Source organism: Diaphorina citri, unplaced genomic scaffold (assembly GCF_000475195.1).
Source record: "Diaphorina citri unplaced genomic scaffold, Diaci psyllid genome assembly version 1.1 scaffold779, whole genome shotgun sequence".
Classification (NCBI taxonomy): Eukaryota; Metazoa; Arthropoda; class Insecta; order Hemiptera; family Psyllidae; genus Diaphorina; species Diaphorina citri.
In genome coordinates this window covers 65,226-137,314 of record NW_007378212.1, presented here as the reverse complement: position 1 = coordinate 137,314, position 72,089 = coordinate 65,226, and the positions used below count along the sequence as shown (strand labels likewise).

General features: G+C 37.3%; 2 protein-coding genes and 2 long non-coding RNA genes across 4 annotated transcripts in view; all 4 read left to right on the top strand.

Annotated features, from left to right (window-relative positions):
• LOC113468582 overlaps positions 1-3,126 on the top strand; it is a 4,280-nt gene extending 1,154 nt beyond the window's left edge. The window contains exon 2 of the long non-coding RNA XR_003392282.1: positions 2,765-3,126. This is a non-coding gene — a long non-coding RNA (uncharacterized LOC113468582). The remainder of the gene's footprint in view (positions 1-2,764) is intronic.
• A 27,012-nt stretch (positions 3,127-30,138) lies between these two features.
• Positions 30,139-32,260, top strand: LOC103511996 (electron transfer flavoprotein regulatory factor 1). The gene is made up of 3 exons (XM_008476751.3): positions 30,139-30,277; positions 31,452-31,642; positions 32,180-32,260. Exons 1-3 carry the CDS (start codon positions 30,239-30,241, stop codon positions 32,241-32,243), a joined length of 294 nt encoding a protein of 97 aa, XP_008474973.1. The 5' UTR covers positions 30,139-30,238; the 3' UTR covers positions 32,244-32,260.
• A 168-nt stretch (positions 32,261-32,428) lies between these two features.
• Positions 32,429-42,808, top strand: LOC103512002 (fatty-acid amide hydrolase 2-like). The gene is made up of 9 exons (XM_026825595.1): positions 32,429-32,645; positions 33,027-33,244; positions 38,624-38,735; positions 39,146-39,309; positions 40,049-40,192; positions 40,962-41,063; positions 41,492-41,662; positions 42,237-42,257; positions 42,719-42,808. The coding sequence occupies exons 1-9, from the start codon at positions 32,483-32,485 to the stop codon at positions 42,806-42,808; spliced, it is 1,185 nt and encodes a 394-aa protein (XP_026681396.1). The 5' UTR covers positions 32,429-32,482.
• Positions 42,809-44,743: 1,935 nt separating this feature from the next.
• Positions 44,744-56,866, top strand: LOC113468581. Its single transcript, XR_003392281.1, has 2 exons — positions 44,744-45,077; positions 56,813-56,866. It is a non-coding gene; the product is annotated as an uncharacterized LOC113468581 (long non-coding RNA).
• Positions 56,867-72,089: the final 15,223 nt, after the last annotated feature.

Below are 72,089 nucleotides of genomic sequence, written 5' to 3'. Positions count from 1 at the left end.
GGTTTGGGTAGCTTTATTGGATCCTTTGATCGTAATTTTTACGATAAAATGATCGAAAAATCCGCAAGGCACGTTCAATTTTCGTCAGTTCGCCTCTCTCTGTACCATGTGTTTGGGTAGCTTTATTGGATCCTTTGATCGTAATTTTTACGATAAAATGATCGAAAAATCCGCAAGGCACGTTCAATTTTCGTCAGTTCGCCCTCTCTGTAGTGTTGGAATGAATGGTACTCGAGAGTGCCAGGGGTAATTTTTCTAGTTATCTACTGATAAAACATGTAGGTACTTTTATTTGATCGTAATTTTTACGATAAAATGATCGAAAAATCCGCAAGGCACGTTCAATTTTCGTCAGTTCGCCTCTCTCTGTACCATGTGTTTGGGTAGCTTTATTGGATCCTTTGATCGTAATTTTTACGATAAAATGATCGAAAAATCCGCAAGGCACGTTCAATTTTCGTCAGTTCGCCTCTCTCTGTACCATGTGTTTGGGTAGCCCCCCTTCAACCAACCTCAAGTACGAAAATAATCATTGGAGTATTTCCATTTTGGTGTCAATTCAAAATGACAAAGAGTTTGGACCCCACCGGTCAGTACTGACCAAACAAACCCAGACAAAAGCACACAATACCCCCAAACTTTGTGGACAATTCCCCCAAAGCATTGACTTTCAAAGTTTTTTCCTCCGCGAGTGTCACTTCCCAACCAAAAACGACCAAAAAATATGAAAAACTTCGGACCAAAAGCATCAAGACATACACGGGACGAAGAAGATAGCAATTTTCACATTCGCAAAAACCGTCGCCTGATAAATCAGAACTCCGCGCTGACTGGACGAAAATTGGTGCACGGACGAACAGACATACACGGGACGAAGAAGATAGCAGTTTTCACATTCGCAAAAACCGTCGCCTGATAAATCAGAACTCCGCGCTGACTGGACGAACATTGGTACTCCATGAATGGTACTTGAGAGTGCCAGTGGTTTGGTTCCTCGTGAATCAAGTACACAGCTGATCAGTTCTCAGGTCTCCGAGTTGAGGAGGGGGGAGAAAAAGTAGAGGGGTACCTCATCCAGTCAGAGCCAGAGAGTACTCTTGTGTACCTGTGTGGCGGCTGAGTGTAAAATAGAATAGAGAAGAGTAGAATAGAAAGGAGAGTAGAATATAATAGAATAGAATATGCCCATTATGACCTGTTTATATTACCAGAATGAGACTGAAAAGAGAACTAAAAGAGAAATATGGATTGACGAGAGGGAGAGAGTTTTTTTTTTCGTAGAGGAAACTGCTAAGGTCTTATCGTCCCGAAAGCGAAGAAAGGAGGATGACAGGATAGGAGAAAGCCAGCCGTTCCGAGAACAAACCTTAGGTATCTGTTTAGGATAAAATCCACCCCAGCGGGAATCGAACCCGCCACCTAGCTCTTACAAGGTAGATGCGCTACGAACCAAGCTAAGTAGGCTGACAATAGAAAAAAGTTAATATGTATATTTAGTGGATGTGCTGAAAACACCAAATTTTCTTGTGCAAAACAGTAGGACGAGAGAAAGAGAAAGTCAATACTTATACCTACATCATAAGATTTTAAGATCGATTCGGCTACCGGAAACCCCGTAGGTTGATATTTTTGGTGGATGTGTCTAAAGCACTACGTTCAGTATAACGGCGAATAAGTGTTCAGACATCTCCTCTAAATCGATCCCCTAAGAATGTGAATTTTTTGATACATTACATATTAGAGAAAATGTTTTGAAAGTTTAAAATTTTTAGAGGATGTGCCTAAACCCTGATTGTGTGCTACAAAGTTAATATTTTTGGTGGATGTGTCTAAAGTACGACATTTTCCAGTTCAGTAAAGCATGGCGAAAAAGTGTTTAGGCATCTCCTCTAAATCAATCCCCTAAACATGTGACTTTTTGGATACATGAGGGGAGAAAATGTTTTCAAAGTTTGAAATTTTTAGTGGATGTGCCTAAACCATAAAATTGCCTAGTATAGGATCACATCTTAGAATGAGAGGATGAGTAGGAATTGGGATTACATCAAGGAGAAAATGTTGAAGAGACAGTTAATATTTTTTGGTGGATATGCCAAAAGCACCAAATTTTTTATTGCAACATCATAGCTTCCTCTTGAATTTTTACTTTCTATTTTTAGTGGATGTGCAAGATCACATTTATTTTTTTTTTCGTATATCTTTTGGAATTTTAATAGCATTAAAAACATGGGTCAAATTCTCACATTAACGATTCGAGATGAAAGTTCATGCCTCTGCCGGGATTGATTTTCGCCCTCCCTTTATCAGACGAGCACTTTGACCACAATGTCTTTCTGCCAGTTCAGATTTTCTGAATTTGGTCAATGTCGGTGATAAGTTAAGTTTCGATTTACAATTTATCGTGACTGGTTCGTCTACTTGTCTCTTTACTTTTGAGCACACCTTCTCCTGAGCCGTCCCCGAACTTTTTTTTTTTATATTAAAGACTTAAATAATTCTAATTGAGAATCAAGGAGAAAATGTGAGGGGAAATGCTCGTGTAGTACACAGATATACTAGAATCACGTCGTGGACTACAAAATGTTTATCTACGGATTTATTTTTAATGCATTTCACTTTATCAGTCAAACTTGGTGATTTGGTTGCGTTGTGTGATTCAGTCTGGTTCCATCACACGATCGGCTAGGCTCTACCCGCGATCCATTCATCCAAATCCATTCCCCTTTTTTTAATTATTTATTTTTTTTACCCAATTTTCTTCCAGCTTTTTTACGGGACTTTTTGTTCGAGTTTATTTTTAACCTTTATTATAAATACGAGACATACACGAACCCGAGTTTCATTTGTTTCAACATTTTTCGAGTGTCAACATCGAGTCGATCATTTTCGAATTCGATTGCTTTTCTATATTTTTTAAAAAGAAATTAAATGTTTTTTAACTAGTATTTTTTCGCGCGCGATTTTAATTTCGTATTTTTAAAACCCATTATATTTTCCCTGAACATTTTTCCGACTTGTGTTTTTTCTCCGCTTATGGTGTGAACATTTGTCTGTGCCTTTTGTATACGAACTTTTGTATCCTGATTTAACCCTTTTTTTAATTTTTTATTTTATTTAAATCACCGGCTTTTCAATGTTTTTCGCGCTGGACCCAACTGGGATCTATTGAACCACGAAATAATTTCTAAACTTTGCTTCAAATCGGAACTTTGTGTCTAAACTTTCAAATCTCTGTCATTTATTTATTTCAAAAGCTGTGTCAAAAAAGGCTTTCCAATGTACGTCCTAGATCAAGTACATGACTCTGCCGGGATTGATTTTCGCCCTCCCTTTATCAGACGAGCACTTTGACCACAATGTCTTTCTGCCAGTTCAGATTTCTTCCCAATTGGAAGCTAAAGCAGACATCGAATAGAAATTGTACTTAATCATGTACTTGGTATTGCATACCATCAACATCAATATAAAACTAAGTAGTACCCAAGTAGGTAAGGAAAAAAAAAACATCAATTTATTATTCTTCTACATGGAATTGCAACATTGTAAGTCCCAAGCAATGTGTACAAATGATGAAAAAAATTGTACATCATTGACTAGGCGAAGTATCACTGTGTTTTGTTTCTACTGATAGACTTGAGTGATTCAGTATGAAATATTACATCCATATTACATCACGACAAAACTTTATCCTTCTTCAGTCTTTGAAGACCTTAGCACTGCTAAGTTAGCAGATATACGATACGTTAAACTTCCATCAGACAAACCATTCTTCAATAGTAGCAGTCTAACCGCTTTCCATATTACATCACGACAAAACTTTATCCTTCTTCAGTCTTTGAAGACCTTAGCACTGCTAAGTTAGCAGATATACGATACGTTAAATTTCTATCAGACAAACCATTCTTCAATAGTAGCAGTCTAACCGCTGTATTACATCACGACAAAACTTTATCCTTCTTCAGTCTTTGAAGACCTTAGCACTGCTAAGTTAGCAGATATACGATACGTTAAACTTCTATCAGACAAACCATACTTCAATAGCAGCAGTCTAACCGCTTTTGAAGGACTTGTACCAGCAGTCTACATATAAACTCTGGTTGTAGGACTTTGAAGTATTTGGTTCACTTACGAAGTAGGCAAAGCAAATAGGTAAAGATACTAATGAAGAGAGCAAGTATCCCAGGTCATCCAAGAAAACTATCCAAGATGAATGTTGTTAGTATTGAGAGTAAAATTTAAAAGTAAACATGACCAAAAGTTGGTTTTGTCTGAAGTATTTGGTTCACTTACGAAGTAGGCAAAGCAAATAGGTAAAGATACTAATGAAGAGAGCAAGTATCCCAGGTCATCCAAGATGAATGTTGTTAGTATTGAGAGTAAAATTTAAAAGTATAAACATGACCAAAAGTTGGTTTTGAAAGTTTGTACATATCTTTAACTTTTGTTGAGAATAGTCATTTTACAGTTCATGAGAACTTTTTATTTTGAAGTACCCCTCTGAACTCAGATATCCTCAGAATACAATCATTTCATTTAGGAAAGTATCCCAGGTCATCCAAGAAAACTATCCAAGATGAATGTTGTTAGTATTGAGAGTAAAATTTAAAAGTAAACATGACCAAAAGTTAGTTTTGAAAGTTTGTACATATCTTTAACTTTTGTTGAGAATAGTCATTTTACAGTTATGAGAACTTTTTATTTTGAAGTACCCCTCTGAACTCAGATACCCTCAGAATACAATCATTTCATTTAGGAAGTATTTATTATTCAGATTTTTGTCCACTTTTTATTCGAGCTAAAGAAACAGCTGCTGGTTTAGATTTCATCCCTTAACCAGAAGGAAGTCATGTAATCTGGACATGATAAATCACAAATTGTCAATCGATACCATCTCTCAAAATCCATATTGCATCATAATAGAGGTCTGTTTCATTCCTGGTCTTCTGTATTTGCTTTTCCCCTATATTGAATCAAATCACCTGGGTCCACTCAATTAAGGTTTACAAAGGTTGTATTATTCGGTTTAGGTCCACTTTGTTACTTGGGTCATTATTTGAACACAGGGGGATTAACAAATTGCGAAGGGTCACTTGGAAGTCAAGTAGGATTTCGGTTTTGGTGACATGGCATGATGTACTACTATCTGGTGATATAGGGTCAAGTATCTACTTGGGATAAAAGCATAAGAGGTCCAAAATGTTTCATTCCTGGTCTTCTGTATTTGCTTTTCCCCTATATTGAATCAAATCACCTGGGTCCACTCAATTAAGGTTTACAAAGGTTGTACTATTCGGTTTAGGTCCACTTTGTTACTTGGGTCATTATTTGAACACAGGGGGATTAACAAATTGCGAGGGGTCACTTGGAAGTCAAGTAGGATTTCGGTTTTGGTGACATGGTATAATGTACTACTATCTGGTGATATAGGATCAAGGATCTACATGGGATAAAAGCATAAGAGGTCCAAAACTCGGAAACATGGGTCTTCCCACCTTCATTGAATAGTATCCGACTATCCGATTTGGGGTCCAGCATCTAAAGTGTCCACTAATCCCCAATGTAGGATGGATAGAATTCCGATCGAAAGTAAACAAATTGTTTCCGTTTTGGATTTTGAATAATGAATTTATGAATTTTGTTCAGCAAGAATTACTGAGTTTTGTGAGTGGATTTGCTTGTCACACAAATTACGACAAAGGAAATTTCTGGCCGATTGTCATCAATTTGATCTGAATTTTTGACAATTCCCTCCACCTAGTCAAATTCATACCTAAGTTCAGACAAAAACCCTTTAAGAGAATCACAAACATTTCGTGAAAAAGACCGAAAATTTTCGTCCGCTCTGAATTTTCGTCATTTTCTCCCCCCATTATCTCGGTTTCGAAATTTGCCAGCAACACACGAAAAAAAAAAACAGACAAAAATCCCATCTGACAAACACAGACATCATCCGCGATAGAAAGAGAGGAGAGAGAAAGAGGGTCCAAAACTCGGAAACATGGATCTTCCCACCTTCCTTGAATAGTATTTGGTATTTCGGTCCAGCATCTAAAGTGTACACTAATCCCCAATGTAGGATGGATAGAATTCCGATCGAAAGTAAACAACATTGTTTCCGTTTTGGATTTTGAATAATGAATTTTGTTCAGCAAGAATTACTGGGTTTTTAGGGTGATTGCTTTGGGCTGATATTTGGTTTTGGCTAAGAATTTTACGAGTGGATGCCCTTCGCACTCAACCTTTGCTATTTCTTTAAGAAGGGAAATTCAGGGTGATATACTTCCTTCTCTTAAAATAAGGAAAGTATTTCTTCTAGTTGGACATGATTGTTTTGTCAACTTTTAGGGTCATTTTTTCGATCAAGTGTCCATTGAAAAGCTAGCTAGCTGTCAAGTTTAACTGTGTCCCTGTCCAGATATCTAAGAACTCTGTCTACTTGAGAAAAAAAAAAATCCCTTCAAGCTCAAAAGAATCAGACATTTATTCTAGCAAGACTTCTTTGAAAATGTCAATGTTTGACTCATGATACCACTGCATCACTGAGGTTGATTTGAAAAATTCAAGTACCTACTACAATATGTATTGAATTAGGAAAAATGACGAAAATTTAGATAGATAGGTACTTTCATAAGGTATAAATCGGCAAAAAATAGACGATAAACCATTCTGATCCGAAATCCGGCCCGCGAAGGACCACTCGGGCTAATGACGATATTCGATACCTTTATATCAGCAAGGGGGAGCAACTCTGGGAGAATTGGGTGAGGAATCCCGCTCGCTTTCCAAAGAAGAAGCTCCCTTTAGCCTAATTGAATCACATTTGAGTGGCCCTAAAAGACTGGGACCAGCATACTATGACTATGACACAGGTAGGGAACGCTTCTCATTTATTTAAGAAGAAGTTTACATTTATTTGTTATCAGATACATAGGTATAAATAAAAAAGTTCAATAAATAAATGGTATACCCATCCGTAAAATCCGGAGCGTGCCACGGATTTGGTCAATTGGTTACAGTACACCGGGTTTGGAAAGCCCTGATGTGGCAGCCACGGCCATGTGAAAACCAGTAGGGTCTGAATCAACCAAGAGCCCGAGACTACATTTCATGCCCGATGAATTATATCAGCAAAAAATAGATTATACACGGGATAGGTAAACAATTCTGGTCCAAAATCCGGCCGCAAAGAACCACTCGGGCTAATGGAAGAGATCATTGTTCTTCAGAGTCTATGCTTGGTGGCATGCTAAGAGTCCGTCCAACATCCCAACATCGGGTTTTAGTAAAAGTAGTTCTGTCTCTGTCTCTCCTTCTCCTCATCTCTCTTTCACTCTTCTTCTTCCTGTCTTGAACCGAGTCGGATATACTATTGGTTCGGGTCGTGTTGCGGACGAGACAAAAAAAGGGGATGAAAAAATCGAAAGTTATCTGAGACAAAAGAGAGCGAGTTCAGATGACAGTAAAGCCTCACTTATACCGGATCTTACCTCTACTCAGAGAGTTTTCAGTTAATCCAAAGTAAAGAAAGAGTGGCCTGTTTAAATCAAATGGGTGACGTCAAAGAAAACCCTTGACACTCTGTTAACTCTCAGTGGTAAGGTCGGCCATTATACGGTGAACAAACAGCCTACTACTAGCCAAATTTTGAAAAAAATCAACCCCGTTTGTATACGTGAGTCAGTGAGTGAGTGAGTGAGTGAGTCAGTCAGTTACACAAGGGGCTGTATATATTATGGGCCCGATGAAGATAGACATCATGCCAATACCATTATGTAATAACATATCAACGCAGTAATTCCCTCAGCATTGAAAAGAGCTATGCCTGTTCGAATAGGCAAATAGTCGACTACCATAGGCAATAGGTGACTCTAGTGAAAACCAGACGAGCCTACGAGGTCAACCACAGGCATTCTCTACCACCTAACTGACCTAACCCTCAGAGCGCTGTTTTGTGGTCGAATCCTCAAACAAATATGGGGAATATTATCAGGATAAAAGTCCGTAAAAAACTGTAGAGGGATTTTTTAGTCTTATCCTATTAGTATAGGTACAGTGAAACCTTCGCATAGCAAACAGCAGACACTCTTGGTCCCTGAAGTAGTTTTGTCCGCTATGGGGAGTTGTTAGCTCTTCGGAGGTGTCCGTTAAGGGAGGTTTCAGTACTTTCAGTTTCACTGTACATAAATGAGGTATATTCTCATTCTAACTCGGTTGGGTTTTGAACCCGCCCAAGCCTTTTTCTTGATTTAATAGAGGTGTATTTTCTAGTAGTCAGTTTCGCAAAAGGAAAATACACCTTGTGTTTCGAACCCGGATCCTCGGCTTAGCAACCACTCGCCGACCACCCCTAGGGTACCTCCGATCTCTTCACTTCCTGATATCGTGGGCCATGTCTATAAAATAGTCATTGCACGTCATTACTATCAGGTCGTTAGGTTGGGGTAATAAAAACTGCTCTATTTATTCAAACTGACGGAGTGGACGTCTTTTTTTCCTCTCCTTTTTTGCGTATTCCATTCAACTTGTTTGGCTCTCGGGAGAAGTCTCGGGACGCGAGTGCTAGTCAAACTGTCAGATCATGACAGCTCAAGGAAAATCAGGCTACCCTCTGTTTATTCAAACTGATTGTTTAAGTGGACGCCTTTTTTTCCTCTCCTTTTTTGCGGATAAAATTCCATACCTCGGCTGGGATCGAACCCACGCCCTCCTGATTACCAGGCGAGCGTCTTGACCACTACACCATCGAGGCAGGTTTCCCGCTATAGGTACATTTACACTCATTAGGTAATGGGTGTACGTAATTTTTTAGGTGTGAGGATGCTGGGAGTTATCATCAGTGAGTTTAGATTTTTGGAGTTTTATTGCGATTTTAGGAGGGTTTCAAGAGTGTTCAACAGGAGTTGAGAGATTTCGCAGATTTCTAGGAGTTTTATTGGGATTTTAGGGAGATTTCAGAAGTTTTCAGCAATTATTGCAATTCCAGGAATATGTGAGGAAATTTCAGTGAGATTATTTGAAATTTTAGTCGAGTTATGATTTTGCCTTTCATTGTTCTAATGTTCTTTTTAATTTCTTTGTTTTCAGGTAAGTTGTAGCCAAAGAATCAAATATCAATTCCTGGACGTCTGTGGGCTGACAGATTGTGAAGTCCAGACAAGTATCAGGTAACAAAATATTGGATAATTTAATCTAAATTTTACTTGGGGCGAAAATCGAAAACATGCCAAAAACCAGAATTCACTTTAACCTCTATATCTAGCCTTAACAATTCATGTTTATTTACAGTCTTTTTGAATATTATGAACACGTCCCTAGAGCGGTATGGAATTTTATCCTCAATATAATTTGAGAATTTGACCACAATAATAGTAGTAGCCTACTGCTGGAGTAAAGGGACTTTTTAGTCTCATTCGAGCAGGATAAATAAGGTAGATTCTATTCTATTCTACCCACCGTTTAGCCACCCCTGGGAGGTCATCCTAACGGTGCTCCTCGAAACAAAGGCTCGATAGTGTTTGACCCAAAGGTATAATTTCAATAGACAACCAAATAGACAGCTCGTATTATTAACGCTCAATCCCCAATCAGACAAAGGCCTTAGACACGGTTTAATAGGTCCAAAGGACTCTCCCCCCTAAGTAAAGGGACTTTTTAGTCTCATTCGAGCAGGATAAACAAGGTAGATTCTATTCTATTCTACCCACCGTTTAGCCACCGAGACCTTGTTTAGACTGCTGGGGTAAAGGGACTTTTTAGTCTCATTCGAGCAGGATAAACAAGGTAGATTCTATTCTATTCTACCCACCGTTTAGCCACCCCTGGGAGGTCATCCTAACGGTGCTCCTCGAAACAAAGGCCCGATAGTGTTTGACCCAAAGGTATAATTTCAATAGACAACCAAATAGACAGCTCGTATTATTAACACTCAATCCCCAATCAGACAAAGGCCTTCGACACGGTTTAATAGGTCCAAAGGACTCCCCTAACGGTGCTCCTCGAAACAAAGGCCCGATAGTGTTTGACCCAAAGGTATAATTTCAATAGACAACCAAATAGACAGCTCGTATTATTACCGCTCAATCCCCAATCAGACAAAGGCCTTAGACACGGTTTAATATAGGTCCAAAGGACTCCCCCCTAAAGGACTTGTTTATGGTCAGATTTAAGGGATTAGAATAAGGACCTTGGCCATCAGGGCCACATGGGTGCCCAAAAGGAAGGCCCTTTAATCCATCCAAGTCAGAAAGGCCGGGATTTCGCGGCCAACAATGACTACGAAAATTGATAATAAACCCAAGTTAGATTGGATTTCGGATGATAATTCGACAAATACAAATAATGCCATTCATTTTTATCTGGTTTTATTTAGTACAAAATTTTCAGAGCTAATTGGCTTGCTTTTTGGGTCCATTTATATTATTATTATCAATAATAATAATAATAATAGACTCTTGAGTGGAAGGCAACCCCTAGGCGAGGTTAACGCATTAGCCGTTCTCTACCACCTAACCCTTAGAGCTCCATTATTATGTGGTCAAATTCTCAAATAAATGAGGATAAAATTCCATACCTCGGCTGGGATCGAACCCACGCCCTCCTGATTACCAGGCGGCGAGCATCTTGACCACTACACCACCGAGGCAGGTTTCCCGCTATATGCTATATGTACATTTACACTCATTAGGTAATGGGTATACATAATACATATATGAACATTTCACAACGTTGAACTTGTGCTCATCAGGCACATCAGGTGCCAGCAATTTTGACATAAAAAAATTACCTTCCTATCTACATAATTATGTATATCTATCAATAATTCAATGAACAATGGATCCATTAAGTAGGTAGGTATGTATTTGGATTAGAGCGAATCCTATTGAAATTTGAAAAACTAGAAGAATACCATATTATGTAGGGTGTACGTATACATAGTCTACATTTTTCATTTGAAATATATCTATCTACCTTTAGGTGTAACACCCAACTCCCTATTAGGTTCTCATCCTCCGTCAATTTAGGATTAGGAAGGAGTTCCTTTCGACATTTATAACCGGTAGAAAGAAACTTTTTACTAGCAGGTTCTCATTAATACGACGGAGTTTTTACTATCAATCCAAAGTCCTTATTTATACGAGTGTCCGGTGGTATACAGGGTTCTTCATCGGACTATTAGACATGGACAAAAATCAGGGTCTGTCAGTTGTATTTTCCTTTTGAAACTTACTCTCTTCTGAAGCTCGGAAATCGAAGATAGCGCGCCATCGGAATCGGTTTTGTTTCCGAAACAACTTAATTTATAATTTATATTCAATTGTAAAAATTATATGAACAAAGAGGTGCTCTACTAAACTGTTGGTATAATGGATGTTGATATAATGGAACAACTTGTTCTAAAGTGACAGTCTAAATAAAGCACTATGTACTTACTTAAATACTTATGCTAAGTAACAAATTTCCTCGTTACTCTCTTCTGAAGCTCGGAAATCGAAGATAGCGCGCCATCGGAATCGGTTTTGTTTCCGAAACAACTTAATTTATAATTTATATTTAATTGTAAAAATTTTATCAATAAAGAGGTGCTCTACTAAACTGTTGGTATAAAGGAACAACTTGTTCTAAGCTGACAGTCTAAATAAAGCACTATACTTACTTAAATACTTATGCTAAGTAACAAATTTCCTCGTGATTTTTCCCTATAAAACTGGTTGAACGGAATGTGGGGACACCCTGTATACAAAATCATAGTAAAGTTCTGATTGGCTAAGTACTTCTATCATCGAATAGAACGCCTATTTATTTCCTGTGCCTACACCATCCATCCATAATATACGTTGTATCTGAAAAACATAGCATGCACTACTATCAACACATCAATTCTACATCTCTACCTACTGACATCTGGCCACATTCAGTCTTGAGGAGTTGAAAACTTGGAAAAGTTGTATAACCCCTGCGGTAGGATTGACCAGGGAAGTGATTTTATTCGACTGATTTTAATCAGGCTGAAAAGTTCCTTTACCCCAGCAGTCTAAAGAAGGCCCTCCAAAATAAACGAACATTTCACAACGTTGAACTTGTGCTCATCAGGCACATCAGGTGCCAGCAATTTTGGCATAAAAATTACCTTCCTATCTACATAAATATGTATATCTATCAATAATTCAATGAACAATGGATCCATTAAGTAGGTAGGTGTGTATTTGGATTAGAGCGAATCCTATTGAAATTTGAAAAACTAGAAGAATACCATATTATGTAGATAATATGGTAAATAAAGCTTAAAGAACTATAGGTACAAGGTACATGCTTATACTTATTTAAACCAATACCTATGTATATTGTATACTTATAGATAATTATTATATACATAATTATGTGACTCACCCACAAGTCGCATAAATGCGGTAGTACTTTGTGAAAAGGGTTCTTTGTTTTTCACAATAAGGTAAACACATTAAGAACTCACCCACAAGTCGCATAAATGCGGTAGTACTTTGTGAAAAGGGTTCTTTGTTTTTCACAATAAGGTAAACACATTAAGATTTTTTTCTGAGTGATTATCATTAATATGACTAGGTAATGTCGATTATTAATCATTTTGCATAGAGGTTTAATATTCAGAAGCTCTGTCTGTGGGGAAGTGCAGGATTTACTGCACACTGCTTTTACAAGAAATAAAGAAAAAGGTAAAGAATCTTGTCTTTGGATGCATTTTTTTTTTTTTTAATTGCCAACCCTCCAACCTATTTAGTTGGTTCTAGGTCGCGGGTTAAATTTCGAGCTTTATCCTAAACAGATTTCATTCTCGAAATGGCTGGCTTTCCCATAATCATTCTCTGTCCTCGAAACCTTGAGCAATTAAAACTATTTCGGGACGATAAGACCTCGGTAGGTAGTTACAGTTCCCTCTATCACACACAAAGCTTCCCTTTCTCCTAGAACTTTGGAGGAAGCAGAAGGCTCCTTACTGATTGAAATTATCCATGAGAAGTAATAAAATTGTCGCCTTAACATCAGGAAAGAAGTCTGGTAAAAATATGCCTCAAGTGAAAACCAACGAGGGGTTCTTAAACTATCAGAGGGCCCCAGGGAGGTTGCTACCCAGAGGGTGCGGCCTGCCTTGAAAGCTCTAGGCCGCGGGTTCGATTCCCGCCCGAGGCGGATTTTACCCTGAACGGATAATGTTTGTTCTCGGAACGGGTGGCTTTCTCCTATCCTGTCTTCCTTCTCTCTTTGATTCCGGGACGATAAGGCCTTAGCAGTTACAGTGCCCTCTATCAAACCTCTTAAAAAAGAGGTAAGGCTAGGGCAAAATCCAAGGCGAAAGAAGATGAAGACAACGAAGAAAGACCAAAGTTTGGAAACCACTAGGCTCAGATCCTCAAATAATTAATTCGAAAAATTAGACTGTGCCTCTCGGATATCCACTTTGGCGTCCCCAATAGAAAAGTCTAGCAAATTGGAAACAATACAGGCGGCGTGGGTGAGGGAGGGGTTTATATATTCAGGTCACGTGATGAGACAGGTCGTGACTTCGTGACATGACGTGACGTGACAATTGAGGGAGACGAGACAATTTGCATAATGACCAAATCCGTCAACCATCAGGTACTTAGACACACCATCAGATAATCGGAAATTAAAGAGGTAATAAAATGGTTAAATATCAGTGGTGTTTTGGGGCAAATTGAATAAAAAATCATTTCAACGTGGACTGGATATCTTAGCCTGAACGGATAATGTTCGTTCTCGGAACGGCTGGGTTTCTCCTATCTTGTCTTCCTTCTCTCTTCGATTTCGGGACGATAAGACCTTAGCAGTTACAGTTCCCTCTATCAAACCTCTTAATGGTTTACATCCTCATATGAACGATATTTCCAACATAAGTATGGAATGGACCCTGCTTTAGAGAGATATGTCTGAAACACGCAGAAAATCCTGTCAGAGATCCTTGTGGATTCAAAGTATGAAAAGGAACGTAAAAACATATTGATTAGGTAAGGAACAACAAGCAAATCATGAAAACATGCACAAATCCTGAATAACCTGTAACGAACATAGACATAATAGGGGCACGAAGGAACCAAATAAAAGCGATAGTAATCAAACTTGATAATAGGGGGAATACAAATGAAAAAAAAACAGAGCTGAAAGATATACCTAAATAAAAAAAATTGATAAATGTATTGTGATTTAAAATCCAAGTAGAGATATATAGATAGATCTAAACATTCTAAACGAAGATTGTTTTTTACCCAAAGAATTAACAAATAAAATTATGCGTAACTTGAACCAAAAGAGCGAACCTAATCGAGTACTCCAGGCTGGTGTGGAGATCTGTAAAGATATGCTCAAAATAAATACCATCAAAGAACCCATAGAACAAACACTGCACTTGTGTGTGAACCCGGAAGACATTAAACAAGAGGGAAATATTTATATAAACCTTTTTTCCTTTAATTTAACAAAAGGTTGGAAATTAACGGGACTATTCCTACTCTTGCGAAGGCTACGTAATATTTTCGATCTGTTTTATAATATGAAAAGGTTTGCGCCAGGGTCGGATTCTAGAGGAATCTTGGGGTTATTAGAGATATCAGATCTCTCGATTCTGGAGCTATTTTCGGGAAAGAACATTGCCCGAAGGCCATTGAAAGGAAGTTTAAGGCGATAAAAGTTGCTAGAGAACTAAAAAAAAAAAAAAAAATACCAATTAATCAATGATTTTCTCTCATATTACGAAAAACCTATTGAGAAAGAAGGACCAAGATATCCTTCACTTATCTGAAAAATCCCTAATTGCGAGAAATAAAGAGGCAAAAAGCTCCGAAACTGTACGAAACACACAAGACCTTGTTCATATAGAGACTGCGGGAGTAAAGGGACTTTTCGGTCCTCATTCTGGCAGTAACTATAAACAGGATGTATTCTACTTCGTAGGTTCTCTTCGATCTAAAGTCTGAACCGTCCTTATTTCGACAGCATAGTCTGATCCCGGCCCTGCCGATGGCTTTATCGCTATTATCCAATACTCATTGGATATTGACGATAAGGTAGATGGGTTCAACCAGCTTGGTGATTGGTATCCGAAAATGAATAGGTTTCCTCGGCAAGGATATTAACATTTTATTGAGGGTAGCCAGCCTAACGGGACTCCTTATTGTTCTCCTCCAAATGGTTCTTATTTTTGATTTTTTTTTTCTTTTTTTTTTTTTTTTGGTTCTTAATTTTCGTTTAGGGGTTTATTATGATTAGATTCATCGAGGAAACAATACGGACTGAGGGGATTGCATTATTTCCTGGTTTTATTGTGATGGGGAATTGACGGCTTTTAGGGGAGATTTAGGGTAATTTCGTTTGATCTGAATTTTTTTTTTTTTTTTTTTTTTTTTTTTTTTTTTTTTTGTTCTTAATTTTCGTTTAGGGGTTTATTATGATTAGATTCATCGAGGAAACAATACGGACTGAGGGGATTGCATTATTTCCTGGTTTTATTGTGATGGGGAATTGACGGCTTTTAGGGGAGATTTAGGGTAATTTCGTTTGATCTGAATGCGAAGCCCGATTCGTTGTGCATGTTTTAGCTTCGACTAGAATTTTCCTTCGATGTTTATCGTTTTATTCTCATTACATTGTTTTATTGTAATACTTGGGTATTGCCTCTTTGTTTATAACACCCCGAAAATGGCTTTTTTTGCATTGGATAAATGGCCTTGAGGTCCAAACATACCGTTAATCACCCCAAAAAAGTTCAATTATCCCCAACCATGACAACCTTCGATGCAAAACTGAGACAGTTTCCCCTTTTCTGAAGATCATTTCTCTTCTTTTGGTGTGATAGAGCCTGTAATAAACCGCTGGAAAGCCTGTATTAAACCAAGATGGCCCGCCAACTTGAAGAGGGGAAATCGTTTGATTTTTTGAAAGGAAAATACTTGTCTTTTCTTTATCTGTGAATTTTTCAAATGTTTGACATCAACCTTATCTTTATCTGTTTACAGAGATGGAAATCCTCCGGATCCTCCAGAGAAAGATTTCCTCTAGACAGCAACCTCTCCAGGCGACCCATCATGCAGTCAGCCGAAACCCATCCGAACTGAAATAGGAACTAGAGCGGCGGAGAATAGAGAGAAACCTGGCAACTATGTGTTCAAATTCCAACAAAGGTGAGTTTGGTTCAGAATTATCGGTGGTGTACTGGTCCTGCCTCGGTGGTCTAGTGGTCAAGACGCTCGCCTGGTAAACAGGAGGGCGTGGGTTCAATCCCAGCCGAGGTATGGAATTTTATACTCAATATAATATATAATTTGAGCACAATAATAGTAGTAGCCTATACTGCTGGAGTAAAGGGACTTTTCAGTCCTATGCGAGCAGAATAAAGAAGCACTATTATTATTATTACTTCGAAGAAATATGTACACAAGAGACCAAAGATTTTGTGGAACACTGAGCTGGAACAAGTCAAATGAAAGTTTCAGTGAAAGATAATTTAGTACAAAAAGCCCACTCTGAGGCTTTGGTTTAGGGGCAAACAGCCCCCAAAGTTTGGTTAAGCTAATACGAATCTACGAATTAGTACCCAAGACGCTCGCCTGGTAAACAGGAGGGCGTGGGTTCAATCCCAGCCGAGGTATGGAATTTTATACTCAATATAATATATAATTTGAGAATTTGAGCACAATAATAGTAGTAGCCTATACTGCTGGAGTAAAGGAACTTTTCAGTCCTATACGAGCAGTATAAAGAAGCACTATTATTATTATTATTACTTCGAGGAAATATGTACATAAGAGACCAAAGATTTTGTGGAACACTGAGCTGGAACAAGTTAAATGAAAGTTTCAGTGAAAGATAATTTAGTATAAAAAGCCCACTTTGAGGCTTCAATTTAGGGGCAAACAGCCCCCAACGTTTGGTTAAGCTAATACGAATCAATGAATTAGTAACTAACGACTAGAATTGAGAAGATTACAGGACACAAGTTTAATCTCAAAATCATAGGAATCACAGCTCTCTTACAGAGTCTCACATTCAATCCATTTTCCATTTCGACTTTCATTTGTTCCCACCTCGTCTAAATCTATGGGCAAATTTACCCATGATCTCAGCGTATGGGTTGACCTAGGCCAGTACGTCAACCGAGGGGGCCTGTCAAAGCCTTCCACGATGGAAAACCCGATACTCCCATTCATAAAAATACAATAGCTAATAATATATTCTTATCTCTATGTATATTGATTTCATTTTATAGTTAATTGTTTACATTATTTTACATATTGCTTCAAGTGAAATAAGAGTAAAACATACATAATGTGGGTAGGTACTTTTATCTAGTAAAACTTAAATATTACTTAAAACAAAGGTACCTATAGTATTTTGTCAGATAGAAATAATTATGTTTTCCAAAATTCTCGAATAATCAGCCCTTTTTCATTGTTAATAATTAACCTCCCCCTAAAACCCCCTCTTTTCATTTGTTATTTATTTAAATGTTAAATAAAAATATTCTTATTATTTTATGTTTTTTGTCTCTTCAAAATGAAAACCAAATTTTGTTCTTTGTTTCATTTCTGACGTAGCTATCTATACATATAGACCACACTGACGCATGACGTCACAAACCTGGGCTTAAAGGCCAATAAAGTGGAGGATTACCACCCGTTCCAAGATCGAACCTTGTGTGTTTAGGATAAAGCTCGCCCAGGGCGAGAATCGAACTCGCGACCTAGCGCTTACAAGGCAGGTACACTACCAGCCCAACACCTGCAAAAATGAACCTCTTATTACCCCATGTACTTACGTCTTACTTCTATTGAAATTTGGTGAAGATCTCTTATATATAAGGTCTCTCTCTCGGCTTTTGTTTCAGTTTGTTTCAGCAAAATTACCTATTTATCAGGGTACCTAACGTTATCTTGTCATCGCATATCATCACAGCATGACACTCCATAACATTGTCATATTGGGGTTAAATTGCCAGGCGGTAACACCTGCGATTTGGGGTCCACATGTGTCTTGGGAGGACCAAATTACAATAAGGACAGATATAAATCTGGTGTGAACATCACACGACTTTCTACTACCTACCCTACTTTACCTAATAAACTTAGAGGAAAAAAACAAACTTGGGATATACATATTTTACCGTTTGTAAAATTTTCCGATCTTAGAAGTTTTGGACAGATACCTACCTACTAGTCTACATATTTATATACATATTAGCTTCCACAAGCTGTGTCCTCACGTACGTATGTCGACCCCGTCGATCGATGGTCGATTGAGGTCGACTGAAACCGTACACTGAATCGACAACATAAATGCACCTCGTCGATCGACGGGCGTCGACTATGTGTGGAAACAGCTTTAGACATAACATAGGTAATGGAAAGTAAAAAGCTAGCACACACCGTGTCACAATACCGTTGGGGGAATGACATCAAGGGGGTCTAAATTACAAGACAGATAGGCACAAGTGATATACCTGCGGGCGAAAGGACCAGGGGTTAAGTGAAACCAAAATAAAAGGCTTTGGAACGAGTACAGGACATAATGTAGGTAATGGAAAGTAAAAAGTTAGCACACACCGTGTCACAATACCGTTGGGGGAATGACATCAAGGGGGTCTAAATTACAAGACAGATAGGCACACGTGATATAGCTGCGGGCGAAGGGACCATGGGTTAAGTGAAACCAAAATAAAAGGCTTTGGAACGAGTACAGGACATAATGTAGGGTAATGGAAAGTAAAAAGCTAGCACACACCATATCACAGTTGGGGAATGACATCAAGGGGGTCTAAATTACAACATAGACAGATATTAGGCACACTTGATATAGCTGCGGGTCTAAGAGACCCCAGGTTCAGGAAAACCAAAATAAAAGGCTTTGGAACTGATCTTCAGTCAGTGATATGCAAATGTGATCCCGTTTAGAAACCCTTTCAGGTCATGGAGTTTGATAAATTAAGCGCTAGGTCGCGGGTTCGATTCTCGTCCTGGGCTGAACTTTTTTTTCCGATTAGGCGTTTTAAAACGTTTCGTTCGGCCCGGTTCTCGATAATGTTAAGGGATCTTAGATAGGACATGAACTCGACACCAGGTTTGTGGTCGGATAGGGAGGGAGGGTTGGGGAGTGAGGATCGTATGGAGGCGGAACTTTATTGATCGTGATTTTACAACATTTTTTATTTTTACGCCTATGTATAAGCGCGACAGTGTGGCGTCAGGGTAAAATCAGGCAAAAAGCCTTGGCGGTCAACAAGCTGAACAGATAATGTCCGTTCTCGGAACGGCTGGCTTTCTCGTATCCTGCCTTCCTTCGATTTCGGGACGATAAGGCCTTAACAGATACAGTTCCCTCTATCAAACCTTTTAAAAATGAATAACATAAGTAATAAAAAAAATATCCTTCACAGAACACCACATTCGTTTTTGCCCTGCCTGGCAAATCAAGGTCTATTTCTATTTAAATAAAGAAAGTCGATCGAAACGCGAAACCTGTGGAAATTGTCTTACACAGTTCGGTGTCTCATAAATCGGTTCGCTGGTCTTGAAAACCCATTTGATAAATGTGTTCGGTAATTCCTGGATATACTTAGCCTGTGTTTACACTTCGCCCAGGCCCAGGATCTAATGAAACACGACAGCAGTAAATCTCAAATTCATAAATTCAATAACACAGGAAGACAAATTTATGAACCCCGGAAAAAACCACCTCGCGCGAATGCGAACCAATCCTTAGAAGGCTTAGGTACACACCTCACAGCTCAACAGGCAAAAACCAACAGGTTGACCTAGGCCAGTACGTCAACCGAGGGGGCCTGTCAAAGCCTTCCACGATGGAAAACCCGATACTCCCATTCATAAAAATAGATCCCACTTTCCATCCGAAGAACACCTTGGGACACGCAAGCCATCTGTTTATCAATGAACTCACTACGTCAAGTACGTCAGGCCTAAAAATAGCTCGCCCAAGTCTTCAAAAGACAATTCAAATCGAGTTTAATCGAGCCATAAATAAAGAAAGTCGATCGAAACGCGAAACCTGTGGAAATTGTCTTACACAGTTCGGTGTCTCATAAATCGGTTCGCTGGTCTTGAAAACCCATTTGATAAATGTGTTTGGTAATTCCTGGATATACTTAGCCTGTGTTTACACTTCGCCCAGGCCCAGGATCTAATGGAACACGACAGCAGTAAATCTCAAATTCATAAATTCAATAACACAGGAAGACAAATTTATGAACCCCGGGGAAAACCACCTCGCCGTTTGGTAATTCCTGGATATACTTAGCCTGTGTTTACACTTCGCCCAGGCCCAGGATCTAATGGAACACGACAGCAGTAAATCTCAAAATTCATAAATTCAATAACACAGGAAGACAAATTTATGAACCCCGGGAAAAACCACCTCGCGCGAACGCGAACCAATCCTTAGAAGGCTTAGGTACACACCTCACAGCTCAACAGGCAAAAACCAACAGGAACACGCTAGCACGCCATTGGACGTCACGCTTTCTAGCGAAACAATAGGGGACTTGCATAGCCTGTCATTTCCACATTAAAATGATTCAAAGTCATTTGTACAAAGAATTTTTTTTTAAAGGAAAGAAGAAAAAGATTGTACCTACCTCGGTACCACTTTTGCATTACTTCAAGGCACATTCTTTTACATCCATGCATATCCAAGAACGGATAAGTCCGTTTAGAAAATTTCCGCCCTGGCCGGGATTCGAACCCAGCACATCCAGGTTGAGAGTCAGTGTCCTTGACCACTCCGCCACAGAGGTGGGCAGCCTTGTTAGCTTAGAGGGTAGCGCGTATACCTTTTAAGCGCTAGGTCACCGTTCCGAGAGCGAACCTTATTCGTTCAGGATATAATCAGCCCCTGGGGAAATCGAACTCGCGGCCTAGCGCTTACAAGGCAGACGCGCTGCCAACCAAGCTAACTAGGCTGGTAAGAGATTTGAAAGGGATCGTTTGGTTGCGTTTGCTGTGAAAATAAAATTCCTAAACCCTTTGGTCTCGCAGACATGTTTACCTGCAGCCTTTGTCGAGATCATTAGAGCCTTGGGTGCTCTCTCGATAATTACTCTTCTACGGGAGAGAAAAATCATTATAATGGAAGTATTTGCTGTTTTTACGTGAGGAAAAACAGCAGAACACGCCATACCAGAATAAAGTTTTAGGCAGCCTAGCTTGGTAGCTTAGCGAGTTCGTTTCCATCCCGAGGCGAAGTTTATCATAAACCTAAACAGATAAGGTTCATTATCGGAACTTTATCCTGTCCTGTCCTTCTCTCCTCCATTTCGGGAGATAAGGCCTGCTCCGTTGTTAAAATTTCCTCTATTAAACCTCTTATTTCACTTGAAGCAATATGTAAAATAATGTAAACAATTAACTATAAAATGAAATCAATATACATAGAGATAAGAATATATTATTAGCTATTGATTTTGGACGGACATTTTTGGTTTCGCTAGCTTTTAATAATTTAATTAAGAAAGTGAAATGGATTTTCTTCAGATTATAAGTAAGAAAACCTTATTAGAAGGAGCTTTTCAATCACTTAATTTTCTTTTTCGGAAAAAAAGAAGAAAAAATGGGACTAACTATAATAACGAAAAAAAAGAAGTATTCATAAAGCTATTGGAAAAGAACAGAGGAAAAAATGGGAATTATAAGAATATTATAATTGATAATAATAAAATATAATAAAAACAAGTATCACAATGAATAAAAAATATTTTATTACTTACCTATATAAAAAAATTACATTACCTACCAATAATTTGAGTACGTGAGTGAATAAAAAAAAGGGCCTTAGCAAAAAGGGCCCCCGAGAAAAAAGGGTAGAGCTATTCCTCAAAAATTTCACAGCACGTACAGAAATATAAATCAGTAATAAAAACAATATAAATAATTAAAATTATGAATTCTCACTTTTTTTCGTTTAATATAAACTACCTAGACGATTTTTAATACTGTATTATTATTTTTTCTTCTTCTTCTTCTTCTTCTTCTTCTTCTTCTTTTTTACTTTTTTTCCATAATTTAAAAAAAGAAAATAACAAACAACAAAACAATTTCTGGATTAAAAATTTTGATAAAAAGAGGACTTTTTTCAAGAGAAAATACGAAGTTTCCTTTGTAACAAAGATAAAGGACCTAACCATATTGTGAAATTAAGAAAAGTCAAAAGCAAATTTAGATAAGATTATTTCAAACATGATCGTTAATCAAAATACATGAAGAACATTTTCTCAAATTAACCCCACATAAATTTGCGAAAAAAGGCGAAATTAGTGATCTAAAATAATTAAAAGATATGGGAGGAAAAATTGATTGATAAAAAGAGGCGAGAAATAATATATAATCAAGATATAATAAGTAGTACTCAAGTTTATAAAAACACATTTCTTACTTGAAAGACCATTTCGCCTTGTAGCCAAAAATGTTCCGAAGAATCTTAAATCCTACAGATAAAATAATCTAATTTAAAAAAATCAGGTACTCAATGTAAAAACCGAAAAAAAAAGTTTTTATTGATTCTGGACGTTTCTCTTCTCGACCCAACCATTGATTAAATTTTCGTTCGAACATCTCAGACAAAGTTGAGATAAAATGGAGAAAAATCTTCGAGAGATCAATGCGACTTTTATTTTTTTGTTATCTCCTAATAAGTTGACCTCTTGTGATTTTTTCCCAAGATCTGTGGTTGTTTTTTGTTTTCAATATTATTTGAATACATGATGAAATTGAAGAAAACTAAAGCAAAAAGGATGGTCCAAAAAGCTATGGGATGGAAAGGAAACTAACTGGAGATATGACAATTCATTGAAGGAAGAAAGGGTTATCGGAAATTTTGTAAGAGGACAATAGTAATCGACAATTTAATAAAGGAAAGGATGAAATAGTGATTGGAAATTTTGTAAGAGAACAACAATATTCGACAATTTATTTAAGGAAAGGATGAAAAGGTTATCGGAAATTTTGTAAGAAAACTTTAAAAGATGAGGAGGGAAACAGTCTTGTTTAAAATTCCAACTGCGCGGGCGTACGGAACGCACGACATTGCAATCGAAAGAAAAGTATAAATATAAAATAAATTAATTAAATAATTAAAAAAAGTAATAAATAAAAAACGTTCGTGTAAATAAATTCTTCTATAAATTCAGCTTAAATCAAAATCTGAAACAGAGAAACAGAACAACTCGGGAGAATTAGTAAAAGGGTTGTAGTAAATATGAACAAAATGTACAAAAAGCTAAAAAAGCTACCAGCCTAGTTAGCTTGGTTGGTAGCGCGTCTGCCTTCCATCCTTCCATTCCCCGCCCGGACCGGATTCTATCCTGACCGCATAATGTTCGTTCTCGGAACGGCCGGCTTTCTCCTATCCTGTCTTCCTTCCCTCTTCGATTTGGGGACGATAAGACCTTAGCAGTTACAGTTCCCTCTATCAAAGCTCTTTATAAAAAATAAATACCTCACCCTTAAAGGGGATTTAGCTAAAAAAAAAAATCTCGAATATCATGGGCGGACAAGCCTATGGGTAATGCCAGGTGACGTAATATTGGGCAATCAAGTCGCTCAGTCGACGTCCATTTAGATCGGTCTAGATTCTGACTTCTAGATACCAACTATTATCACTAGCACATATATCCGCTGATAATGTCAAGGCCGTACTAGTAGAACTGATTGAAATGTGCAAGGTGCAAGTTCTAATCAACGCGCAAATGAGAGACAATTTTTAACCCGGCCCGCGAAGCCGCGTTTCGAACGCGGGAAATCCCCCCCATGAATTTGGCAACTCCTGTTCGTTATGTTAATGGGTTTGACCCTTCTTCCAGAAAAATGTAGTTTTACCAATACCAGTTTTTTTTTTTTTTTTTTTAATTCCCAGTTAGGATTGACATTATCCTCTTTTTTTTTGGTTCCCTAACAGAGAGCCCCTGTTTTTTATTTTAATGGGTTTGACCCTTCTTCCAGAAAAATGTATTTTTCCCAATACCAGTTTTTTTTTTTTTTTTTTTAATTACCAGTTAGGATTGACATTATCCTCTATTTTTTTGGTTCCCTAACAGAGATCCAGGAACAAGTGTTCTAGAATAGTGCCATGACAAATATACATACACATTAATGGTCTCTGGTTCTTAATATCACATAACTGACATGATATGTCATATCATGTGGAGTGATTACGGGCCTTGTCATCGAGGGTTAAGAGTTAAGACCTAAATGTTCTGATGTCTATACCACCAGGACATATTGTAATAATCGTTCTGCGAGTTGTTAGTCATAATAACAAAGACATTGCAACTTGTCTACCTCTGGTATTTGCCGGGGGCAGTATACGTTGGTAACTTGGCATTCTAAAGAGACCTATTAGTGCACTTGCAATCAGAGTAGTGGGTGGTTGAGGTGTACACTGTCTTCTGCGCTATCTCTTGGGATACCGCGCTAAGTCTGGAAAGTGTTACGGACCAAAATAGAGACGTACAAACGAGACCGTGCCGGTGCGGCGATAACTGATGCAAGTGTTAAGGTGTGTCCACAGTCCACACATAGTCGACCGGCCATCGATGTCGACTGACACGTCCACACTGCCTCGACAACATAAATTTTCCTCGTTGATCGACGACCGGTCGATAGTTGTGTCCAAATTTATTGGAAAGCGCAATTTACCTAGGATCCCAAAAGAAAGTCTGGGCTTGTAAGATGAGGAAAGTGAACCTGCTGAAGACCTCATGGGTCATGGTATCAATCCCTACATCAAGCTTAGAAAGTTTTCTGAAATTCTCGAGATCTACATATTTTTGGCAGCTAAAAATGCCATTGGGAAGTCAGTAATTAGAGAAGATATCCAGAAATCCAAAATTACAAGGCACATGATTTACCTAGGATCCCAAAAGAAAGTCTGGGCTTGTAAGATGAGGAAAGTGAACCTGCTGAAGACCTCATGGGTCATGGTATCAATCCCTACATCAAGCTTAGAAAGTTTTCTGAAATTCTCGAGATCTACATATTTGTGGCAGCTAAAAATGCCATTGGAAAGTCAGTAATTAGAGAAGATACCCAGAAACCCAAAATTACAAGGCACATTAGAAATAAAACAACAAATTGACCGAACAAGTAAACGCACGAAATGAAAAGCATTCAAGAAATCTCTCCAAGATACAATGTAATAAGGAGCCGGAGTGTCCTACGGAACAATATTGATGTAATGGACACAAATACCTTGAGAAAAGTGCATTAATTCCAAACGAACATATTCACTAATTAGTCAAATGAAAAGCATTCAAGAAATCTCTCCAAGATACAATGTAATAAGGAGCCGGAGTGTCCTACGGAACAATATTGATGTAATGGACATAAATACCTTGAGAAAAGTGCATTAATTCCAAACGAACATATTCACTAATTAGTTTTGAAATCCCAATGGAATCGTGTGGGTGTATTTAGAAAGTGGGTAATGCCACCCCGTTCAATTATAGTACACGTCACTGTCACTTAACCCAAGTTCCGCCAATTAATCGTCGACACATTAATCAAAACGATTCAAAAAGCTATTTATAACCTGCCCTGGTTGAGGCAGAGGCAATTTTAATCATTGCTGACACTCCGACACTTTAATCACCTTATGACGGTCACTAATTAGTTTTGAAATCCCAATGGAATCGTGTGGGTGTATTTAGAAAGTGGGTAATGCCACCCCGTTCAATTATAGTACACGTCATTGTCACTTAACCCAAGTTCCGCCAATTAATCGTCGACACATTAATCAAAACGATTCAAAATGCTATTTATAACCTGCTCTGGTTGAGGCAGAGGCAATTTTAATCATTGCCGACACTCCGACACTTTAATCACCTTATGACGGTTAATACAACATCGGAAGACAATATGCACAAGAAGTGGACAAGAGTTCTGATGACGTTGTTGCATTTCTGAGTGAATACGTATTAACTAGGCTTTAAATAAGTAGAACCTCTTTGTACAAATGACTTTGAATCATTTTAATGTGGAAATGACAGGCTATGTAAGTCCCCTATTGTTTCGCTAGAAAGCGTGATGTCCAATGGCTTGTGGTAATATTATTAAAATAATTTAATATTATTCAATGCTTAAGGTAGGAAAAACCACATACATACTTTGTATAATAAATAACAAAAGTATGAAATGTTTAAAAAAATTGTTTATAACAATTGGTTTATTAAACAAAAATAATATCAAAATAAAAAAAAAGGAGGTTGGAGGGAGCTTGACGCAGAAGGAGGTTGGACGGAGCTTGACGCAGCAAAAGGAGGTGGACTGAGCTTGACGCAGCAGAAGGAGGTAGGACGGAGCTTGACGCAGCAGAAGGAGGTGGGACTGAGCTTGACGCAGCAGAAGGAGGTGGAACGGAGCTTGACGCACTGGAAGATGATGGGGTGGACCTTGATGCAGCAGAAGGAGGTCGGACTGAGCTTGACGCAGCAGAAGGAGGTAGGACGGAGCTTGACGCACTGGAAGATGATGGGGTGGACCTTGATGCAGCAGAAGGAGGTGGGACTGAGCTTGACGCAGCAGAAGGAGGTAGGACGGAGCTTGACGCAGCAGAAGGAGGTGGGACTGAGCTTGACGCAGCAGAAGGAGGTGGAACGGAGCTTGACGCACTTGAAGATGATGGGGTGGACCTTGATGCAGCAGAAGGAGGTGGGACTGAGCTTGACGAAGCAGAAGGAGGTAGGACGGAGCTTGACGCAGCAGAAGGAGGTGGGACTGAGCTTGATGCAGCAGAAGGAGGTGGGACTGAGTACCGAGGGGGGGGGGTTATTCCCTATAATATGTCAAAATATACGAGACCTTGGTTAGACTGCGGGGGCAAAAGGACTTTCCAGTCCTGCCCCAGAGGATAAACAAGGTATACAGTCATATTCTATTCTACATTTAGAAACTAAAGAAAGCCCGATAGGGGGACAGCCCTGGTGATAAATACGGCCCTGGTGGTCAGAGAAATCTGGTACAGAACATAAATCACACCTGAGGACTGAGGGATGACACAACATCGCTTCCTGAGAGAAACATTCTCGAGAGATAAATTTCTTATCGGAGTGAACTACATAGTAAACTTTCAGGGTCATTCCATTCCGTTGAAATCAGTTCACAAGCAGGAGTTTCATAGAGAAAAGTTTAAAGATAACATTTATGTAGGAGATTAATGTATCATCTACACTCAGGAATGTAAACAAAATCCAAACTAAACCTAGGTAGAGAAGTAGGTAGAAAGACCAGAAAATAATGTAGGTAGGTAGGTACGATTATTTTTACATTGAACATTATTGTTGTTCAAAATTAAATGGTTTGACTATCTATAATGTGTTTTTAACTACTTTACATAACTACATACTCGTATATTTTTGTGAGCCTCTGGCACTTCCAATTTTCCAAAATACTGAACCGAAAAATCTTTTTCTCTGCCGAGAATTGAACTGGGAGATTGGTAACTATGTACCTCTATTACTTACTCCTCTAAGGTACCTGATAGTGTTGACATTTTATCAATTTATTATGTGGGGTCACGAATTAGTATGTATTAGTATTACCACTAACATTTTTTTTTTTTTTTAATCAGAATAAATTTACTTTGCCATACGTAGGTAAGTTGTATCCCGTCTAAAGAGCTACGTATATCTGAAGTCCCAAGGTCTCAGACTAAAAAAAAGGTAGGTATACCATTCAAATTTGACCAAATACTAGACATCATCGATTATGCAATACACAATTATGTACCGGTCCAAAAACGTCCAGATTTTTTTTTTTTTTTTTTTTTTTTTTTTAATCAGAATAAATTTACTTTGCCATACGTAGGTACCTAAGTTGTATCCCGTCTAAAGAGCTACGTATATCTGAAGTCCCAAGGTCTCAGACTAAAAAAAAGGTGGGTAGGTATACCATTCAAATTTGACTAAACCCTAGACATCATCGATTATGCAATTATGTACCGGTCCAAACGTCCAGACAAATTATAAATAGATATTACCAGGGGCGGTTCACAGGGGGTTGTCCCGAGCAAGGACTCCTCATGGGGGGCTGGTTTAGGCAGTTTTTGGTCCACAATGAAAAAAAATTAGCATCTAATTTAGATTACTTAAGGTGTTTTTTCTCTCTTTTTTTTTCTTTTTTGTCCTTTCGAAAAACTTTCGGAAACGAAAACAATTCCAATGTCTTGGATTTCCTATAATTAAGTACATCCATATGGCATCTTGGATTTCCTATAATTAAGTACATCCATATGGCATCTTGGATTTCCTATAATTAAGTACATCCATATGGCATCTTGGATTTCCTATAATTAAGTACATCCATATGGCATCTTGGATTTCCTATAATTAAGTACATCCATATGGCATCTTGGATTTCCTATAATTAAGTACATCCATATGGCATCTTGGATTTCCTATAATTAAGTACATCCATATGGCATCTTGGATTTCCTATAATTAAGTACATCCATATGGCATCTTGGATTTCCTATAATTAAGTACATCCATATGGCATCTTGGATTTCCTATAATTAAGTACATCCATATGGCATCTTGGATTTCCTATAATTAAGTACATCCATATGGCATCTTGGATTTCCTATAATTAAGTACATCCATATGGCATCTTGGATTTCCTATAATTAAGTACATCCATATGGCATCTTGGATTTCCTATAATTAAGTACATCCATATGGCATCTTGGATTTCCTATAATTAAGTACATCCATATGGCATCTTGGATTTCCTATAATTAAGTTTATTATTATTATTATTATTATTTGTGTCAAACCTTTAAACAACAAAAATAAAAACATTCGCCATTAGGTGTTAAATATAATATTACTTACAGCGGAATCTTAGCTTGGTCCTTACCAAATTTATATCATTTTGTCCATGATATTTCACATAAATCACCTACAGCTGAAGGTATTAAGTACAAACATTATTTTATTATTATTTATTTCCATCAAGATTATGTAGGTATTCAATGTAACGAACAAAACGGAGATTTATCTCTATTCAAGTATACAAACATTACAAACATATGTACCTATGAGCTATCGGGTAAGTCCGGTGCCTACCTAGATAGGTATAGTTAACCTACCTGTTACCTACTAATGGATAATGAAGAAGAGTAATCATTTAGATTGAGCTAAGTGTATGTCAACAACAATGACCATCAAGTAGGTCTAATCAAAGTGTCAAGGTCCTTTATATTTACATAAATACCTTACTGTATTAGTACCTACCTCACTGTATTAGAACCTACCTACTGAATGAGATAGATGTTCAAATAACATGAAGGATGTGTGGGTGCAGGACGCATTATTCACCCATAATGTCATTTTTTCCAAGAGGTTTGATAGAGGGAACTGTGTGTGTACCTACCAAGGTCTTATCGCCCCGAAAGGAAGAGAGAAGGAAGACAGGATAGGAGAAAGCCAGCCGGTCCGAGAACGAACATTATCCGTTTAGGATAAAATCCGCCCCGGGCGGGAATCTAACCCGCGGCCTAGCGCTTACAAGGCAGAAGGCAGATGCGCCACCAACGCACCAACCAAGCTAACTAGACTGGCTAATGTCACTTTATTGATTACAAAATGAGAAAAAAAATTCCTTTTTTTTCTGTCGGTTAGGATGGGGTAGTCGGGTAGTGTGTTTCTTCTGGCCAGCCTAGTTACGAGTACCTTGGCACTTGGAAGGTAGAGCTCCTGCCTCGTAAGCGCCAGCCGCCAGGCCACAGATAAGGTTTGTTCTCGAAACAGCTGGTTTTCTCCTTTCCTGTTCTCCTCTCCTCCCTTTGCGGGGCCGATAAGACCTCCATTTTTACAGCTCCCTCTATCAAACCTTTAATAAACACTTTCACATGAGATTATAGACCCAGTTGTTCGTCTCTTAGGCCAGCCACTAGCCACTCACTATCAACTGGACCTGACAGGTACACCTAATCATCAGGTCCGCCTGTCAGATCTACCTAATTGTGTGTGTGTGTGCTCATCAAGTATCATGTAGACCTGACAGGTACACTTGATCATCATGTCCGCCTGTCAGGTCTACCTAATAGAGTGTGTGCTCATCAAGTATCAGGTAGACCTGACAGGCATGTATTCTTTTTCATTGTAATCAAAGCTGGTTTTAAATGTGTAACAAAAACTTTCTCATAGTTGCAATCTTTGTTCTCGACTTTCAATCTAGTTCTTCCAACCAAAATGACTCAAAGAAGTAAAGTTGTTGAGTTGTACAAAACAGTAAGTATGTCTCTACCTGATGGAGACTACCAACTTGGCTTTCCAATGTCTGATATGAAGACGACTGCAATTAATCAGTTCTTGCATAACAAGATCTTGAATTTTATAGTCATGACTCAACAGGGATTATGGGTTAATAGTTTCAATTCCTGTAATTTACCAAGTACTGCATGTTGCACAATTCTGTGTAAGTAATATCCTAATATCTGATAACCAACTTAAAATATAACTGGTGTATACTTACCTGATCAAATAGTATGAACATCTTGAACTTCATTTTAAAATTTCCTAAAGAGTTTACACCATGTAGGTACTTGGTTTATTTGATGGCACTTTTGATTGCCAACTTAGAATATAACTGGTGTATACTTACCTGATCAAATAGTATGAACATCTTGAACTTCATTTTAAAATTTCCTTAAGAGTTTACATGTAGGTACTTGGTTTATTTGATGGCACTTTTGATTGCTGATAAGTGATAAGCCAGTGACATGTTTTAACTTACTTGCCTTTTTTATCATGATCACAAAGATCAAAATAAAAAAAATTGACCCAATTAGGTGCATCACTTTCCTGCTATAGGACAAGGAAAGTAAAAACAAACACCCATATAAATCATTACCCTATATTGTCAGCTCTCATGGCATAGTGGTCACTGCACTTGCCTTGCACGCAGAAAACCCGGATTCAATTCCCGCTGATATAAATCATTACCCTATATTGTCAGCTCTCATGGCATAGTGGTCACTGCACTTGCCTTGCACGCAGAAAACCCGGATTCAATTCCCACTGGGGTCAAGAAATTTGTATCATGCAAATGATTGCATAACAAGATCAGCCTTGTGAGGAAAATGAGTACTATGACATATAAATGCAAATGATTGATCCCGTGACTGGCTGTTGCGGGGCCCACTCAGCCTCGTGAGGAAAATGAGTAGCTATGACATATAAATGCGTATAGCGACCGGTGCCAGCATGGTAGGTAAACATTGGATTTTAGGATTATTGAGATATTGGGAAAATCCTACAATGCTGAGCACCAAAGTTGTGACATAATAACACAAAGAACTGCATTTACATTTTTTTTACATTACCTACCCTATAGGTATTTCCATATTTTTACTAGCTAGCGTAATAAATTAATGACCAAACTATTGTTTTCCCATTTTTTCAGTTTTTACATTTGGGAAAAGATTATCCAAAAGGTTTTGATTATTTCCGCTTACGCTTGAAGAATGCGTTCATGAAAAATGCCCAAGTCCAGGACCCTGAGAAGATAGACCAAATGATCAAGCATGGTGAATTTGTTGTGAAAGAAATCCAAGCACTGTACATGTTGAAAAAATATAGAACTTTGAAACAGAGGTTAGTGCTTATTATCTTGATGTGAGTTGTGGGACCTGTGACAATTAAAAAAAAAAAATATATCCCCCACACCTTAATGTACCTATGGCTAAAAACAGAGTGGATCAGAGAGCATAGAGCTTTTTGCGATCAGCTCAATAGGGTTTAAATTTGTCACTGCCCTCTACCTGCTTAATGCTCCATGTGCTATGCTCTCTCCTTCATTCTGTCTTTAGCTCAAGACAGAAGAAAAGTTTCACTATACTTATTTATACTAATCAAGGTCTTTCTACTCAATCAATCAATCAATCAATCAACCTTCATTCTGTCTTTAGCTCAAGACAGAAGAAAAGTTTCACTATACTTATTTATACTAATCAAGGCCTTTCTACTCAATCAATCAATCAATCAATCAATATTTATATTGCCCTTCATTCTGTCTTTAGCTCAAGACAGAAGAAAAGTTTCACTATACTTATTTATACTAATCAAGGCCTTTCTACTCAATCAATCAATATTTACATATATTGTGTCTGATACAATTTCCTACTTTTTCAGATATTATGATACTGAAGAGAATGTAACTCAGAAACTAGAAAATGTTGAGAAGCATGCTCAATGAGGTGAACCTCTGATGGTAAGCTAATGAAAAAATTGCTTCATGATCAAATATTCTGACATTTGTTACAACCAACCAAAAGAAAGGTGACAGACAGTCTTTCATTTTCTAGAGGTTTTTTTTAAGAGGTTTGACAGAGGGAACTGTAACTGCTTGACAGTATTTCTCTTCATCGTGTTGTGCAGGTGTCTTGTGTCAAAGTGGTGGAGGCTTTCATCACAAGGATTCGTCAGGTGAATCCCATGTTGAATGCAGTGGTAGATGAGCGATTCAATCTGGCCTTGGAGGAAGCCAAACAGGTGGACATACTCCTGGCAGCCAGTACGAAGAGTGTTGAGGAAATAGGACGGGACACACCTCTCCTGGGAGTCCCTCTGACGGTCAAGGAGAGTGTTGCGGTCAAAGGTGAATGAAAAAATATTCGAGACAATGCTAGAGCTTGGTACAACGGAAGCTTGTATTTTTACTACAGTTCATAATACTTTTTGCGCTAAGTACCTAATTACAAAAAAAAGAACAACAACTTTGGCCCGTCTGGGACCGCTAGCGCTGAAGATATTCGTTGTGTTGTGACTTTATAACCCTTTAGTCAGGGCTCTGTCCCCTAGTACTAAATTATCATGGTTTTCTGGATTTTAAGTTTCTTGGACCATCTGAAGTTCTGCAGTCTCTTTAAATGTTTGCAATTTAATCCTGTTGTTTAATCAACTATCCTTTAGGTATGATTTGAAAATAATTTGGAATCAAAATTAATCCGCTCATTACTCGAATCGGTTTTCTTCCCAGGTTGCAGCAACAACGCAGGGCGGATCAAACCCAAAGAACGAATCGCCACGGATGATGCTGAAACTGTGCGGCTCTTGAGACAAGCCGGGGCGATTATCCTATGTGTGACCAACACACCGGAGCTGTGCATGAATTGGGAGACGTTTAATAAAGCCACGGGCACCACTAATAATCCTTACGACACGAGACGGACACCTGGGGGATCTTCTGGTGGAGAGGTAAGCGACATCTTGTTTTTATTTCAGTTTGGGGTTTTGGAAATATTTATTAATGAACGTACCTACAAAATACATTATCTAGTTTGAGTGCCGGACGTCAACTCAAACTAAGTGTGGACACAGCTTTAGATATTTTGTATTTCAGTTTGGGGTTTTGGAAATATTTATTAATGAACGTACCTACAAAATACATTATCTAGTTTGAGTGCCGGACGTCAACTCAAACCGTACGCTGCCTCGACTACATAAATTCACATCTTCACCTCGTCGACTATGTGTGGACACAGCTTTAGATATTTTGTGTTGATAAGGGTTTGACGTCACTAAGGTTTTTATTGACGACCCTCCATTCGGCTACAAGTTACCCGCCTCTTCACATTAATCTCACTTAGGTAGCCTGAGTGGGGCCGGGAAAAGCCAGAGCGGCACGCAATTGCCCAGATGGTCACCCATACAGATACCATTATGTACCTGGTACCTACCACGGATACTGGAATACAACGATATGATTTGAGTTATCAAATCGATCGAACCAGCTGTGATCAAATTTATCAATCTCTAACTCAGTTACGCAGGAAACGTGGGAAAATTCTGGAATTACTCAAGTCTTTGTCAATCAAGAAAGGAATTCTGATTCACTTTTACTTTTTTGAAACCAACGTCATAATGACATCAATGACACTCTGTGAAGATTGTTAAATCCTTCTTGTGTGGATTAAATAGTACTCAGAAAATAAAATCAATGACATGTTTTATTGTACTTGTGAGTGGCCATAAAATCAAAGACGAAAACAATATGCTAAGATTGACACAAGAAAGATTTAACGAGTAATTAAAACTTTAGAGGTCATTCTGGGACAATATTTGTTTTTGTCAATGATGTGTCATAAAATTTCCAAGAATCTTTAATTATTTTTTTTGTGCCAAACCTTTAAACAACAAAAATAAAAACATTCGCCATTAGGTGTTAAATATAATATTACTTACAGCGGAATCTTAGCTTGGTCCTTACCAAATTTATATCATTTTGTCCATGATATTTCACATAAATCACCTACAGCTGAAGGTATTAAGTACAAACATTATTTTATTATTATTTATTTCCATCAAGATTATGTAGGTATTCAATGTAACGAACAAAACGGAGATTTATCTCTATTCAAGTATACAAACATTACAAACATATGTACCTATGAGCTATCGGGTAAGTCCGGTGCCTACCTAGATAGGTATAGTTAACCTACCTGTTACCTACTAATGGATAATGAAGAAGAGTAATCATTTAGATTGAGCTAAGTGTATGTCAACAACAATGACCATCAAGTAGGTCTAATCAAAGTGTCAAGGTCCTTTATATTTACATAAATACCTTACTGTATTAGTACCTACCTCACTGTATTAGAACCTACCTACTGAATGAGATAGATGTTCAAATAACATGAAGGATGTGTGGGTGCAGGACGCATTATTCACCCATAATGTCATTTTTTCCAAGAGGTTTGATAGAGGGAACTGTGTGTGTACCTACCAAGGTCTTATCGCCCCGAAAGGAAGAGAGAAGGAAGACAGGATAGGAGAAAGCCAGCCGGTCCGAGAACGAACATTATCCGTTTAGGATAAAATCCGCCCCGGGCGGGAATCTAACCCGCGGCCTAGCGCTTACAAGGCAGAAGGCAGATGCGCCACCAACGCACCAACCAAGCTAACTAGACTGGCTAATGTCACTTTATTGATTACAAAATGAGAAAAAAAATTCTTGAGTTGGTAACTTGTAACTTGGTAGGTAGGTCTTTTGTTTAGTGGTCGTGGTCTTGACTGATGGTTAGGTGGAAGAGCTTCTCCAGAAGAATGCCTGACATAGATAATACCTTATACCTAATGAGTAATGATGGTTTTACCTAATACCTACGTCTGAATGTAGGTAGCCACCTATAGTTTTTTTTTATTATTATTATGAGTCTGGTTGCTCCTCTCTTGAGAGAGGGTATGCAATTTTATCACTGCGACCTTTTTAGATCTATTGTGACCAGTGTTTTTTTTTTTTTTCCTGTCTGCCTAAACTGGTCCTTGTGATAAGTCCGGTTATGGCAGATATGGGGTTTCAATTTCCTAGTTTACTCCGGCCAGAAGTCAGTCCCTATAGAATAGACTCATCAATTTCATCATGGATATGTTACAGGCCAATTTATTTACCTTTCCTTGGCCTTCATTAGCCTAAAAGTGAAATGAGTTTCTACTTTTAATTTAACTACCTGCACCTATAATCTTCTACCTAATGCACTGGTATGTATGTTTGACGTCTGTGCCTATGACTACATCACCGACCTATCAACGCAAGGTTTGGTTGGATAGGTAGATAAATACGTTGGATCACATCACACATGTAGGAGAGGGTATTATTAATATACCTATTTGTGGGATCTTAGACTTAATATGTATTATACACTGCGTGCATCCTCCCGGAGGGGCTCAGGCAAAGATGAGGTTCAAATAATTATATTGATTCCCTTTCAAAAGGTACATACTTAGAGCTACACTCTAAGTATGTACCTTTTTGAAAGGGAATACATACTTAATAGAGCTACACTCACACCTTGAAGTAAAGTGAAAGTGGTCCTTGAAATAATGAGAAAGCGGTACCGAGGTACAATATTTTTTTATGTCACGGAGGTCTTGAATGTTTCTAGACTTTGTGCGTTCCTTATGTTCGTATGAAGAGAATTGCATATTCTAACTGCAGATGTGCAGAATTGTAGAGATACAAACATGGTAAGAGTTACCACACACCTGAGTCCTGAGTATTGGAATTTCCATGAGATTCAGATTGTTAAGCCTGATTACAGTGATTACCTATCCATCTCTCTATATATCTATTTTTTATTTATTTTCTCCTAGTTTAAAAATATTTGAAGTAGGTATTGTATGGATCAGAATGCAACAATAAATACCTAAATGAAATTATACAAATTTCAAATATCGAAAAATTCACTGCTATATTAACTCTAAATGATTATGTAGGTATTTGTTACCCAATGGTCCATTAATGTTCATTTTGTTCGACAAAATGCTAGTGAGGGGACCTTTGAATATACCTAGTCCCGAGTAGGTTAGAGTCAGAGTGCATTTTTATTTGTCTTGCGTATTACATACAGACCTGATGAGGATGTAAACTTTTTTTAATCCTACCGTGCTGTTTGAACTTGTTTTACGACTACCTAGGTACTTTCTTGTGTTGACTTTTTTTGCTACTCATAGTTTCATACTTTCATTTTGTGTTTCATCCTTTCATTTAAAGTCGATTTCTTGTGTGGAATACTCGTAGATATCGTGAGTGTTGTATTGGTGCCGGTGATAGTTCGTTTCTCCCTTCCGGAGGTGTAGTGTTGTGGTGTTTTCTATCAATATGTTGTCGTACGTTATCAGTGCTTTCGTATGCTACAACAGCAAGATTTTCTCCAAAGGCAATGTGAGTTGATATAAAAGAAATCATTAAATTTGTAGTAGAACATAGCCATTATTGCACTTTGAAACAGTGAGCTTACGAAGTTCTCAGACGGCCATCAGTCAAGGTACAAGTCTACAAGCACCTAAAACGAGTGAAATTTCGATTTCGCATCAGTGTTAGTCACAAAAGTTCGCCTTTACTAATTAACTAATGGACTACTAATAATATAAAAATACTGTGCTAAATTTTACGGCTTGACAAGTTCACTTGGACTCAAAGAATGTGTGTGACGGAAAAAGCTTGCGACTTCAGTCATTAGACCGTCTGAGAGACTAGAAGTGGGAACACTATTCCACCACACACTTTACGACGATCTGTGATAGTCGGAGAGTGATTGGCTAGCCTTCCAAATCGAATGGTAGGTAAAACTTGAGAATTGAGTACATGAGACTGTACCCCTGAGGCAAGGCGTGTTCATTATGGTACGTTTGTTATACAACAGAAAGAAATGCCAATTAACACATACACAAAGAAAAAAATAACAATGATACCAGAGAAAACCGCGGCAAATTAGGTACATATAAGGAAAACTGAGATAATTTAGAAAACAACAGAAACCTAAACAACGCCCAGCAACGATTAATTAGTCAATGCTTCAATTTACAATCTTTTGAACAACACAGGTGGATAATATAAGAATTAAGCAATAAATCTTTTTCCATTTAAGAGATTAGGAAATCTTGATCCAAAAATGCAGTCCTGGATGAATATCCTACATTGTTAGGTATCAAAAGCATTTGCTTGTGATCAGTATGTGAATACGAATTTAACGTCCCTAGGTATAAATTGGGCGGAAATGTCTTATCAAAACACATGGGACGTGGCTTGTACATCATTCTAATTTCTAAATAATAGAGAGATCCCCATTACACCATCCTCTGATGTTCACAGGATTAAACATACCTACATATCAACATAGTACATATCACTTGAACAGAACATCATAACAACCAAAACCTACAAAATTTATGTAGTAGTTATTGTGATATTAACCCATTTCATCAATTTTTAAATAGAAATTTTGTTAATCACGATTGTTCCTACAAAAAGTCGTTCCTCTATTCATTACACAACACTAGATTTATTTTCATGACTTGACCATGGACTTGGACCACGAACTTCCAGATCTGTCCTCTACTGCTCTTACTACCACACTCCAACTTACCAAGGTTGGATCATGTGGGGGAAGGTATAAGGGTGTAAAGCCACTTTTAACAACTTAGGTCTTCTCGTGACGGGGGTGTACATCATTCTAATTTCTAAATAATAGAGAGATCCCCATTACACCATCCTCTGATGTTCACAGGATTAAACATACCTACATATCAACATAGTACATATCACTTGAACAGAACATCATAACAACCAAAACCTACAAAATTTATGTAGTAGTTATTGTGATATTAACCCATTTCATCAATTTATAAATAGGAATTTTGTTCATCACGATTGTTCCTACAAAAAGTCGTTCCTCTATTCATTACACAACACTCGATTTATTTTCATGACTTGACCATGGACTTGGACCACGAACTTCCAGATCTGGCCTCTACTGCTCTTACTACCACACTCCAACATACCAAGGTTGGATCATGTGGGGGAAGGTATAAGGGTGTAACGCCACTTTTAACAACTTAGGCCTTCTCGTGACGGGGGTTTTACCCACCATTGGGCGACCCGCCTCCTCACTACCTCACCCAGCCTGAGTGGAGCCGGGAACCCAGCAGCACGCGATTCCCCAGATGGTCACCATCCTGGTTGTATCATGTGTTGTGATCCTCCAGATGGTCATCCATCCAAGTTGTATCATGAGTTGTCATCAATTTATTCCAAAAAAATCATTAACTAATGCTCTCCTATGTTCTTTTTTCCAGGCAGCCCTATTATCTTCAGGAGCATCCATTGTAGGAGTGGCATCCGATATTGCAGGTTCCTGTAGAATTCCAGCCATGTTCACTGGAGTCTTTGGACACAAACCCAGTCCAGGTAAGCTCAGCCATTCACTATCAGGTAGACCTAACGGGTACGGCTAATCCGCCTGTTAGGTCTATCTGATAGTGTGTGCTCGTCAGGTGGATCTGACAGACGGAACTTTTCAGCCGTACCTGTCGGGTCTACCTGCTAGTGAGTGTATCAAGCGCGCATTGTTTGCAAACGTTTCCAAAGGTTTGCAAACAATGCGCGCTTGGTGTAACATTACCTTTAGATGAATTAGATTAGGAATCTATCTACACTATCTATGTACATGAACATTCAGTTAAGCAGTCGAACGTTGCTAATTTTTAGTCGCGCGATTTGTCGTGCTCCTGACACTAGTGCTATTGCATCAATTATACTCAACGTCTGGTTCTAAACGTATTTAGAATAAAATGAACTTTAACCTTCCCTTTTTTTAGGATTCGTCAGTAACGTAGGTCACATGCCCAGTTCAGAGGACAAGATGTGGAACACCTACTTTACAATCGGTCTGCTGGCCAGATACGCAGAGGACTTACCTCTGGTGTTACATCTCATGATCTCAGACAGGGAACAAGCAAAGTCCCTCAGACTTTTGGAACCGGTAAGTGTAGCATAGAACAGCAGAGGGAACTGTAATGGCTAAGGTCTTATTATCCCGAAATCGGAGAGAAGGAAAACAGGATAGGAGAAAGCGAGCCGTTCCGAGAACGAACATAATCCGTTCAGGATTAAATCCTCCCCGGCCGGGAATCGAACTCGCGGCCTAACGCTTACAAGGCGGACGCTCTACCAACCAAGCCAACCAGGCTGGCGCAAACGACATTTAAGAAATAAAAATATCTCTGAAATAACTTGGGTCCCCCCCCCCCCCCCTTAAGAAAATCCTGGATACGCGCCTCCTAACCTGTGTATGTGGCCCACGAAATACCTGCCAATGTAGCATGTGGTCCTCATACACATGGAAGTTGGAAATGTCTGGTCTAGAATGTCCCTCACCGTTCTCGATTTCAGTTCCAACCTTCAGTGGTAGGTAATTGTGAATATTGTCTTGTCGCTTCTCGTCGTATCCTAAGGTTCTCTCTCTATTCAACCGGATGTCATAATTGTGTTTTTGTTTGGTGCAAACGAACTTTTTTTTTCAAAAGGTTTGACAGAGGAAGACAGGATAGGAGAATGCGAGCCGTTTCGAGAACGAACATAATCCGTTCAGGATTAAATCCTCCCCGGCTGGGAATCGAACTCGCGCACTAGCGCTTACAAGGCAGACGCTCTACCGCAAACGACATTTAAGAAATAAAAATATCTCTGAATTAACTTGGGTACTGTGTTCATTGTCCTAGGTCATCGTCCAGGACATCAAAGTGTTCTACATGGAGGATGACGGATCCTGTACTCTGACAGATGGAGTTGATCTTGACATCAAAGAAGGAATTAGGAAAGCAGTTCATCATCTGGAGTACAAACAGGGCATCAAGGCTCAAAAGGTAAATATTTTATTGTAATCTAAATCATTATTATTATGATTTATTTGTGGTGAAGCTGAGAGCTTATTCACTCTAAGCAATAAGGCCATGTGTGGTCGAAAGGTAATTATGTGTCACAGAATGTTCAGTTGCTCATATGCAGTTCATCATCTGGAGTACAAACAGGGCATCAAGGCTCAAAAGGTAAATATTTTATTGTAATCTAAATCATTATTATTATGATTTATTTTTGTGGTGAAGCTGAGAGCTTCTTCACTCTAAGCAATAAGGCCATGTATGGTCGAAAGGTAATTATGTGTCACAGAATGTTCAGTTGCTCATATGCCATGCCGAACTTTTCTAATCTTAATTAATTTTTCAATTCCGCAAAACTGCGAACCCTCTTGACAGTCCTTGTCATACGTACACGAAAATTAGCTGTAAAAATTTATCCTTTCAAACAAAATAAAATCAAAATAAAGAATCAAGCCGTGTAAAGAGCCTTAGGATATATTGAATTCAAGCCTGAATACAACAAAAACAAGTCTACATACATTAGATGAAACTTGAATACTTTGCATTGCATGGTCAAGCTCCAAGACTTCAAGCTTGACCTAGACTTTGCATCAACTCAAAAGTAAAACTGTTTGTGTCCTCGATACCAAGAAAGAAGCTATGAGTATCTATCTAGACTAGAGTTTTTTACTTAACCTTACAACCAGTATCCAGTATGTAAATACATATGCATATGCATGTATAGCTAATTATTAATAATGTCTTTCGCCCTCAGGTCAATATCGATCTTGAAGATGTTTTCGAACTGGTGTCCATGGTTCTCCTCAAGATGAATGGTATCAATTGTCCGTACCAGGAAGATGATGAACATCCTGAAGTGAGTGTCCAAACAGTAGATACCCATCCAATCACATGTGGAGCTGGTATTGTTATAAAATAATCACGTGCATTTTTCTCGTGGATTCTCGACCAATCCCCCTCTTCTGAAGCAAATTTCCCTTCTTTTTTTAATAGTTCAACTACTAGGTTGCGTGAAAGCGCTTGTACTAAACCATTAAAAATCCAAAATAGCTTATTCTCAACCCTGACAAATAGAGTTTGAGGTTGTTAGTTCAATTCTGATTTCACAAGTAAACTACGCGTACTCATATACCTGCCGACAGCGCAGAGTTGTTTATGAGGCGAGTCCTTTCCTACAGAGACTTGAATTTTTCTTTGGATTGGTTTCGAGCGCTGCTTGCGGGTGTTTTTGATATGGAGCTGAAAAGATTATTTATTTACCGGATGCTGACTCTCTGCTTTCAGGTCTGGTCACACAGTGTCACCAAGGAGGTGCTCAAGTGGTTAATGTTCTCTAGCAAATTCACGACGACCACAGTACTGTACGGCGTCATCAAGAAAGCTGCTGACTGTTTCTCACAGAGGAAAATCGATACACTTCTTGCGAAGAAGAAAGACTTGATGAAAAAGTTCAGGGTGAGTTACCTACTGGGATGAACGTTACGGTTTGAGTCGACATCGATCGACGGCATCGACTATGTGTGGATGTATCTTTACATTTCCCTCTATCAAACCTCCGAGAAAGCCAAGAATGATCATATTTTCTAAGATTAGGTTCAAAATATATATATTTTTTTTTATGAGGTTTGGCAGAGGGAACTGTAACTGCTATGGTCTTATCGTCCCGAAATCGAAGAGAGAAGGAAGACAGGATAGGAGAAAGCCAGCCGTTCCGAGAACGAAAATTATCCCATCAGGATAAAATCCGCCCTGGGCGGGAATCGAACCCGCGGCCTAGCGCTTACAAGGCAGACGCACTACCAACTAAGCTAACTAGGCTGGCTCAAATATATTGATTCCCTTTCAGAAAGGTACATACTTTTATTAATAGAGCTACACTCACGCCTTGAAGTAAAGCGAAAGTGGTCCTTGAAATAATGAGAAAGCGGTACCGAGGTACAATCTTTTTTTATGTACATAAAAAAACACTCACTATTTTTTGAAACTGACAGAATATACTTACTAATTTCATGCATCTCATTTTACCCAGGATATGCTCGGAGACAACGGGGTACTTGCCTTCAACAATCATTTGATCGGACCGATACCGGACCGTGACTGGACCTTGACTGGCACTATAGTGTGAATCATGCTTAAAGAGGCTCCCCTCATACAGGGCAAAGGGGTGTGTCCTGTGAAGTTCTCAGTCTTAAGACAGACTACCAATGTTTCCTCGTTTGGGCCAACTTTACAAGTTCGAGGCACCATACCTTGGCATTGAAGTTATAATGTCCACACTTGTTCATTGGGAAAATCCTACAATGCTGCAGTGAGCACCAAAGTTGTGACATAATAACACAAAGAAACTGCATTTACATTACATTACATAAAGAGGCTCCCCTCATACATAGGTCTAAAAAATCTGACCAAGTCCCTGATGTATCAATAAGTAGGTATTATTGCGTCAGCATTTTATCATTCGTATTGATAGTTAATACAATCATCATTCATGTATACCTACTCCTGATACAGGTATTCAGCAATTTTATCACTTGTGAGGTAGTCAGCAATCGATATTCCTATACTGCCTGTTCGAATATTGCATACATCAACAATCAATAATGTTTCAAAAAAAAGTGTCAATTGTTTTAAAAAATCGTTTACTTTGCCGAATAAAATTATCGTCCACATAGGTAATATTGTCGGTTGGAATTCGCCTAGCAAACAAGGTGTAAGGGTGAGAAGAACAAGGGATTTTGGGTTGTTGATGAACATTGTGAAAAGAAGAACTGAAGGCAAAGAAGAACTAAAGGCAGAAGATGACCAAGAGTTGAACCAAAATTTGTGTTTGATCCCTGACTATAGACAGATCTACAATGTTATGATGTGAATGCTAAACACATTGTATATTATACAAAACTGTATTAACTGTAATTATTGAAATAAACATGGAATCTGAGTAATCTGACAGACGCTCACTGGTACAACAAGAACACAAATTTGTCACTTTTACCGACACATATTTTCTCCTATATACATTAGAGATACAAGGATAACCTTTCAGCCTGGGGGACACAGCACAGAAATCAATAGCCATTCTAGAAACGTAAACAGAGAGAATTGGAGATGAATTCAGAAAAGAAACAAGCAAGAAGAGACAGGCAAGAAATTGACCAATACCTTGTCTACCTTTCAATACAAAATTGATAGGCGGCCAATAGAAAGGGGCGTTCCCTATCCTCGAGTAACGACGTTATTGGAAAAAAATTCTAAATTTTTTCAATACCCGAGAACATATCGGAAAAGGCGCCTGCGTCAATTTTTTCTTCTCCAAAGGAAAACCCCCAACTGTCAAAGAGAAAATTGAAAAAATAAAATTTATTGTACTGAAAAAAGGAAGGTAGAGTGGGGGGGAAAAATCCCCTTAGGATATTTTTCCCCTTTTTTGTACCTGGATACTCTTGTGACTCTATTGAATGCAACATGAAACAGAAGAAATAGAAGAAGGACAAAGCAGAAACAGAAAGACAAGTGAGACATGTGAAGGAGAGACGAGAGATGAGGACAAGGAGAGAGAAAAGAAATGAGAGAAAGTGTCAGAGGAAAAGAAAAAAATAATGAAAGATATATTGAAAAGAGGTTAAAAATAGGGTTTCCTAACGACGAAAAAGAATTTTGCGCAGGTCGAAAAAAAAATACAGAGAAATCCAGAAGAGAGAAGGAAAAAAAAGTGTCTCCTCTCTCGTATGTACTGAAAAAAAAGCTCAAAGTGTTATTCCCGTGTGAAGGAGAGACGAGAGATGAGGAGAAGGAGAGAAAAAAAGAAATGAGAGAAAGTGTCAGAGGAAAAGAAAAAAATAATGAAAGATCTATTGAAAAGAGGTTAAAAATAGGGTTTCCTAACGACGAAAAAGAATTTTGCGCAGGTCGAAAAAAAATACAGAGAAATCCAGAAGAGAGAAGAAAAAAAAGTGTCTCCTCTCTCGTATGTACTGAAAAAAAAGCTAAAAGTGTTATTCCCATCTCTATTTATCTTGGTCTCATATACCATATTCTATCCTTGTTCTAGAAAAAGAACAAATCTACAAAAGAGAAGTCGAAAAAAATATCAGCAAAAACTTTCTGTCCGAAGAAAAGTTCAGAATTTCTCCTCTAGGCTGCGGTACAGGTCGATGTATGATTTGATAATAATTTAAAACATACCTACCTTTTTTATTTCAAAAAAACGAAAGACAAGAAAAATACACATGATAACATACACATCTAGAACATAGTATCTATCAAGAAAGAGATGGGAAATAGGGTAACTTCAATGAGCAAGAGAGAGAAAGAAACAAATTCAAAGATACAATACTCGAATTATTCTATACTAACTTAACAGAAGTATCTTCAGTCGCGAATTCAACTTTGAATTCAACGCATGACGTCACCTGTTGTAAGCGTGTTACAAGAGTAATTCATTTCATAAAAAAATATTTTATACATGTTTTATTTACAATTTTTAAAATTACGTAATTTTTCGGGGTTTTCGGAAATTCGATTTTTTTTCGTGTGACTTTTAACAAAAATTTTTTTTAGTTATTATGATTAACTGTGATTTATAATTTTTATTAAATTTGTTTTGATTTTATCACGTATTTCTGTTTACCTATTTTATTTGTTATTTATTATTTTTTCTGTAAATTGTATCAATAACGAAATTGTCCGATTGATAATTCTTATCAATAAATTTCGGTGTGTTAAAAATTGAACATCAACATCTTTTATTTTCATTTATATCATAAATAATATTGTGCATTCAAAATGGAAAAATAGTGTCAAGCAAAAATAGATCGTTATCAAAATTAAATTTTCAAGCTGATAAGAAAGTGTCAGCTTTAGAGCGAAAAAAGTAAGCAGGTTTTTTGTGAATTCTTGTTAAATTTATTCTTTTGTTTATGAAAAGAATTTACCTATGTAATGATTGAATTCAATGAAACGTTTATCGTTTTTACTTTGTTTGATTAAAGATAAAAAAAGAATTTTATCCTTAATATCAACAACATAATCTTGTACTAAATGAGCTTTAGAGCGAAAAAAGTAAGCAGGTTTTTTGTGAATTCTTGTTAAATTTATTCTTTTGTTTATGAAAAGAATTTACCTATGTTATTATTGAATTCAATGAAACGTTTATCGTTTTTACTTTGTTTGATTAAAGATAAAAAAGAATTTTATCGTTAATATCAACAACATAATCTTGTACTAAATAATTGCCAAGTGAAAAGGTCATTTTAACTTTCTCAGAATCAACAGTTCTAATTAAGATGAATGATTGAAAGATCATGTTCAATTGATACAAAATTATTTTCCTCATGTGTGAAATAACCGATGACATGATTGACATGACAGTACTTCGCCGACGCTTTTAAAGGACTACCGCAAATCATATGACCACGTCATTTTTCCGCTCATGCTTCTAGAAAAAGAACAAATCTACAAAAGAGAAGTCGAAAAAAATATCAGCAAAAACTTTCTGTCCGAAGAAAAGTTCAGAATTTCTCCTGTAGGCTGCGGTACAGGTCGATGTATGATTTGATAATAATTTAAAACATACCTACCTTTTTTATTTCCCACCGATATTCTTGTTCCTACTTCCTTCGAATCCTCCCCTCCTCCTTCTTGGGATGTAAAGGTATTTCTTTATCTTAGCCTCTTAAAATTAGGAATCTATTGGAGGAGCTCTTCCAACCAACCACTGACCTTTTCTTTCCTAGATGTTTTACCGGAGACTCCAGAGAGATCTTGAATGTACCTCGACTTTGTGCGTCCCTTATGTCCTTTGAAGAGCTTTCTTCCTGTTAAGATGACTTTTTCAATCGTCCCCGTAGAAGATTTCTAGATTTCCGATTTTCACCACACATTCTGGGACGCCGAATCAGCAAGATGTCAATGGCTAGATCTATTGGTGGATGTGCCAATATTTTTCTTCTGTTGTAGAAGACGATTCTGAACACTGTAGCCTCGGATCTCAACCACAAAATTTGGGATGTCGAACCAGCAAGATGTCAACACTACATAACAACTTCAGTCTAGTAGCCCTTGGTGACGAATTAAGAAACTTATTCAATGTTAAATCACTGGAATACGAATATGATGTTACTCCAAGTGACAACTGTACTGATGAATATGATGGGGAAGCCACTGTGCCGTTTACACTCGAGCCTGGATTGAATATATCAGAGTGGGAACAAACAAATGCTAATGGAACGGAAAACAGTAGAAAAATGGTTAGCAATGAAGGTATTCTAAGAAATGAATATGTAAATAGAACCCAAAACAGTGGAAATATAGGCCACAATGAACATATTCTAAGAAATTACTATACTACTGGAACCGACCACAGAGGAATCATAGACAGCGATGAACGACCAGTCAGAATTAGGGAACAAGATTACAATGTCCTCCTAGCTGAGAAATACATGAAAGAACTACAAGATCTTGACGAATATGTTGATAAAGTACACAATAAAATCAACGCAACTCATTTGAAATTCACTCAACTCTTTGATAAGCTCTCCTACAGCATGAGTAAGTTTAAAGGTTTAAAGTTTTACTTATTTGAGGCTTGTGCTTTTTTATACTGCTCGAGTAGCGCTAGATTCGTAGAAGCTCAACCCATATTTAGGACTGTTGCCCCTACACGTAAGCCTCAGAGTAGGCCTTTTGTGTTGGAGGTAATAGAGCTAGGTCGCGTCTTCAATTCCCGCCCGGGGCGAACATTATCCCATACAGATAAGGTGCGTTTTCGGAACGACTGGCTTTTTCCTATCCTGTCTTCCTCCTCTCTGATTTCGGGACAACACCTACATTGTTACAGTTCCCTCTATCAAACCTTTAATGGCCAATGCCAATCTTAGCACGGTGTCAAGAGTTAGCACGGTGTCAAGGGTTTTCTTTGACGAACCCATTTGATTTAAACAAGCCAGTATGTCTTGCACTCTGGATTAACTGAAAACTCTCTGCGCTAAGATCGAGCATTACATTACATGCCTCGGTGATGTAGTGGTTAAGGCGCTCGCCTGGTAAACAGGAGGGCGTGGGTTCAATCCCAGCCGAGGTATGGAATTTTATCCTCAATATAATTTGAGAATTTGACCACAATAATAGTAGTAGCCTACTGCTGGAGTAAAGGGACTTTTCAGTCCTATGTGAGCAGTATAAATAAGCACTATTATTATTATTATTATTATTATTTTTTATTTCACAATAATTCTGCCAAGCTATACTACATGGTTAGCTTGAAGGATTAGCCAATCAATCCCAAATTCGGAAAAACAAAGTTGAAGCATTAGACTCATTAGAGGATGTGTCATTTTTCCAACATAAATATAAGAGTACTTAATTTTAAGAAATGATCTGTAGTGAAACTTAGTCTGGCTAGGAGACTTTTAACAGGTAGAATACCAGCCTGAATTTCCCTTGCTAAAGAAATAGCAAAGGTTGAGTGCGAAGGGCATCCACTCGTAAAATTTGTAGCCAAAACCAAATGTCAGCCCAAAGCAATCACCCTAGTTAGGGCTGATTGAGAGGCTGACGAAAAACGCCGACCCCGTCTGTACACGGAAAAAGGCGAAGAAAAAGAAGATTTGTAGTGAAACTTCCTTTTTTTTTTTTTCTTCTTCCCGAAATTAATGGAATACTTCTTACTTAGGTAACAGGTGGAAGTCCTCAGGTCCGGAGTTCGAGCTCCGCCACTGGCGCTTAAAGTTTTGAAAGGAAATACATCACTATTGAACCGTCCGTCGCGATGTTAGGCCAGGTGAGACCGTTGCTACAATGCCTCGCGCCTGAATAATTACCGTCCTGCAGGAATTGATGGTCAAGGCTGCGGCGTAAGAATAACAACATCCTATTCTGCAAGACTGAAAAAAAACAGCAACCTGCAACTTGTAGACATAGGAGAGATTTGAATTATTACCTCCTACCTATAATAAGTGAACTGAAAAGAAAAAAAAAATCTTTAGTCGATATGCATGTACCTCTCCTTATTAGACCAAAATTTAGCAAAATTTGAAAAAAAAAAAAAAAAAAAAAAATCCTTTAGTCGATATGCATGTACCTCTCCTTATTAGACCAAAATTTATGAACATGTACGATAGTTTGCCCTAAAACTCTCCGTTGAATACAAGGGAGAGTTTGAATACGTTCAAGGGTTTTCAGACTTTTCGGCCTTTCTGTAACACTGCTCCTCAGAGTCCACACTACGGTCGATCGACGTCAAATCAATGACGTTTTATTGTGCTGCATTGTTGGTTTCAGTTTGTTACGAATACTCTAGAATGAATAGGTGAATTCCTGCCGCAGTTTTGTTTACATTTAGTTGTAAATATACGTAATTATGTTTGTAAGGTGTTCATTCCTATAGCTCTTATTGTTTTCAATTGTCCGTGCTTCGTATGGAAATAATATCCGCTTTACAGGGCTGTAAATATTACAGGACCGGGGGCCCAGAGAAGAGCCTTGGGTGTAAACGGATTTTTAATTATTACACATGATTTCTTTTAGTCCTTATTTGAGCAAAAGAAGAAAGAACTGATATTAAAATTGTGAATATTTTTCTCTTAGTTAATCCGTCTATTTGTCTGTTGGTTGTTGTAAATATCGAAGCATTACCTCTTTTTGATTAAATTTGCCAAAATTTGAGAGAGGAGAGAAGGAAATCGTTTCGTTAGTTCTCTGTCACAAATTGGCCTACGGAGTCCTTTTTTCGAGCGAGTTAGGGTAAGTGTACCATTTATTCGCCCACCTAAGCAACTGCTGAGGCTTATCAATAAGGATTGTTAATTAATAAAAACTCAACACAAACAATTATTGCTAAAGTACAACCAGCTTAACACAAACAATTTTATTATTGCTAAAGTACAACCTAGCTTCAGCAAGGTACTACACTGGGACCACCTAATTTAACGTAAATTTTCATACAAAGCATAATTTGCTCAATTTGGACTCAGCAAAATATAACTTGAAGTAAACATTGAATTAACAGTGCTAAAAGGGGAGTACGATTCGGATATATTGTACCTAATTCAGTAATTGTTTAACAATGGGTGCCATCTTCTTATCAATGTTATCATGCATTCTCGAATATAACACCAAGAGGGTTGTTCACCAGTGCTATTCAAAAATTGTAGTCATAAAAACAAAAATTAGAAAAATAAATGTGGGCAGGTGGGCCAATAAATGGTACGTTTTTAAGGTGGGCGAATAAATGGTACACTTAACCTATACAGTTCACTGAATCCGGCCCCAGCACTGAATACAGCCCACGACGGTCATAATCCCTTCTGTGCCCGTTGTAGTAATGTACTCTAAAGAGCAATAGAGGATATCAAGGCATTTGCAGCAATGCCAGCTTAAGTAGTCTTCTGCAGATTATGACGATGGGTCAGCTCCCTGGTTAGGGGTCACTGCGGCTCGCCTTGCACGCGGGAGACCCGGGTTCGATTCCCGGCGGGGTCAAGAAATTTGTATCATCCAAATGATTGACTCCATGACTGGCTGTTGCGGGGCCCACTCAGCCTCGTTGGGAAAATGATCAGCCTCGTGAGGAAAATGAGTAGCTATGACATATAAATGCGCATAGCGACCGGTGCCAGCATGGTAGGTAAACATTCCAATGGAAAAGCAGAATTTTGAATTTGGACAAATCATATCGAAATATGGAATTGTAAATACTTTTCCATACTTTGGTGATTTAGGGCATAGCTATCATTGATAAGTTGATAACTTCCTGTTTATAAGTTGTCAACTTCTGACCATTTTAAATGTTTCTGGCATTTCCCAAAAACTTGAAAATTTATTTATAAAGCTTGTACACACTGAATAAATTTCAAAATACCTAATTGATATCTACCAATAATGATTAGGAAATAATTAATAATAAAACACCTCAAATACGTGTTTAAGTGGTTCAGTTTGGTCAACTCAGTAATGTTTTGATAACACGATATTTCACAGATAAGCAGGCAAATAGACCAAAACAAACCCATTATCTTTGAAAGATGAAGTTGGTCTCCTTGATACAATGGGTAAAACATTCAAATAACGATCAATAAAAGACCTTAAATAATGTCTATAGCTCTCCATTTATAAAATATTTCTAGTTATACCAACCTGGATCAATGGAGGTAATAATTATTGGATTTTATTTGTCAAATTATTTCTTGTGAGTACCTGAACTATAATGATATCATTTAAGATATTGAATTCACTTTTTTGAAATAGTTATTTTCCTAACATCCCAAGGTTGGTCATTTTTAGAACAAAGAAACACCAAACTTTTTGCTAGTTTGCGGAATTGAATTATTTTGACTCAATTTGTTGAAGGTTTCTTTCATAAAAATTCTGTCGTCCATAGTAATTCTAATGGAATGCTGATAAAATTAGTTGATGAACAAAAAACTAGGTAAATTCTCTTCAAAATATTTTTATATTATGACTTTATGACGAACTTAATTAACAACTGAACAACATGATTCCAATTAGGTAGGTACCTATTTCCAATATTATTATTAGTGGATGTGCTAAAATTTCACCGCGTTAAGATAAAGTGAGTTGAGGTGATTTGACATCTCCACCAAAGTGATATTTCGAATACAAGAAGTGAAAAAGACATCTCCACCAAAGTGGTATAATTTCTAGTAGGTACAAGAAGTACAAAAGTGCAATGAGAAGAAAGTGCATTGTAAATGTGAATCATATTTGGTTAAAAATGGTTTTACAATTTTTTCAAATTACCATTTTTGGGGTTTTTTGTCTAGGTACTTGAAATCATTAAATAATCACACACTCAGATTTTTTCCTGGGTATTTCTACACCATTTGTCGATCCTTCAAAGAAAGTTTAGGCCCATGCCTACCTTAGCAACAAAAACATACGGAGAGCACTTGTATTTTTTCTAGGGCGTGAAAAGTTTTCATGAAAAGGGTCACTAGATCAAACTTTTCGGAGGGGGGGAGAGATGGAAAAATAAAATACCTATATCCAGTGGTGAGCAAATATTTTATACAAGGGTGAGAATAAATGACAGGGACTTTGGGAAGGCTGAAAGTTTTCCGTTTGGGGATGATGATTGGGCAGGATACAGGAATAAGTAGGAACAAGATAGGATACGGGAGGATAAAATAAGTATTGGGCAGGATATATTAACGGGAATTTCATAATCTGATGTTCATTTTAGGTTCTCAGTGGGTTTTCTTTGAATTCCAAAAGAAAAATTCAAATAGGTATTTACACAAAAAACAAAATCAAGTCAAAACTGTACCAACAAGTGATTCGACTGATACTTTTAAACCAAAGATAAAAAATATTCCAACAAGTGATCTTTTGGTCAAATACCTAAATGGGGTAATTTAAGGAATGTTAATAAAGAAATCAGACTTTAAAAGGTTATATTGAAAAGAAATGGCTTCACAATTTTATGACTTTATTGTGTTCAATTTAGTTTAAAAGATTACCTTAATTTGAAAGAATCTCGAATTTCATTGGCAAAATGGGAAAAAAAAAAAAAAAAAAAAAAAAAAAAAAAAACTGGTGTGAACATCACACGACTTTCCTGTTTTCTTGTCAAAGTTCGACTTTTCTCGTCAAAATTAATATGTTATTGTAATAATTTTATTTATATTTCAATAATTATGAAATGATAATTCTTTTACTTATACATCCACACATAAGAAGATTATTGTTAATCATGTGAATTTTGATTTCTTTGCTTATTTTTCCTCACTAGATTTATCTAATAAAATATTGAATAATGATGGGAACTCTATTAAAGTAGTATCAATAAAGTTATTATTAACGATAAAATAATATTAGATCGAAGAAGATGTAGGCAGCTAACAATGATTCACAGCCTATTCACAGGAAATCTCAGAGAAAATCATAAAGTATAATAACTATAAAATAAAAAATATGACCAATTGTCCTTGATCACTGGCACAATGCAAAGATAGCCTAAGAATCCCAAGATACATTGATTTCAAACAAAAACGAAAAAGCTACTGTACTTGTCATGTTTTTGGCCTTTTGGTACTGATTGGTAACAATGTTACGTCTTCTAACTAAAGTCTAGACATTTAGTTATTCGAAACCAATAACTTCCAACCATACCTACCAACTTCACCAAAAGTTCCAGCAATATGTTTACAATCACCCCAAACCGAGCATACTTTCAAAACACGGGCAACCATTACAGCCATTCCGATTTCCCAAATCAATAATATCGTAAAATTTACAGCGCCTTTAAAAAATCGAATAAATTTGCGAATAAATAATATTCGCAATAAAATAATATACAGGATGTAAATCGAGATATTTTTGAAAATAAGATTTGAGATTCAAGTTTCATTATCAAATTTAATAAGAGGTTAGAGGTTTAGGTCCTTAAATTAGCTTTATAAATGGGGTAATTTAAGGAATGTTAATAAAGAAATCAGACTTTAAAAGGTTATATTGAAAAGAAATGGCTTCACAATTTTATGACTTAATTGTGTTCAATTTAGTTTAAAAGATTACCTTAATTTGAAAGAATCTCGAATTTCATTGGTCGAAAGCACCTTAACAATTACTAACACCTCAACTTCCTGGAAACAGTAAACCCAAAATTAGCTTTAAGGATAGGAAATTAGGAATCTTGCTGTCTTGATGATAATTCTATGCGTGTCACGTAAAAATGAATGTCTTCTTTGAGCCTATCTAAAAGTAAAACAGAACTAGACAATAGTATATTAAGCTCCATCTACTTCAGCAGATATGAAAGAATGTGAACAAAACAATAAAAATGTTGATATCATTTTAGTTCTAATTTATTGTCCTAGGCTGAAATTCCATATGACAAATCGGTCTCGACCAACTTTGACAGAATCCTGTACCTATTCAAATTCAAAACAGCACTAAAACAATTAAGTTTTAACGTCCCGATGATTTTGATCAGACTTCGATATGGATTTGGAGAGACCTCCCATTGGGACATTAAATGTGAAGACGAAAAAGTTTACAACTTGGTTCATTTGGATATTAAGAGTTTTATGTTCCAAATCAAATAGCCTCCCATTGGGACATTAAATGTGAAGACGAAAAAGTTTACAACTTGGTTCGTTTGGATATTAAGAGTTTTATGTTCCAAATCAAATAAGTCAATAGAGTCAGCGATGGTTGCGTCAAAAATAATTCAGATAATGTCAAATTTCTGATCTTCGATTGATGGTCAAGTGGGAAAGTGATTTGAAGATTTTGAAGTCTTCTTCAAGGGTCCACTGTACAGACAACTTGTCTACTCTTGGAGAAATCTATGAATTTCTTATTTTCAAGATCTTTGCCATTTTTTACTTTCCTTATCCTATTATTATTTCCAATTTCTTCTAATTCAACAATAACCATGTGAGCCTCAATAAAAGCCATTAGGACGATTGAGATTATAGCTTCTATCCTATTCAAACATGGCAAACGTTACATTCGTCAAAGAACGGGTTAATGTATTAAATTTGGTAAATACCTCCGTATAGGTAGTATCGAGTTCGACTACATTGAACAAGGTTATTATTGAAAGTACGAATATAAATTTATCTTTGATACTTTTATTTGCTTCCCATAGTTTTATTATTTGCTTAGCCTGGAGATTGTGGAGATCTTCTGCAATTTTGTGGTCAATAATTTTATTGTCTTTATTTATGATTGCCTTGGAGGTTTCTGTTTGGAAGATTCTCTACCTCTGGGATCGTCTTCTTTTACTAGTGGTCAGTTTATTTCTTCTTTTTCCTTTCTGTTTACCTTCTTCTTGATCTTGTCTTTCTTGGTCTGTTCATTATGTTTATCATATTCATCTTTCTTTCTGTTGACATTTTTTATTTGTTTACTATCATCAATACATTTGGAATTTATTGTTTTCTCTTCTGCTCATGATGTTGTATTTGGAGTCCTTTATTGTGAAAACGATCATGAATGTTGTTTTTTTATTGTTTAATTTGAATATTGGGCTGTGAACTTGTTTTCAGCCTGTTTCATTGTATATTTGGTACCACGGTGTGCCATTTGTGTTTTTATGTCTGCTATATGGTGAACAACAAAAATATGTTAAAGAATTCCAACCATTCTAAATGAGGTAGAAAAAAAAAAAGTTCAAACCTAATAGCAATCCCTATATCAGGCCCGATCAAAAAATATTTGGAAGGAAAATTCACAGAGAAACCCTCTCTTTGGAACCATTTCTGATGGAGATCTCAAAATACCTTCAAAGTTGAAAAATGTGTATGAAAGTGTGGTTTTGAAAATTTAGCACATCCACCAATATTGGACACATGAAACCCTGGAAATGAAGTTGTTCTGTTGGCTTTGTTTATTTTTACAAATGAAATGTATTAATTTATTTTTAATTTACAAATGAAATGTAATTTACAAATGAAATGTATTAATGAAATGTATTAATTTATTTTTACCTACTAGGTATCCTAGTATCCAATAATAATAAAAACGGTAAGAATAATTTTAATACATAGGATGTCTAATATAAACCTAACAAATAATTGATTTCATTGTTTTATTTAATCTTTAAATCATTGAATTTGTTTAAGCATTTGTATAATTTGTCTATTAAAGTAAGAGAAATACTTAGATAAAAGTCATTTTCCCTTGCCCTACCCCTAAACTGAGACTGTTGACATGAAGTTTAAATAGAGTTATACCAAATCTTCAATAGTGTTCACAAAATTCATATACAACTCCTAAATACCCCCAAAGGGCCAATCAACGAGCCTGGACAACGTGAAAATGCCCCTATGGTATTTTATGACATAATCCCTGCTACCTTAGGCCAGGGGGTAAGGGTCCACCCTTTTTTTTATACACCTATTTATTGTTTCGATAAACCTACCCTTAGGTTCCAGGGGTAGAAAAAAAAATGTTTGAAAATGTTAACACCTATTACTTTCTCATTCCTGCTGCCTACTCTTGTCTGACCCCCTACTATTTCCCTCTTTTGTGAAAGCAATTTTCAGAAATACCTTTTCCATATAGGTATTTTTAATATTTTTATCGTTTTTATTTCTTTCAATTAGCCTTTTAGAAAAGCAATACATTTTTTTCTTCTTCTTCTTCTTTTTCATCCGTAGTCTAATATTCTACGTCCTACCTATCGACATTATTATTGTGTTTAACTTTTCATGGAGCTTCCTGTATCAGGGATTTCTTTACTTCATTTTGATCACACATACTTTGAGATCTTGGACGTACTTTTGAATTAATTGGAATATTTTGTGAATGGGTCAGAAAGACAGAATCTATTCAATTGGTAGGAAATTACTACCAAGAACGTCTTAAAACAATCAAAAATTACCTAAAGAGATAAAAAGAAATACTAATTATGTACATAATCATGCTGATAATGATATTGATAATAATTCCAAGGTGGTTACTAGAGATAGAGAATTGATCGACTTGGCAAAGACATACTAGGAGTTCTCAATGAATGGGACAGAGTTCATAAAAGCCAAGACGAACAAATATAAGAATAATTCCTTTGAAGCTACATTTAACATTGTAATAAATAATACCACAAGAAACCATGTCCCTATGAAACATTGAACATATTAAGCATACAAGTAATGTAAAAGAACACAACACACAACGCATTATAGAAAATGTTAAAAAGTTGTTTTATTGAAAAATAATAAAAAGACAATACAATGTGCATAATAGCACAATGAATCTTAATCTTTCATCTCAATATCGGTTTTAGCACGTGGGTAGTTTTGTCTCTCGTGGTTCGAGAAGTCGACTGTGTAGGTGGGATGTCATGCGTTCGAGTTCCTAGGTGGCCCACTTTTTTCTCAATAAGATGAACCCTCGCCTGGGAGCAAAGGTCAAGCTTGTGTTTTTATTATTTGTTCAGAAAGACGGATCTAATGAATAATGCCACGAGGATATTCAATTTGAGACGAAAAGTCTAATCGAAAACAATTAGAAGCGTGTGGGCCGCCAGTCAACAAGTCTGAACTGATTCAGAATCCCATAATGATTTTTACTAATATTGAAAACAATGTGATACATGGGAATGATGGTTTATTTTTATTGTTTTAACAAATTTGATTTTGTTAGAAAAAAATCAGAACAATGGGTCTTGTTTTTTTGTTTGAACTCTCTCTATAATTCTCTCTCCTGTTCCCAATAACAATAAAACAATAAATTTGATATTTAGTATTTATATTTCGTGTGTTGTATAACATCGAGGTAGATTTTGTGTTAAAATGTGGTTACTCATCGCTCAAGATCTTCTGATGCATGACAATCACATGAAATGTGACACAAGTCGAAAAAAACTGTCCAAAGATACAATAAAATTGACACAAAGTGTGAAATATCATGCGTTACTAGAATAATTATAATCGAATTTGGTATACCTTTTTTGTGTAATTGTCTGATAAAACCTACAAAATTTACTTGTTTAAAAGTTGAAAATTACATAACAATTAACAAATGAACACATCACAATAATAGTTATTAAAAGAATTGCTCTCTGACCATTCTAAAATCGTAAAAAAAGTTTTCTAATAAATCAGGAATTATTAATCTCGTCTTTCATTTTCTTTGTTTCAGCACTGAATTCGACAACTTTTTGAGGATCCTCTTGTCATCAGATTCACAGTAAAATTAAGGGATTCAATTCTCAACTCAACTTGCTACTAAAATTTTTAGAATAATTCATTACTTACATATCACGTACACAGTTTTAAAGGTTTTAATATTATCCGTGTCAAAGAGTATAAAATATAACTAGAGTAAATTTAAAGAATATTTTCTAAATCGAAAATAACAATAAATTAATTACATTTTTTGGTCCTCCGAGCCGGATTAAACCACGTGGTTGTTCATAGATAAAACCAATTCAGGGAATCTAAAGTTTCAGTAATTTCAACTATAACTAGTTTTTCAAATTTCGAATAAAATTTTTTTCTTCACACTAGAGTTTTTCACTAAAATCCAATAAAGTCAAATGTGTGTTTTAATAAATTGCTGAATTTGATGTTGAAAACGTTCTAAATGAGCCGTCTAAATGGAAATTCAAGAAATGCAGTCCATGGACTGGTTGTTTAAGAAGGAGAGAATCTATTTGCTTGCTCAGTTTTGGCAACAGGTAAGATATTTCCCCCGGATACCTTTAATATTATGATATGTTTCATATATTTCACAAATCATTCAACAGATAACTAATAAATCCATATTGTACCCACAAAAAGTAAAAATACATACATAGAAAGAACAAAAATAACCTTCTTTATCTGAAAATTTGACGTAAACAGGAGGGCGTGGGTTCGATCCCAGCCGAGGCATGGAATTTTATCCTCATTTATTTGAGAGTGTGATTACATAGTAATGGAGCTCTAATGGTTCGGTGGTAGAAAACGCCTCCGGCGTTAACCTCGCCTAGTGGTTACCTTCCACTCAAGAGTCTATTATTATTATTATTATTATTATAAAAATAAAGTTGAATTACTACTCTCAATGGCCAAAATACCAATATGTCGATACGATTTGTCAAAATCTGACCTTTGAATTGAAGCCATCGATCAAAAATTCAAAACCCCTGATCTACCGCGCTTACTCAACAGTATTTTGCTGGATCTCCAGTCAATGTACTACTAAACCAGAAGTATTACAGAATTGATCATGTTTACCCGTCCATAGTACTGGAACTCTTCCTACAAAGATCTACAACAGAAGAATCAGAGGATGCCGCTTAGGTCTGTCTGTTCTCTGTGTGGCCAAAACCAAAAACCACAAAAATGCTCGCCGCGTTCTAGCCAGTGGTGTAGTGGTGCTGGCACCAAAAGAGTAATCTGGAAATTACTGATGAAATTTTGAAAATATTAAGATCTCTCTACCAGAGCTGGGTAATCCGCCTAATCCCATTACGATATCGATTTTTCAAGGAACACTTTTAGTAGTTTTAGAAAAATCAAAGTTGTTCATGTGTGTTTTTATCTCCTTGAAATAAACTTCCTTTCTGGCAGAGTGTGCCAGTCTATTTTCTCAAGTACCTATCATCTTCTCGTAGTAACTCACAATGTCTTGTAATAAGTACTTCAGTTTGACTTGAATCTTTAGGTTCTTTATCGCACGATCCGGCTCTGATTGTATCCAATTACAAACCAATTCTCTTCCCGATATTTTATTAATTATTTCCTCTCCAATTGCTTCCATGTCTGTGATTAGTTCCCCTACAATATTGGGAGCCTTGATTAGTTTGTCAATATCATCGAATATGATTTTGTGTGTCGGGTAATCATTTGTAATGAGTTTATTTAAGAATAGACAGAGAGGCACTGAACACATGATGTTTGGAAGTTTGGATCATTTTTTTATGACTAACAACTTCATTTCTTTATTTTATAGGTAGGTATTTTAAGGGTTAATAGTTGGACATTGTTTCAAAACTGAGCCAAATTGGGTCAAATTCGCCAAAGACAGAAATGTCCCCTTCTTATTGTTCCTTCAACATTCTTCTATTGGCTATTGGGAATCTATCATCTGTTCCGATGACTATCTACACATGTAAATCTAAACTGTTTATGGACGTAACATTGAGCAATAGACCTTGCCCATTGACCATTGAGTTGCCCATTGACCTAAGTACTAGGTTTTAATCTTCCTCGTTATTTAGTGTACTAATCACATCGTCAAATTAATTCTATGAAATGTATAACATTGTGTCTGACTTAGTTTACTGTGTCAATTGGCAACTCAATAGTGGAGCAGTTCGTCTAATAAAAGATTGATATGTATATATATTTACATTTGTTTAGTTTGTAATTGTGCCTTGGTGTCTATAGGTACTGTCTGTAGGTATGTATTTGTTTTCTTTGTAGTGCCAATCAATATCCCCTTGAACAATGGAAAAGTTGTACATTTCCCATCTTGAAAATATCATTTCACCCAAATTTCGCCGTCTCGGATTTTTAACCGGGCCATTTTCCATGTCTTCTGATTCACAATCTCCGTGATTGATGACCGCCTCAAGTATTGCCAATCTTTGCACAATGGGGAATACACTTGACTGGGTTTTTATTTGATAAGATTTTAATTAAAAGGGATGCACCATATGTATTCCCCCCCCCTATCTGCCCTCCCCTCCCCTCCCCGTATCTGCCCCAGCTCGGGAGATCTATGTAGAACAAGTTAACCCTTGACTGCTTGTCGGACCAGATTCGTCATCGGAAGGATCCCAGATATTGTTTCTGGGCGTCCAAGGTGTTTTTAAACCCCCAATCCTTCCTACACCGTGAGATAGGAGCCATGCCCATCTCACGGAAAGCAAAGCAAGCAGTGATTTTTGCAGCTAGGCATATAGGGTTTTTGCAGACTTTTTTCCTATGCTGATAAATCTGAAATAGGTGCTGCACCCTAAGAGAAACCCAAATCTAGCTACATTAAAACGATTATTTGTTTGCCACATAGGGAGACTAGTTTCTGTCCATGGAAACTTTGGAAACCATATTACTTGTGGAACTAGAGCCAACTTCTTCAACTAGGTTTTGTCGAAATTTTCATTGTGTCCCAAATGTCACAATTGAAAAGCCCTCAGATTCATAGCGCAGCTAATCCCAACATAGTTGACACTCTTGTGAATGAAATACTGAAAACCAATGCAATACCAAATAACAATCCAATGAAGAAACAAAAGATTCCGGCTACTCAAGTTAAACAAGGGCTAACAAAATGGAATTCTTTAAAGACGACTTTGATAATGCGAAACAATTAAATTAAAACAATAGATTAATAACAATTATATAAAGAACGAGAAATAATATCTTATTAAAATGAGATTTTCTGTGTATGATAGGTAGCTGCTGGCATATGTTACGGAGAAAGTGGAAAATGTTACCGTGTTTGCAAACACAACTTCGAGTTGGTTTCCAATTTGAGCCAATTGTTTTTGGAGTTGTCTTTCACTCGACTAATGAGTTGATGGGACTTATCAAGACACTATGCAGACTTATTAAATGTGGATGTTCAAAAATTCTTTGAAAAACACATAGAAGAACAAGGCAACGAAAATTCAACGATTATAAACCAAGGAGGTGTATGTGCAAATATGTACCTAATCGAATCATCGTATCAGTGTACCTTGAACCTTGAATATTGTATACCGGATTTAAATTTATTGAGTGATCGAGTACTTAGATGTGGATGCCCAAAAATTCTTTGAAAAACACATAGAAGAGCAAGGCAACGAAAATTCAACGATTATAAACCAAGGAGGTGTATGTGCAAATATGTACCTAATCGAATCATCGTATCAGTTTACCTTGAACCTTGAATATTGTATACCGGATTTAAATTTATTGATTGATCGAGTACTTACCGAATGTATGCTTGAATTATTGATTGATCGAGTACTTACCGAATGTATGCTTGAATAATCGATTTATCTATCTCGACAAATCAAGGGATCAACAGTGCCGGTAGGTGCGCGAACGTCACTAGTTCAAAGCGACAGCCGACCTCAGTATAGGAACACGAAATTGAGTTTCAAGGGTTTTCGGGCATTTACACCATATCACCAATTCGGCATATCACAATTAACAAGTAGCTTTCACCGAGTTTTCCATATTTCCGGTCAATTTCGGCGCCTGTCCTTAACATATGCCTCCCTCTCTTCCACTCTTTTCCATGTCTTATTGTTCAGAAAAGCGGGAACAACATCAGAAATCTCCGCACACTTGAAGCGTTCTAATTAAAACCGCGCAACCGAAACCGAACTGGGCTGGCGGCCCGGGATTTGGCCCGTAATTGAGACCTCCCAAGTGAGCCCCCTTGGACCCCGAACTGAAATTGATTAATGATCGAACTAATAGAACTAAAAAAAAAGTAAAAAAAACGTAGGTATATTGATTAAAATAATGTATCAAACGGTTTGGATTTAAGTAAATCTTTTATAAATGTCCACCTCAAAATGACGCTGCTAGATTTCTTGTCGCTATCGCTTCTTGGATTCGAACCACTAACCACCAGATCCTGGCAACAATTAGACCTATCCCTATATACTTCAACAATTAGACAGAGCGCGTTTGATTGATAGAGGTTTAAAGTCGCTGTATAACTGCTAAAGGTCTTCAGTGACGGGGGGTTTTCACGCTTCATTCGGTGATAAGCTACCCGCCTCCCCACATTAACCTCACCCAGCCTGAGTGGGGCCGGGAAAAGCCCGCACGCGATTGCTCCGTCACCTATCCAGATATCAACCACGCGCGACGTAACTATAGTTCATCCAGATCAATGTGACAGCAATGAGTCATCAACCCAAAATTTGCAGAGGAAATCCCTACATTGTTGCAATTCAGATAAAGGTCTATTTTTGATAAACTCTCTCTTAAAATGCAGAGGTAGCTCTAAGTTCAGAGGTTGGATTCCAGAACAGGTAAGGTGGATATCGCCTTACCTGACTTTGTTTCACTGGCGGAGGAACACTGTGCAATATACCTTCCCCTTTTAAAGATTCTCTACCATTGCACATGTGACATGTTTGGCAACAATGCCTATTTTTTGGCCGCCACATTGATCTGGATGAACTATAGGAACTAGGAATCCATAAGTAACTGGTGGATTCAACGCTACACATTTGATTAGTTACTGATTAATGTCTGAATAAAGCAGTTCAGAATTCACAGTTTGTAGGTAGGTACATACTATGTATTTGCATACCCGTCTCATGGCAGTATCGGTTGTGGTTTCATGGGAAATTAGCCTAAAACTCGGACCGTGTGAACATATGGAATCATGTTAATCAGAATTCTATACTTTACCCTCTACACTACAACTACCTGAAAACGGCTACTTTCCCTGTCGCGTATAATATCTCTAGTTGCGCGGTCAAACTTTCTTGACTTGGCAGGGCGGAGCGCTACCGCGCTCCTTAATTACAATGTTATTTAAATAAAATCATACCTAATTATGAATTCTGTATCACGGTGTTTCAAATAAACACACGGTAATTGACCCAGGCCAACTGAGGTCTAGTGTTTCTAGGAGGAAAAAGAGGATTGAGGAAAAGATCACAGAGGGGAATCCCTGCTATGTACCTGAACTTCTTTCACTTTCGCGAAACAATGTAAAGAGAAGAAGAAGAAGAAGAAGAAGAAGAAGAAGAAGAAGAAGAAGAAGAAGAAGAAGAAGAAGAAGAAAAACAACAACATGTTCAGTGCAAATATATACCTACCTATCTGTGAACTCTGAATATATTAATTTTAATTCTTACAAACAATAAAATTAAAATCGATTTTATCCCTATCAAAACTGGATAGGCCGGATATGATTATGTATCCTGCCGGATTGATGTATCGGACAGGCAAACTAAAAGGAAAACGTCAGCACGCTTTTGGCCTCATCGTCGACAACGGACCGAAACGTTTATTTCTGCTGCCGTTATCGACGGATTTTCGTCGACAACGAATCACTAGCTAAACCTATGTATATATATAATTAAGCAAGGTCTATTGTAAATTGTAATAATTATGCATTGTGCAATGTTAAACCCATAAAATACACGATCTTTTGGTTTTTTTTATATAATTAAGCAAGGTCTATTGTAATAATTATGCATTGTACAATGTTAAACCCATAAAATACACGAGACCTTGTTTAGACTGCTGGGGTAAAGGGACTTTTTAGTCTCATTCGGGCAGGATAAACAAGGTATATTCTATTCTATTCTACCTATTCGTTGGATCAATTCGCTTCTATTCTATTCGTTTATGAATTTACAAGCTAAATTTCAATGCCATATTCCATGATAATAACCTTGATATTTGGTATCAAAGTGTGTGTTCGATCAGTCAGGATTAACCTTTTCCAGCACTTGATGAAGTTTCGGTAGTAATCAAGATTTTGATACCAACAAGTGGGAGAATTTACAGATATGTACACTACTTATTTACGTATATTTAACTTGATTACACAAATATTTGTGACAGTTTTGGGAATCAATCCGTCAAAAGTGTGAAAACTTGGGAAATTTCGCTTACATATAGTCCACTTCAACTGGGAAGTCCGATGACCTTTGGGCGCGCACTCGTCAAAAAATAGCTCGTTGATTAACAAGTAGGGTGAATAGTTGATCCCATGGGATTTTTCACGCCGAATCGAATGGTGAAACTTTTAGAACTGTCCGACTTACAGTTGAGAAGTTGCGGTTCCCCTCCATGCGCTTCCATCGGACTTCCCAGTTGACGTGGACTGTACCTACACTTGAAATTTTCAAAAATCACGGTTGGAATAAACACCAATGTTTCCTGAGAACTTCTGGCTTCCTATCCTGTCTCTCTTCGATTTGGGGATGATAAGACCTTAGCAGTTACAGTTCCCTCTATCAAACCTCTTGGAGAAATATTCCTGAACCAGCTAAACACAGATTGTAAGCCAAAACCGTGTTTGGCAGGGTTAACATTATTGTTAATGATCGTGAAAATCGACAATTACCTACCCAATCAAGTAATCATGCTTATTTTGGTATCCGAATAGATTTTTATCGTGTCAAGAAATCCGGTTCGGTGAGTTATTGGTTTGACAATTAAATTGATCCTAATCGTGCGAACGAAACTGGTAGTGGGAATATTTGACTAAAACTTGATTGATTAGTGATCATAACTCACCCTTTCCAATCAAATATACAAGACCTTGTTTAGACTGCGAGAGTAAAGGGACTTTTCAGTCCTATGCTGGCAGTATAAACAAGGCATATTCTATTCTATTCAAGATTCAAGGTGTAGTCTATTCACAATATGTGACTTACCACTGGATTCTTACTTGATCTTGTGGGCCTCTCCCACAGGACCTTCAGAAAAGAGCCTCTTCCATTCCTGCACCATAGATAACTTACCACTGTGGATTTTTACTGGCCTCCTGGGTCCAGGACCTCCAGAAAAGAGCCTCTCCCATTCCTGCACCATAGATAACTTACTACTGTGGATTTTTACTGGCCTCCTGGGCCCAGGACCTCCAGAAAAGAGCCTCTTCCATTCCTGCACCATAGATAACTTACCACTGTGGATTTTTACTGGCCTCCTGGGCCGAGGACCTCCAGAAAAGGGAGTCTTTTTTACAGCATTCTTTTAAGTGGCAGAGTTCTTCTGGAAGAGCTACTCCACCCAACCATTTTCCTGTTTTGTCCCACTCTCCCTCTTTTGTGTCACTCATTGAGTGACTGACTTGTAAATCTATCTGATTGACTGAGTAATTAAAGTCTAAAGAGCAGTCCTTTATGATGTAACTCACTCACACACTCATTCACTCACTCTAGTTTGAAAGTTCACTAAAAAGAGCATTCCTTTATATGCTATGTAACTTACTCAAATACTAATGTAATGTGGCTTTGGCTGTGATGTTTAACCAGTCACAGACTGGCAGATGCTTTGTTTGTTATTCTCTGAAAAGAGCAGTCTTTTATATGATCCTATGCAACTGACTCACTAACTCACTCATTACTCATCTCTCGTTGAAACTCTAAATTGACATCAAAGAATATCTGTGACGTCATCCAGTAACATCCAGTCGATGTCAGACAATGTCAGTCACGACTGTCAATCAGAATTATTTTCTATCAATCGTAAAACACGGGAAGTGTCTCGCCAATCAGACATGCCGCGTTTCCGTTCTAAACGGTTCGTTCCGAAACGTAAAATCGATGTCGTTTTAAACGGTTCATTCTGAAACGTAAAAGTCGATGTCGTTTTAAACGCTTCTTTCTGAAGATGTCTTTAGTGACGGCAAAACGTATTGAATTTTTGCAGCCTGTTTGGGACCAAGCTGCCTCGCTGGCGTGTTGGTTAAGGAGCTTGGATGGTAAACAGGAGGACGCGGGTTCAATCCTAACATAGGCATGGAATTTTATCCTCGTTTAGGACTTGCTTTGTGCTTTAACTTAGGTGTAATTATGTATTATTATTTATTACCCAAATTTATTGACTTTTTTTTAACCCACCTTATCCTATAGGAAGGAAAGTAATGTTTTCGTTCAAAAAACAGTGCTAAACAAAAATCTGAGAGTCTACAAGTACAAGTATTACAAATTAAAAGTATATTTCGTATTGGTACTATTGCACCGCCATCATAAAAGTAATACCTACTCAACAGAAAATAAAAAGTGTCAAAAATAAAATAAAATCTAATACGCTATCTTTGACATCTGCGAGGAAATTTTTATTTCATAAAAAAAAACTGCAAGCAAAAACGGCAAAATAAACAGAACAGCCATAAATTTAGTTTTTATTACAGAAACAACCTCAGTAGCGTTGAGTATCACAGTTGACTTGCAAATCGGAGGTCCCAAGTTCGATTCCCGGACAGAGTCGCAGTTTTTCGACGGCTTGGTGTTTTTGGTGCAAATAGCCAAGTTTTTCAGTCAGTTTCTCTCTCTTCGTCTCTCTCTCTCTCTCTCTCTCTCTCTCTCTCTCTCCTCCTTCTTCTTATTTTTCTTCTCGTTCTTCTTTTTGATGAGTAAGATTTTAGGCTGAAGCATAAGACCCTCACATTTCAATAGGTTATCACTCTTTCCTCTCTCCCCTCTATCTCTCTCTCTCTCTCTCTCTCTCTCTCTCTCTCTCTCTCTCTCTTATCCTTCCTTCTTCCTCTCCTTCTCTCTTCAACCATCGTCATTTCTCCTTTTCTCTCTCCCTCTCTCTCTCCTTCTGTCCCTTTACCCCTCTCTTTTTTTCTCTTTCACTCTCCTTCTACCTTCCTCAGTTTTACTCTCACTCCCCTCTCTCTCTCTCTCTCTCTCTCTCTCTCTCATCCTTCGAGTATCGCTATCATATACGCTTTTTCTTTTTTGCCGGTTCACTGGAAATTTTGATAGGCAAATTTGTAAATGTCACTAATACTCATTACGTATACTTATTGGTGCCTACACTGCCTACCCCCTGCTCTATCATAATTATACATATGTCGAGCCTACATGTATGTAGGTATATGAGTATGAGGTAGATTATAGATAATTATACTTAGGTCGGTATCTATAATGTACCTACTTATTATTATTATTATTATTATCATTATTATTTTTTAAGATGAGTGTTCCACCGCCGTTTTTATTTCGTAGCAATGGAACAACTGCTACATTAGACGCTTGTGGCCTGTGTCGTAGCATGCCCATCCCGTAGTATGCCTCTCATCAGATGGGCGAGAAGAGGCACAATACTTCCCATTTAGGTGCTGGGTCAATACGAGAACACCAGAAAGTAACCCGTTGAAATATTTGCAATCGAAAAACGAGTACAAATTTTTTGTCGATGGTGGGATTCGAACCCGGGACCTTCTGCATGGCAAGCAAGCGTGTTACCACTGGACCAACCGTGCCCATAGATAGATAAATAATTATCTATCTATGTAGGTACGACTTTGGAACATACCAAGAACTTTACTATGTGAGCGATGATTCGTATGTTTGATAATCGACGTATGTTTGCCTGTCTGTTTGCTTCACCATAACTTTCTCAAACAGTTTGTCCAATTTTGAAAATATGATCTACACCTTACGGAGGGGGCCCCAAAAGAACCCTTTTTATAGCTGATCCCATTAGGGATGAGCTATTTGCTTTTCAAAGTGAGTTCTATTGTTTATTGAACGACTAGTAAGATATTGGTCGGTCCCTGTATCCTGTATATTGGTCTCTGTGCAAAGACTCTCTCTTTGTATTTCAATGAATGAAATGTAGGAATATGAATGACGTTGCCTAGATACAGGGTGTATCAAATATAAAAGAGCTAGTTGAAAATGAAGTTGGTGAATATGACATCTCCACTACTACAGCCTTCTATTTGTAGGGGTGAAAATGTCATCTCCACCAATGCTAAATACAACATTCCACAGCTTATTATTTGCACTGGTGAATATGATATCTCCATAAATAGATCCTTCTATGTGTATTGGTGAATAAGACATCTCCACTAATTTCAACTTTTACACAATCTTCATTTTGTATTGGTGAATGTGACATCTTCCCTAATCTAACCTTTAATATATATTCTACTCTATTTAGAAGGAGTTTTATAAGTTTACTGAATAAATAAATTAAGACACATGCTACTCTGTGAGGACATGTACAGTTTGTACAGGTTAAGAAATTCTATACTTTATGAGGGCATATACAAGTTAGACCCTGTCAAAGCTGATTTTTTCAACGTCAATAAATTATTGCTAATGGCTTTAAACTCTCAGAACACATGTTCGGGCATCTTAAATTCGATGGCAGATCCACTACTGAATTCTGAGGCCAGCTCTCTATGGCAATTTCCAAACTTAATGTCCCATGTACCGGAAAAAAGGTGCCGACCTGTCAGGCGAACACGGTTCAATTTATGTTAATCATTTCATTCAAATTTCCCTTTCAAGTTTAATTGTCGCACGGCACAATTATCACCTCATGTCGACTTCGCCATATATTTTCTTTGCAAACATCACAGACACAAGATCACAGATCAGGTAATAAGTATGAATTGCAAAAATAAAAAATGTTCAAAGTCCTGCAGGGCCGGCTTCAGCCTTCCAGGCCCCCAGTGTTAACACCAACAATTGCCCATCCTCACCCATGTTAGCTCTGAACAAAAAACAAGAGATTTATGGTCGGTTTCACCAATATTTTTCCAGTCTCTAGAAGGCCTGTTAAGCTAACAGCTTGTTACTTGTATAGGCTCAACAGGGCTAACAGGCTGTTAGGGGCAGAAAAGAACGTTGTTGAAACCCATCCTTACAGTTCCAAAAGTTCCAGCTCTAACCAAAGTTCCGACTCGGCAAGTATAAAACATAAATAAATAATTTTAATTATTGGTAAATTAAAAAAAAAATAGCCCATTTTGCAAAAAAAAAAAAATTTTTATTTTTTGTAAAATAAAAAAAAAAATACCAGGAAAGCACTCTTAGCCCTCAAAGTCCGGGTCCGAGCCAAATGGGACCGGAAGCGCCCCCCTGTGAAACGGCCCCGAGTCCAGATGTTAAAGCGGATACTTAAGCCCCCTCAATATGGTTTATTGGACTTAATTTACTGACGATTAAATCCGTGACCCATAGCAATAATCAATTATAGAAATCAAAGGGGCTGCTGAAAAATTGCTCTGATGTGTTAAGTATGAGAAGTAGGATTTATTTTTTATTTATTTATTTATATTTTATTTTTTTACTTCTTTTTTAATTTACTTGGAAATAAATTAAAAAAAAATCTACTACCGGAATTTTCATACATTTTACTTTATAAAAGTAGGTAATTAATAATAAATAAATGAAAAAATCATTTAAATTCCGGTACTTAAAAGAATGTACCTTAGAACCGTTTTTGCGTTACTTTCAGGCACATTCTTTTTTTCCGGTACTAAGCTCGGTTTAATTCTTCGAATTTTTATTTCAATTTTTCTAACGCACACACTTTAAATAGATTAAATGTAGGTCTCTCATCTATGGTGGAGGCCCTACTTTCCCTCGGGATCACTGGACAAGTTAAGTCTATTTCCCCTAAGTCGCGGGTTCGATTCCCGCCCGGGCCGGATTCTATCCTAAACAGATAAGGTTCGTTCTCGGAACAGCTGGCTTTCTCCTATCCTGTCTTCCTTTTCTCTTCGCTTTCGGGACGATAAGACCTTGACAATTTTACAGTTCCCTCTATCAAACCTCTTGAAAAAAGTATATTCCATAGTGACTTATGCCCAGTACACCAGTACATTGAAGTAGACTAGTTTCTTTCTGTTGATACCACACTTCCGTACTTGGAGGCGACAAAAAATTGAAATTCTCAAATAGGGAAAATTTAATAATGTAGAAAAAAATGATATAAAGTATCTACAACAAACAAACTAGATATTGTTGGCATAATTGAACTTTTTAGTCTTGGTCAACAGTCTAAAAAGGGTAAATTGAACTCAACTAAAAAGAATCTTTTATTTTATCATATCTGATATGAACATACTCGTATGTATAGTAACAAGAACAAAAACAACAACAAGAAAATAATAAGAACAACAACAACCAGAACAACAACAACAACAAAAACAACAACAACAGCAACAACAACACCAACAACAAGAACAACAACAACAACAACAACAATCTTCTGTTGAGAACAAAAAAAATAAGAGCAACAAATATGCAAATAATAATTTGAAGGACAGGACTTGTAAATGAGGATAAACACTGTTGAAGTCTCCCTCGTCAGCACATAGAGGGCAGCAGTACTAACACTCTGAAAGAGTTACACTTGTTTTAAATACAGAAATGATTGAACGAAGGAAAAGAATTTCAAGTTTAAACTTGATGCATTTTGCTTGTCTCTTATGTCTTATTGAAAAAAGTAGGTAACAAACAAATTAGGTAGCGCCTTGACCACTACACCACCGAGGTAGGTAGCGCCTTGACCACTACACCACCGAGGTAGGTATTCCATACCTCGGCTGGGATTGAACCCACGCCCTCCTGTTTACCAGGCGAGCGCCTTGACCACTACACCACCGAGGTAGGTAGCGCCTTGACCACTACACCACCGAGGTAGGTAGCGCCTTGACCACTACACCACCGAGGTAGGTAGCGCCTTGACCACTACACCACCGAGGTAGGTAGCGCCTTGACCACTACACCACCGAGGTAGGTAGCGCCTTGACCACTACACCACCGAGGTAGGTAGCGCCTTGACCACTACACCACCGAGGTAGGTAGCGCCTTGACCACTACACCACCGAGGTAGGTAGCGCCTTGACCACTACACCACCGAGGTAGGTAGCGCCTTGACCACTACACCACCGAGGTAGGTAGCGCCTTGACCACTACACCACCGAGGTAGGTATTCCATACCTCGGCTGGGATTGAACCCACGCCCTCCTGTTTACCAGGCGAGCGCCTTGACCACTACACCACCGAGGTAGGTATTCCATACCTCGGCTGGGATTGAACCCACGCCCTCCTGTTTACCAGGCGAGCGCCTTGACCACTACACCACCGAGGCAGGTTTGTAGGTAACAAACAAATTCCATTAATTTTATGGCAACTAAAATGTACTTAAATTGTTTGTCTGTTTGTTGGTTGTTTTGTTCCGCAAGAAACCTTGATCAGTTAGAACTTTGGGGACCCTTCAGTGGCCCTTTTTACTTTTGTGATCTCTTTTTCTACAGTTCACTGAACCACTGGTATGATGTTGATATTGCAACTAGGTAGACAAAACTTCTCGCCAAAATTGGCAATCTTGGAGAATTTATTAACCTTTCAAATGCCACTTTGTCATATTTGCTGCAAGGTGCTGCCTGGAAAATCTTATTAAAAAATATGGGCGGATTTATGGCAGTCATTTTCACCACCTTCTCCTGTTTAACTCTTTGACACCTGTATCTTTGGAAAATCCGAGGAAAGCACTCTTAGGATAACAGCTGATGAGAAAAGGCTGCCTATTTGGGTCTTGATAAGTTCTTCAAGATGTCTGGATCAATTCAAAAGTAAATTGCAAATCTTGAAATCCTTTTCAAAATGATCTAATAAATTACAAAATAGATGTCTGGATCAATTCAAAAGTAAATTGCAAATCTTGAAATCCTTTTCAAAATGATCTAATAAATTACAAAATAACAACAACAACAACACTATGAATACCATTATCACTGAGCAATATGAATAATGTTCGCAATATTATACATTTCCAACAAGAAACACCTGACGTTTGTTCCCCATTTTTTGCACTTTCGTGAGAAACTCTTCAGATTATTGAGGAAAGAGAGGAAATAATAGTCCCCAATACTTCTGCGACGCTCACAAAAGACGAAAAAAGCATTAAAATAAAATAAAAAAGTTATGATTTATATCTCTGTGAATCTCTTTTTTCCACTAGATCGAAGGCTTTTTTTATGTCTCTCAATACAATAATGTCTAATGTCTTTTTATCACATTGTATTAGATTAGAGTTTTGATATTTATAGGTCTTTCTTTATTCTTTCATTGTATTCCATAACTCTTGCTTCTCTGCGAAGTACCAGAAATTTTCGTGGATTCTTGTTTTCGTTGACAAAGATATGTTCTTCTTCTTTTTCTGCTTTCTTTAGAAATCCATCTCTCATCTCAAGAAGTTGGTGATTCCGTTGCATAAATCGAGCATGAATGTTGCATTCAGTGGGGGAGAAAAGAATCTGGTTCTGGTTTTGTTAGCCAGATGGATTTAGAGGGAGTTTTCATTTTTCTTCTTTCTTTCCTTTCTTTTTGTTGCCATAATGGAAATTTATTAACATGTCATAAAACCTCTTCTTAGGACCGAAAGTATCTATTGCTATACCAAAACAGCAACAGATAGATTCTTTCGGTCCTAAAAAGAGCTTTTTAAGGAGTTCTAATTTTCAACAAAAAGTTCGTTTTCTCAAAATTTCAAACAAACATTTCTCACGATTTCAAGCAGGCTTCGTCACTGATATCAATAAGAAACATTTCTTTAAAAAATCAGAAGAAATCCCTTCTTGTGAGTTTTTTCTTTCTTTTGAAAGAAATCTCTATAATCGGATGTCATAAATGATTTTTGATTTAAGACTCTCCAGTGATCTCGAAATCCCTGGGAATCTGAGCCTTCTGTGACAATTTTTGAATCGAATATTCTACCAAACTCTCTCGGTTAAGGTACTTATGAGTTTTTTAGGATCCACTTGTTCAAGATATTCTTGGCGCAAATTTCGGAAAAGTTCACTTACACTTTCAGACTTAAAATCCCCAAAAAGCTCCCAAAAACTACCTGTGTAGGTATTCCGTCAAGTAAAAGTTACAACTCCATTCGTTTGTTCAATAAAAACTTAAAGCTGTGTCCACACATAGTCGACTGTCGATGGCCGTCGATAGACAAGTTGAATTGACGTCGATGTAGACTGAAAA

Bases quoted from the DNA above. Each gene is read 5' to 3' on its own strand.
- LOC103511996 (XM_008476751.3), top strand. From the start codon at position 30,239: ATGACTCAAAGAAGTAAAGTTGTTGAGTTGTACAAAACA. The intron at 30,278-31,451 runs GTAAGTATGTCT...CCATTTTTTCAG, and splicing joins TTGTTGAGTTGTACAAAACA to TTTTTACATTTGGGAAAAGA. The intron at 31,643-32,179 runs GTTAGTGCTTAT...CTACTTTTTCAG, and splicing joins TATAGAACTTTGAAACAGAG to ATATTATGATACTGAAGAGA.
- LOC103512002 (XM_026825595.1), top strand. From the start codon at position 32,483: ATGTTGAATGCAGTGGTAGATGAGCGATTCAATCTGGCCTTGGAGGAA. The intron at 41,064-41,491 runs GTGAGTGTCCAA...CTCTGCTTTCAG, and splicing joins AAGATGATGAACATCCTGAA to GTCTGGTCACACAGTGTCAC. The intron at 41,663-42,236 runs GTGAGTTACCTA...CATTTTACCCAG, and splicing joins ACTTGATGAAAAAGTTCAGG to GATATGCTCGGAGACAACGG.